This window comes from Coregonus lavaretus (assembly GCF_964263955.1).
Source record: "Coregonus lavaretus genome assembly, chromosome: 4".
Lineage (NCBI taxonomy): Eukaryota > Metazoa > Chordata > Actinopteri > Salmoniformes > Salmonidae > Coregonus > Coregonus lavaretus.
In genome coordinates this window covers 44,484,159-44,549,654 of record NC_139991.1, presented here as the reverse complement: position 1 = coordinate 44,549,654, position 65,496 = coordinate 44,484,159, and the positions used below count along the sequence as shown (strand labels likewise).

The 65,496-nt window shown below is 42.9% G+C and overlaps 2 protein-coding genes across 2 annotated transcripts; one reads left to right on the top strand and one right to left on the bottom strand.

The window, feature by feature from the left end:
• Window positions 1–5,374: 5,374 nt before the first annotated feature.
• LOC311128300 (AP2-associated protein kinase 1-like) lies at window positions 5,375–48,558 on the bottom strand. Its single transcript, XM_084160390.1, has 21 exons — window positions 47,753–48,558; window positions 42,907–43,025; window positions 42,567–42,675; window positions 40,430–40,572; window positions 36,685–36,806; window positions 36,395–36,476; window positions 35,962–36,094; window positions 35,603–35,706; window positions 35,271–35,365; window positions 34,919–35,070; window positions 27,150–27,310; window positions 25,697–26,092; window positions 25,074–25,234; window positions 24,730–24,959; window positions 24,466–24,561; window positions 23,783–23,878; window positions 15,318–15,422; window positions 14,978–15,079; window positions 13,656–13,808; window positions 13,235–13,345; window positions 5,375–6,971 (listed from the first exon to the last, which is right to left on the bottom strand). The coding sequence occupies exons 1-21, from the start codon at window positions 47,910–47,912 to the stop codon at window positions 6,193–6,195; spliced, it is 3,609 nt and encodes a 1,202-aa protein (XP_084016516.1). The 5' UTR covers window positions 47,913–48,558; the 3' UTR covers window positions 5,375–6,192.
• A 64-nt stretch (window positions 48,559–48,622) lies between these two features.
• Window positions 48,623–61,432, top strand: LOC311128310 (annexin A4-like). The gene is made up of 14 exons (XM_084160400.1): window positions 48,623–49,064; window positions 52,230–52,424; window positions 53,714–53,772; window positions 54,465–54,552; window positions 57,279–57,373; window positions 58,589–58,702; window positions 58,895–58,985; window positions 59,359–59,438; window positions 59,701–59,757; window positions 59,978–60,071; window positions 60,481–60,576; window positions 60,730–60,788; window positions 60,935–61,057; window positions 61,180–61,432. The coding sequence occupies exons 3-14, from the start codon at window positions 53,764–53,766 to the stop codon at window positions 61,231–61,233; spliced, it is 960 nt and encodes a 319-aa protein (XP_084016526.1). The 5' UTR covers window positions 48,623–49,064; window positions 52,230–52,424; window positions 53,714–53,763; the 3' UTR covers window positions 61,234–61,432.
• Window positions 61,433–65,496: the final 4,064 nt, after the last annotated feature.

Below are 65,496 nucleotides of genomic sequence, written 5' to 3'. Positions count from 1 at the left end.
CTTGATTATTGTCCAGTCACGTTCTCGAGTGCTGCAAGGAAAGACCTAGTTAAGCTGCAGCTGGACCAGAACAGAGCGGCATGTCTTGCTCTTCATTGTTATCAGAGGACTAATATTAATACTATGCATGACAGTCTCTCTTGGCTAAGAGTTGAGGAGAGACTGACTGCATCAATTTTTATAAGAAACATTAATGTGTTGAAAATCCCACATTATTTGCATAGTCAATTTACAGACAGCTCTGACACACACACTTACCCCACCAGACATGCCACCATGGGTCTTTTCACAGTCCCCAAATTCAGAAGAAATTAATGAAAGCGTACAGTATTATAATATAGAGCCATTATTGCATGGAACTTCGTTCTATCTCATATTGCTCGAAATAAATAGCAAACCTGGTTTAAAAAAACAGATAAAGCAACACCTCATGGCACAACCCCTCCCCCCTATTTGACCTAGATAGTTTGTGTGTATGTATTGATATGTAGGCTACGTATGCCTTTTTTTTTAAACATTCTGTCCTTGAGCTGTTCTTGTCTATTCATGTTTCATGTTTTGTGTGGACCCCAGGAAGAGTAGCTGCTGCTTTTGCAAAAGCTAATGGGGATCCTAATAAAATACTAAAAAATACTAAAAAATCCATGGGCATATTCATATAAAACTGGTCTACCCCAGTGCCCAAGCCTCAACATTCATACAAACCAGTTCTACACTTGTATTTCAGCCCCAATATTCTTACAGACCAGGTGTCTAACCCAATAAAACAGGTCTACTGCTACATGTCAGCCCCAATTTTCATAAAAATAGGTGTAATTCTGCATTTCAGACCCAATTTTCATACAAACCAACTCTATACCTGTACTTCAGCTCCAAATTACACACTGTACCTACAAAGTCTGCACCTGTGCTTGAGCCCAATTAGTCAACCAAGCCTAGCCTAAGCCTGAATACTCAAACTGTAAACCAGGTCTACCCCATGCACCTCAGCTATATGAGAAATGTTAGTCAAAATAATTGACTTAAACATATGTAAAGGCTAATGGATAATGGTAAAATCATCTGTAAGATCATCTTGATCAAGTATATCCATTACCCAACTCAACTTCAACCTACTGAAAAAATAAATAATCTGCTATGAAGTTAGAGCCACTGTATTTCCCATTGGTCACAAATGTGACCACGAGTATCAAGGACGCAATGTATCGAAAATGAAGGCACATATGTTAACATTATATTTACAAAGACAATATTTGAACATTTCAACAATGTATTTGTTTTTTAAGCAACTGAATACTGACTTCTGGTGCCAAATGTTTCTGTTAAAATACACCTTGGAAATGAATGCTTGTGGTCTTGTGACCATTTTGAGAAATCATATGAATCTTCTCTGAATCATACTAGACACATTAATAATGCATAATATAGGACTTACTTTTGATAAGTACAACTTTAACTTCTCTAGAGCCTGTAAAGTACAAACATGTTTTCCACTATTGTGACCGATGGGATTAAATGGGTTAATGGAGCTATTATAGAATGACACAGAAGCACACAAAGCCACAATCCTGTGGGGAGTGACCTCATATAGGCATGCCTGTGGCACATCACAGAGCCAACGGCAACTAGCTCAACTTGGTGGCAGAGGGGTTGGAGGCAGTAAAAGCAAAGGCCAACCATGATGCCAGAGAGCCCTGGCAGAGAAGGTTAGGCACCAGGCAGACACACTCGAGGGAGCACTGAGCCTCTTGTGGCCTGCCCCTGGATCAACTCCTTCTGTGTGACAGACAGGTAAGATCACTCTACTACCGCTATTCCTGATGCAATCTCCTAAATGGTGAGAACATGCTTGCACACACTGGCGCAATCAAAGATAAGACTCTTCACTTCTATGTTGTATTCGGACTACATTTGGTAAAATACCCTTCTGACCGTTCACTCTGGGATCCAAACAATGATCCAAACAATTGAGTCATTAGTGATAAGAATTCCACTTGACAGTGAGTACAATTACAAATGTCTAAATAAGCATATTGTTAACATGAATGTTTAATCAGATTGGTAGACATGTAAAGTGACTGAATAAAAATAAACCTCCATTATAGGCCTACTACATCATTTCATGAAAAATCCTTCATTCTGTTTACAGCACAGTGTGGTTGTTAACAAAGCATTGACCAGTGAGGGTGTTGTTGAACAGTAAATCACAGGTGAGAGCATCAGACTGCTGTGCTGTCCTCAACACCCCCTTCCTATGAATGGACTCCATAGATCAATACCAGGAATAGAGACACATAGAGTGAGAGAAAACAGGATAGCGTATTAAATCCGTACAGCATTCGTCCAAAATGACACATACAGAGTGAGAGAGATAACATGACAGCGTATTAAATTCGTACAGCACTCCTCCAAAATGACACATACAGAGAGATAACATGACAGCATATTAAATCCTTACAGCATTCCTCCAAAATGACACATACAAAGTGAGAGATAACATGACAGCGTATTAAAAATTCGTACAGCATTCCTCCAAAATGACACATACAGAGTGAGAGAAAATGTATGACAGCATGCGCCATCCATACAGTATTAATCCGATGTGGAACATTTTGAAAATGATAGGTCAGAGGTTCCTAATCTGAAGTGTAATGTAAGGCTCAACAAGGAAGTCTTTCATTTACTTCATCAATATTATGTGCCATTTTATTAAATGTTTTGTCTTTGGGTGGTACATTGAGATGCTTTTCCTATGGTCTGTAGGGTGACAAGGTTTGAGAATAATTTCTTTAACTACGTTATTATGCATTAAAGGGAAATTGGCGAACAATATACACTGAGTGTACAAAACATTAGGAACACCTGCTCTTTCCATGACACAGACTGACCAGGTGAATCCAGATGAAAGCTATGATCCCTTATTGATGTCACTTGTTAAATCCACTTCAAATCAGTGTAGATGAAGGGGAGGAGATAGGTTAAAGAAGGACTTTTAAGCCTTGAGACAATTGTGACATGGATTGTGTATGTGTGTGAGGGTGAATGGGCAAGAAACTTTTTTTGTGCCTTTGAACGGGGTATGGTAGGTGTCAGGTGCACCGGTTTGTGTCAAGAACTGCAACGCTGCTGGGTTTTTCACGCTCAACAGTCTCCCATATGTATCAAGAATGGTCCACCACCCAATGGACATCCAGCCAACTTGACAACTGTGGGAAGCATTGGAGTCAACTTGGGCCAGCATCAATGTTCCCAAAAAATTTTTATCATAATTGAGCAAATTTCAGGTCTGCTGAGTGCAAACTTCAACATTGTGAAAATTCTGTGCAACTTCCGGCGCGCGTTTACTATGAACACTGAGGCTATACCCGCTTTAAGTTAGTTTTAACAGTGGTCAAGTAGGCTACTGTGGCTATTTGATCATAATGTAGGCCTACCAGAGTGGTATACCATCAAAAACAATGGAGCAAATGCATCCCATAACATTTTAACATGGAAATAGCTGTTCTATCATTCAGCATACAGTCGCAGCCAATGTGTGGTGTTCAATGTAGGCCTACATTCCATGAAACATTTGAAAAAAAACACAAAGGGCTTGACGTTAACCTGTTTACACACTTGTCCTTGAGACAAGGTGGTGACTGAAAATGTTGTGTTTGATGCAAGTAACCACTTTACAAAATAAAATGTATTATTCCCATAGCATTATTACAGAGAATCAGACAAATTATGCTACCCTTTGCCTATTGGCTACTTAGCTTATTCAAGCCTTTCTCAAAATACAACACTGCCCCTTTTAGACAAAAAAAAAGCTCTTTACCTGACTTTTCAAAGATGCCTAGAAATGCACACGTTTTGTGCTCTTGTAGGAAGCAATCACTCCCCCATTGCTGACTACAAATGATCTATAACTGGGCTAATAACTCACTAACTAGCAAAGGATATGAACAAATGTACCAATGTGCACACGTCGCTTCATGTAGCTCTCGCTTTGATCTCAAAACAAGCGCATCTACCCATGACCGCTGATGCTGTAAAAACAGTCCAGTTCAAAGGAATGGCACAGACCCATATATGGCAATGGTCTATTTGCATATAGGCCTACTGCAGCTCTGATTGGTTATGGCGCACCGGTCTGTGTAGAGTACAGTCCTGAGTCGTGCCTGTCAATGTAATAGAATCCTACTCTGATGCGTTCTGCCTACAACAAAATCGCTTGTAAAGTTAGTTTTGCATACTAAGTCTTGCATAGTTCGTCTTGTTTCGGTATATTGCATTGAAAGTTGCTAATATTGTGTTGATGCGATCACAATTCCCACAGTAAGAGGAAACGTTGATAGTGTTAACTAACAGGGAAAACTAGAAAGTTGCGTGAAGTTAAATCTCGTGCCTCTGCGCGCGCTGATATTTCTTATGTGTGGCAGTCCCATGGAGCTGCGTGCCCGCGCGCAGCTTAGAAGGAACATTGGCCAGCATCCCTGTGGAACACTTTCAACATCTTGTAGAGTCCATGGCCCAACGAATTGAGGCTGTTCTGAGGGCAAAGGGGGGAGGGGGGGGTGCAACTCAACATTAAGAAGGTGTTCCTAATGTTTGGTATACTCAGTGTCAAGCTGCTGTCTGTTGGGCTCCATATAACATTACTGTATGTTAGAGTGCATTTTGATGCATAGAGACTGCTGCTATGGTTATGGACCAAAGCAAAGTATCCTTTAAGATAAGCCTTTCAAAGTCCTCTTGCTTTTGACAACAGGTATTTTTATAAAACATTTAAAGACCTATGTTGACCTGTGAAGAAGGAAACTGGGTAAAACAACGGTTAAATAATATGGAGTAATAGAAGTAGAATATATATACACTACCGTTCTTTTTTTTGTCCATTAAAATAACATCAAATTGATCAGAAATACAGTGTAGACATTGTTCATGGTGTAAATGGCTATTGTAGCTGGAAACGGCTGATTTTTTAATGGAATATCTACATAGGCGTACAGAGGCCCATTATCAGCAACCATCAGTCGTGTTCTTTGTTTCTAGCCATTTTTGAGCCTGTAATCGAACCCACAATTGCTGATGCTCCAGATACTCAACTAGTCTCAAGAAGGCCAGTTGTATTGCTTCTTTAATCAGCACAACAGTTTTCAGCTGTGGCTAACATAATTGCATAAGGGTTTTCTAATGATCAATTAGCCTTTTAAAATGATAAACTTGGATTAGCAAACACAACGTGCCATTGGAACACAGGACTGATGGTTGCTGATAATGGGCCTCTGTACGCCTATGTAGATATTCCCTTAAGAAATATGCTGTTTCCAGCTACAATAGCCATTTACAACATTAACAATGTCTACACTGTATTTCTGATCAATTTGATGTTATTTTAAAATGGACAAATAAATTGCTTTTCTTTCGAAAACAAGTACATTTCTAAGTGACCCCAAACTTTTGAACGGTAGTGTACACGTTTGACACAGTCAAATGTCACCAGCTCATCAGGCAAATACTCAACTGATGTAATTTAGTACTACAATAGTATATCAAGTCTAACCATATAAAAGCAATGTCATTTACACGACATTAGTATATTATTAACATGGTGTTGAAAACAATATCTAACAAAAAATTATATACAGTAAGTATACAAACACAAACCATTCAACAAATAAAACACTATCCCTAGTTCTTCTTTTCCTTTTACACGGGAGACTTCTCAAATTCAGAAAATGTAGATTGGCATTAGTACTTTTAGAGTGAAAGGATCCTGGAAAATCTTTATTTTCAATATAGTTTTAGCAGTTCAATGTCCTGGAAATAATCATGAATTGCAAATGAAGTGCTGCAATCTACCAGAGTGCTTCATCTGAAGGCGAATCAGAAAGCTGAGGTAGAACGAGGGTGTAAAAAAACAAGTTGAATGTGGGCAAGATGGAGCGAGTCATCATTAATACTGCAATTGTACAGAAAAACAGTCAGTCTACCTATCACATCCTCAACAGAGGGAGCCAGAGTAATCTAGATTGCACACTTACAAAAGGGCTGCTGGTACTGGGTTATGCCCTCCACAGGGGGAAATAGCAGGGCTGGCCTGGGACAGGCTTCCGCTGATAAGCTCCCTCCCTAGGTGCAGGCACTAGATGGAGGCCAGCTTTGGCATTTGGCGAGGGGCCAGATTTGGTATTGGGTGAGGTCCAGATATCAAGGCTTTCCCTGTTGGCATCTGGGGTGGAAGGGGGCCCTGAGGAATGGATCAACTATAGCTCTGCCTCCAATGGTCCAGGAGTGCAGCGGGCCCACAGCCACCGAGCCCACAGCAGCCTGCTGCCCCACACTGGAGACCACGCGGTGGGCTGCGACAGGCTGCTGGGGCAGGGGGACCTCCGAGCACCAGGAGTACCTGGGCTGGGCCTGCCGGATGAGGGGCTGAGGGGCAGCAACAGGTGTGAACAGGGCCTTCCCCTGGACACTGGGATGTAAAAGGCTCTGGGGATGGTGGGTGTTTGGCTGGACCTGGACCTGGCAGGGGGGCTGTTTGTTGGGCTGTGGAGGGTGGGAGACAATGACAGCAGCCCCAGCTATTTCATTCCTCTTCCCAAAGGGTGCCTGGAGGAAAGGATCGGATGGCAGAGCAGGCTTGTGGGCCAGAGGAAAAGGGGAGTTAGTAAACACATCTCTCCCTTCTTTCCCTGCGATCCTGAAAGGGGCCTGCAGGAAGATATCAGGGGAGGGGACTGGGTGCTGCTGTGTATGAGGTGAGAGGCACTGGGACTGCTGCTGGCCAGGCTTGACTGGCTGGTCAGAGGAATTAGAAGACAACAGGTGGGAGTTTGTCTCATCTGGATACAGTGAGGGGGGAATGGTGCTGCTGTGGGCAAAGGGAAGTCTCTGTCTGTGCTCCTCTTCAACAGCCAGTCCAGAGCGGTCAGTCCTGGAGGAACCTGGTAGAGTCTCATAGCTGCTAGGTTCCCTCTGCAGGTCTGTAGGGTACAGAGGACAACAGTCAGACTGACAGGCCTTTTAAACCAGGATAGTCAAGACAATTAACATTAAAGTTTATTGCACACTGTAATGACTAGTTTTGTTATGGTGTGCACAGAATGTGATGGAAAATCATAGTCTAAACATGACAGACATTCCATCCACATACACTAGTTACTTCTGTAGTCGGCACTGAAGATGAAAATGTTTCAATTCAATTTCTGAATGGTAAGTCTGAAACACAATCAGACAGGAGAGCAATCTGAAGCTGCCCATGCCGCTTGGAAAAGTAGTGTGAGAACAGGGGAGTTGGGTAATCCTTTTCTGAGAACTAGCAAGCTCTAATAGATAAGATACAATTGGGCAGGGAATGAACTCAATATACTTTAAAAAGGTGTAAAACCAAATCGAAACAGTGTAAATTTCATAATGGAAAGTATTCACACCACTTTCCTTTTTCCACATTTTATTGTGTTACAGCCTGAATTTAAAATGGATAACATTTTGATTTTGTGTCACTGATCTACACACAATATCCCATAATGTCAGTGGAATTTTGTTTTTAGACATTTTGACAAATTAATTAAAAATGAAAAGCTGAAATATCTTGAGCCAATAAGTATTCAACCCCTTTGTTATGGCAAGCCTAAATAAGTTCAGGAGTAAAGATGTTGTGGAATAATAGTGGTTAATATGATCTTTGAATGACTACTCCATCTCTGTACCCCACACATACAGTTAACTGTAAGGTACCTCAGTCGAGTAGTGAATTTCAAGCACAGATTCAACAACAAAGACCAGGGAGGTTTTCCAATGCCTCGCAAAGAAGGGCACCTTTTGATAGATGGGTAAAAATAAAGAAGATACTGAATATCCCTTGGAGTATGGTGAAGTTATTAATTACACTTTGGTGGTGTATCAATACACCCAGTCACTACAAAGATACAGGCGTCCTTCCTAACTCAGTTGCCGGAGAGGAAGGAAATTACTCAGGGATTTCAGCATGAGGCGAATGGTGATTTTAAAACAGTTACAGAGTTTAATGGTTGTGAAAGGAGAAAACTAAGGATGGATCAACAACATTGTAGTTACTTCACAATACTAACCTAAATGACAGAATGATATAAGGAAGCCTGTACAGAAGAAAAATATACCAAAACATGTATCCTGTTTGGTACTAAAGTAATACTGCAAAAAATGTGGCAAAGAAATATATGTTTTTGTCCTGAATACAAAGCGTTATGTTTGGGGAATATCCAACACATCACTGAGTAACGCTCTTCATATTTTCAAGCATGGTGGTGGCTGCATCATGTTATGGGTATGCTTGTCATCGGCAAGGACTTGGGAGTTTTTTTTTTTTGGGGGGGGGGGGGGACAAAAACATAATAGAGCTAAGCACAGGCAAAATCCTAGGGAAGATAAAGTCACCTTTCAGCAAGACAATAACCTAAAACACGAGGCCAAATATACACTGGAGTTGCTTACCATGGTGACATTAATTGTTCTTAAGTGGCCTAGTTACAGTTTTGATTTAAATCAGCTTGAAAATCTAGGGCAACCCTTGAAAATGGCTGTGTAGCAATGATCAACAACCAAAAGATTCTTCCACTTTGACAAGACAGATTATTGTGTTTAGATCGTTGACAAAAAATTACAAATCCATTTTAATCCCACTTTGTAAGACAACAAAATATGGAAAAAGTCAAGGCGTGTGACTTGACCGTGTCCAGCTCACTAATAAAATCACCAAAATGAAAGCTTGACAGTCAGGAAGCATAGAAAATTCCAAAAACGATGGATATGGAACTATTTTCTGCAAATGTTGACGCCGAGGAAATATAACACATTTTCAGTGCGGCCCTCCAGACCTTGTTGAAGACTGAATGCGACCCCTGGGGCAAAATGAGTTTGACACCCCTGGGCTAGAGTATGATATTTACAACATAACCTACTTGAAATTATTTATTTATATGAAATGAAAATAAATAAAAACAAGACATGATAAACAAGAGTTATACAATCAGATAAAAATAGGAACAGGATGAAAAAAACTATAGTCACATTGAACTCAGTGACAACTGATCAAAGCATGTTTTGTAAAGCAACAAAATGAAAAACAGATGGAAGGAAAATAATACAATCATCCAAAGAGTATGTTCTGTATGCAATTTTCCATGATAATAGTAATTGTATTGATGGTGCCTCTCTTTAATAGTAGGATATAAAAGAAACCTATTGGGCTAGAGTAAGGGGGAGACAGAGGGGCAAGCAGGCAGGCATGCAGTTCCACAGAGGCAGTCTTACCTGTGCAGACAGGGAGCAGACAGAGAGCAGTGTTAGCTTGCAGTTCCAGAAGCGGAGGGTTAATGGGGTTAACCCCAATTTAAATAGTTAATATGACATGAGGGCCACCATGGGAATAAGTATTTGTGTGTCAGTTCTTGTATATGAGTTATCCCTATCAAAATTCAAAGTGTGTGAATGTATTCAAAGCAAGGGTTAGGAATACATGTTTTCCATCATATTTTCTTAAACAAGAAACTATGAAATCCACTCTGAATGTCATCTCCCAAACATGAGTAATTGAACCGCTGTGCATGTGGAAATAAGATGAAAATAAGTGATTCATTTGCAGTACATGATTGAATTGATTGTACTTGAGTAGAAGCGTGTGTTTTAAAGACAACAGTTAGTTAAAATGTGTCGCTCTTCTCCCTCTGAATCAATCTCTGCCAATCCATTATGTTACCCGCATGACTGCCACTGTGAGGGCATCAAATTCTCAGCAATCAACCCCCTTCAGTCACTCAATCAATACTCCACACAACAGTACATTCACATGTATATATTTATTCGACATCCCTTTCTTTGTAATTCTTTAGTTATCTCACAAAAATAGAAGGTGCACACAGAAATCACAGCTCTGACGCAGGATTGGGTGTCATAGAGATGGACAGGGATCCAGAACATTCAGGAGAACAATGGTCATCATAAACAGCTTTTTCAATTTTGGCAAAAACAACAGGGTAACATGAAGGTTCTCTGTTTTTCACAACAACACACGTTTAACTACTTGGAGGGCAAGACCTTTACAACAGCACAGTGGTGTCTACGGGAAGAAGCAAGGATTGCATAGGTCAATAGCCACATGAGTATCTATCTGCAGATGACTAGACTGAACAGTTGTGTGAGGAGGGGGGATAAGATGCGAACTTCAGCCTTCCATTGGTTGCACATGTCTACAAAAGCCTGAGATAGATGGGACACAACATTGGATTTCAAAATATTGTCAGTAAGTGTTGTTGCTTGGCATGCCTTGTTTCGAATACTGTAGTAGAGCAATTAGCTGCAATTCCTTAAATACCCAACAGCATAGGGAGCAGTCCTATCTTGACGTGTATGTGGTGGTAGCGTTGAGTCCTGTGTAGGGCTTGCCCCTCTGTCTGATACAAAACCACTTCATTACACACTTTACAGTACAGTGACAACATGATATGACGAGTAATTATTTATTTCCGTTCACCATATTCGATCAGATCACTGACTCCAGTGATGCTCTACTCTCAGATACAGTGGCTTGCTTCCTCTATAGGCAACAGAGTGACTCAGCGCAATTCAAGACGGCCTGTGCTTTTCAATATGACGAAGTCAACACCAACACCACTGTTGACGTCACTGTTTTTGCAGCGAGTTCAAACAACACAACCACATCACATCCAACGACTCAGACTGGCTAGGAGTTCCATTACTGTATGTCCACACCCACACACACACACACACCAATGATAACACTGTCTACCAACACACCAGAACATTCAACAACACGGTCATGCTTCGATATGCATCTTTTTGATCATGTAAAATCTGTGCGGCGAAAACATGGACTCGTAGCACTATTGCAGCGAAGACTGTAGTTCTGCCTTTGTACAGCGTGAGTAAGTATGGTACAGTATAAGACATGGTAAAGTTCCCTGTGTAGTGGTCCCATTGCACAACAAACTAGTTTGTCTACAATACAACCCTCCGTAGGTGAAGGCAAGTAAACAGATGCTACTTGGAGAAATCCTACCCAACCCTCAACAGATCAAAGCTAAGATTGTCATAACTGTATGTTTTGCTAATGTCACAATAGTAATCTGGGGACAAATATGGTGAGAAAAAGATTCTCAAACACAGCTGCACAAAAAGGAAAAACATATAATGTATTCTTCTATAATAGTAATCTTAAGAATTATATTTATATATATCCATCTTTATTTATAGACTGATATTCATTTCATACATTCATTCTCTAACACTATTCATACTCACATTTAACATTAGCTATATATGAAATAAACTTTTCTATATATTTTTTTCACAATGTAAGCTATGATGACATGAGGAAGAGAGCACATTTTAACAATTACTTTATGAGGAACCAAACATATGATCACTGGATCAGAGTCCGTGGGTATTGCAGATATACATACATTTACATTATGTAGGGACAATAAATGACTATGATATAGGATCTATGTACAAGTAGGAATGGAAGTTTTGTGGGAATCATGTTTGAAGGGAATGGAATGATTGCGTGGGCACATACAGGCTGAAATGAAAGGGATGATATTGACTGTCTGTATACATGTAGTCAAGAAAAGAAAAACAAGCAAATAAATGCTTTAGAAAAGCATCAATGTTGTCAATGTGCAGCTGACTCACTAGCCAATCTCATGTTTGCACATTTTAGCTTCTTTTGGGAATGTTAGCTCAACATTTCTGTTATTGTAGGCTTAAAGTCTTATGTTGGTGCGAACTTATTCGCTTTTTGAAGAACTTATTAGCTAATATCCACAGATAAGGAAGGCTCAACCTCGGGAACAGCTGGTGGACTGTTCAGTCATTTTAGATATGACATCCCACCTACAAGCTATGATACCTCATACTAAGGGCTAAAACACAAGCCCTGACAACACAGCCACTGAAAGTTGGATAATTAAATAGGCAGATAGACAAACATTTTTTCAAGTGTATACAATATACCTCTAAATGTGTACAATAAATCAATGGTGTGATATTGGTGTTACCGAATGTGCGCAAATGATAATCCAAGTGAAATATAACACTGGAGAAAGGAGACAACACTACTTGCGCAGCATAACAACTAGCCAACAACTACTAAACAACAAGAGTGGAGTTCTCTGGTTCCTTATAGGACACAATGTGGTGTGACTGGCCACTGCTAATAGACATACCAGAGATAGGAAGGAAACATGGTGAAACATTTGGCCCTGGTCTACAGAAAGAAGAACTCTTGGATGAAGTTAATGTGACATGAATGCAAAAGTTAGAAGAAGTTGGTGTGCCATGAACGTTAAAAGGTAGAAGCAGCGTGCCGTGACCTCGTTTGCCATGATGACCGCAGAAGGGCAAGAGAATATAAATGAAATGAGAGGGCAGAAGAAGAAAAGTGGTGGACATGATGGGAATCAATACCAGAGGCATTGGACAAACACGAACAGGACAATGGCCCAATGTGTTTGGAATCACAGGTGGAGCTCACATGGAACAAGCGTTCGTCACGGAAATGAATAGTGGAACGGGGGTGTAACGATTAATGGTGGGGTCTACTCTCCTCTCGACCATCACTACTTCTACCTCAAACCCCTCATCCCCCCATTCTCTCTCTATTTAGTGTCCCGGCTCCCCAGCGCCCTCTACAGGTCGATGAGCTGGTCCACCATGAGCAGGGAGCGAGCCAGGCTGGGCAGGCTGGACTCAGAGCTGCCACTGTTACTGCGAGAGTGGCCTCCTGAAACTGGCCGGACAGAGACGAGGGGGCAGGGGGGTTGGGCCAGGGCGAAGCAGGGGGAGGAAGAACAGGGGGAGAAAGCAGGGGAGGGAAGGAATAAAGAACAGACAGAGAAGCCAGGGAAATGAGGGAGAGAAGATGCGGTTACAGAAGACAGAGAGAAAGACAGGAAGTAAGCGGAATTGCTCTCCAAATACAATCTATGAGCGTCGTTAGAAGAAGGAATAACTACACACAGGGAGAATGGCTACTCAGATTAATCTAAGAGGGGAAAGGGAGCAAGGTTCAATTACACTACTGAGGACACTGACTGGAATCAATCCCAGAATTCATCTGACCATGGTTGAGGAACAGTATGACATCATCATCTCAGAGTGTGGGACAAGGCCCACAAACCCACTCTCTGTCCTTACTCCTGGCCCTGCCTCTGTGTGAAGGCTGCCTTGAACACCCCGCCGTCCTTACCTTGAGAGGAGTTTTTGGAGCCCATGACAGGGATGGGGTCAAACTCATCCTCGTTGCCCGTCTCTGCACTGGGCGCAGGCTCAAAGCCTGAGATCAGGAGATCAGAGGAGTCTGCAGAGGAGGAAGCCAGAGAAAGGAGAGGTTAAGGTGTTTGGGAGAGGAATAAGGAGGAATAAGAAATGGCAGAAAGTGAGACAGATAAAGGAGGAATAGGAGGCAGTGTGCCACACAGCTACAGAGGTTTAGAGTTAGAACGCAAGTCAGTAGAGCCTACTAGCGTAGTTGTGACTAGCGCTAAACTCTTAACAGGGATAACCTAATCAGGTGTTCCTACGGGACACATCAAGTGTAAATGGCAGCGCTCCCGCTTCTCCAATTGTAGGCCTAAGTTGCACAGTTCAGGCTTGTGGGTGTGCCTTACCTGCCAGAAGCTGGGTGCAACCCGCAGATACCAGGTCAAACTCATCCAGAACAGACCCAGTGCAAGCGGAAGCGGGAGCAGAGGAGAGAGAGGCTCCAGAGGGGGGAGAGATGAGAGAGCAGCCCAGCAGAGAGTCTTCACCAAGCAGGGGGTCTGGGGGAGGGAGGGCAGAGGAGCAGAGGGGGCGAGAGTTAGACGAGGTAATAGGATATGGCCAATTAAATGAATCACTGTATAGAACAAAATATGAAAAATACTCCACATGTTCCTAGCAGCACTTATTAAAGGCCCAGTGCAGTCAAAATTATGTTTTTCCTGTGTTTTTTTTAATCATATTGTACAACAGCTGATGAAACTAACACTGTAAAAGTGTGAGAACATTTGATCAGTGTTATTCCTGATAGTTGCTGGTTGAATACAATCTACATAGGACCTTCTAATCAGCAGGTTTGCATGGGCGGGAGTTTCGGCTTTCCATGGTGACATCACCATAACAAAGAGCATTCCAAACCTCTCTGCCAATAACAGCTAGTTTTCAGTTTTCCCTTCCCCACTCAGACGATTCACAGACAGTCCTAGCAAAATTATTGCTTGAGAATTGTTGTTGTTGCTAAAAAGCTATTTTTGCCCATTTTAATGGATATCTATTACAGTGAGTTAATTGTTACCCAGAAATTATTTGAAATTGATATAAAAACAGCAACATTGGGCCATTAATTACATGCTATAGAATGTATGGTAATTGAGGCACTACACATCAAAGTATCCAACTGTAAGTGAGTCATTGTACTATGCCCTGTCCAGTAATAAGCCTACATCATCAAATCATTCAACAAAGCCCCGGGTGATGCAATTACAGAGCCCTGCATGAAACACACAGCATAATAAACATCACAATTCTCAAAAAACTGCCTCATCCTGTGAATACTAGTTGTACAAGGACACTGTCATCTGTTTTTCTCAGAGTTTGTGGGCCTCTGCTTTTTCATTTCTCCATTTCAATTTGCCATTTTATTTCATGTCAGTTTTTAAATCAGAACATTGGTTATGAATGACACATTTGTAACTGGACTAACCAGGCTACTAATAGACAAACACTCCAAATATCAATCAGCTGTGGTCATTGTACTCAATGGGCTTCATTCCGTCCTCGATAAACCTTACACAATGACCCAAGACCAGTGTGGAGGTGGTATTATCAGTAAAAACATCAACCTAAACCTTTTTGTTTCCACAGATCTAAATAATCTTCTTCCACTGTTGCATTGTATTCTGGGAACATCTAGATTGTGTGTCGTCTTGCCTGTGAGACAGAAACTAACCAGGAAGCAGTGCAGAGTCTGTCTCAGACTGGGACACAGGAGCTTCCAGACCAGGGATCAGAAAGTCCAGACTCACCAGAGACTCCTCTGCTGGACCCACTACTGTACACGTAGAGAGAGAGGGAGGCATAGAAGAAGAGAAGGCGAGAGGGAAGCAGAGAAAGGGAGCGAGTAAGAGGACACCCACAAGAGAACAAAAGAAGCTAGAGTAAACAGAGGGCAGATAGAGGACATTGCCATGGAGCATTCCATGGAAAACCTTGACATTTGGAGAGCAATGTAAAAGTGTGTACAATTGTGAAATATCCAGGAGTGGCTGAAAGACCGAAAATACTTTTACCATTGACAGCCTCCTCCATTATTCCACTAAAGGGATCAGCCATGGACAGGAGGTCAGGGAGCAGGAGGTGTGTATCTGGGGACTTCAGTCCCTCAATAAGCTTCTCTACAGGCCCAGAGAGAAAAGATGAGCAAGGAAAGATGGAACGAGAGAAAACAGTAAGAAAATGTGAGCAGCAGCAATACTCTACCTAGCGAGTACTGCATTTCACATGGTCATGGCCAGAACAGCAAACACCATTGAATTGAGCAGTGCAAGTGAGGATGGAGAAAAGGGGTGAAGAAAGAAAAAGAGATGAGGAGAGGGTGAAGGACAAGTAACGAAAAGGAAGGAAGAAAGGCAAAGGGAGCTAGGCTATAGGGGATGTGAGAGGATGGGTGTTCAATGAGGCTATAGGGGATGTGAGAGGATGGGTGTTCAATGAGGCTATAGGGGATGTGAGAGGATGGGTGTTCAATGACCTAGGCTATAGGGGATGTGAGAGGATGGGTGTTCAATGAGGCTATAGGGGATGTGAGATGATGGGTGTTCAATGAGGCTAGGCTATAGGGAATGTGAAAGGATGGGTGTTCAATGAGGCTAGGCTATAGGGAATGTGAGAAGATGGGTGTTCAATGAAGCTAGGCTATAGGGAATGTGAGAGGATGGGTGTTCAATGAGGCTATAGGGGATGTGAGAGGATGGGTGTTCAATGAGGCTATAGGGGATGTGAGAGGATGGGTGTTCAATGAGCTAGGCTATAGGGGATGTGAGAGGATGGGTGTTCAATGAGGCTATAGGGGATGTGAGATGATGGGTGTTCAATGAGGCTATAGGGGATGTGAGATGATGGGTGTTCAATGAGGATAGGCTATAGGGAATGTAAGAAGATGGGTGTTCAATGAAGCTAGGCTATAGGGAATGTGAGAGGATGGGTGTTCAATGAGGCTATAGGGAATGTGAGAGGATGGGTGGTCAATGAGGCTAGGCTATAGGGGATGTGAGAGGATGGGTGTTCAATGATCTAGGCTATAGGGAATGTGAGAGGATGGGTGTTCAATGATCTAGGCTATAGGGGATGTGAGAGGATGGGTGTTCAATGATCTAGGCTATAGGGGATGTGAGAGGATGGGTGTTCAATGAGGCTATAGGGAATGTGAGAGGATGGGTGTTCAATGATCTAGGTTATAGGGGATGTGAGAGGATGGGTGTTCAATGATCTAGGCTATAGGGGATGTGAGAGGATGGTTGTTCAATGAGGCTATGGGGAATGTGAGAGGATGGATGTTCAATGAGGCTATAGGGAATGTGAGAGGATGGGTGTTAAATGAGGCTAGGCTATAAGGGATGTGAGAGGATGGGTGTTCAATGAGGCTAGGCTAAAGGGGCTGTGAGAGGATGGGTGTTCAATGAGGCTAGGCTATAGGGGATGTGAGAGGATGGGTGTTCCATGAGGCTAGGCTATAGGGGATGTGATAGGATGGGTGTTAAATGAGGCTAGGCTATAGGGAATGTGAGAGGATGGGTGTTCAATGAGGCTAGGCTATAGGGGATGTGAGAGGATGGGTGTTCCATGAGGCTAGGCTATAGGGGATGTGATAGGATGGGTGTTAAATGAGGCTAGGCTATAGGGAATGTGAGAGGATGGGTGTTCAATGAGGCTAGGCTATAGGGGATGTGAGAGGATGGGTGTTCAATGAGGCTATAGGGAATGTGAGAGGATGGGTGTTCAATGAGGCTATAGGGAATGTGAGAGGATGGGTGTTCAATGAGGCTAGGCTATAGGGGATGTGAGAGGATGGGTGTTCAATGAGGCTATAGGGAATGTGAGAGGATGGGTGTTCAATGATCTAGGTTATAGGGGATGTGAGAGGATGGGTGTTCAATGATCTAGGCTATAGGGAATGTGAGAGGATGGGTGTTCAATGAGGCTATAGGGGATGTGAGAGGATGGGTGTTCAATGAGGCTATAGGGGATGTGAGAGGATGGGTGTTCAATGAGGCTATAGGGGATGTGAGAGGATGGGTGTTCAATGAGGCTATAGGGGATGTGAGATGATGGGTGTTCAATGAGGCTATAGGGGATGTGAGATGATGGGTGTTCAATGAGGCTAGGCTATAGGGAATGTAAGAAGATGGGTGTTCAATGAAGCTAGGCTATAGGGAATGTGAGAGGATGGGTGTTCAATGAGGCTATAGGGAATGTGAGAGGATGGGTGGTCAATGAGGCTAGGCTATAGGGGATGTGAGAGGATGGGTGTTCAATGATCTAGGCTATAAGGAATGTGAGAGGATGGGTGTTCAATGATCTAGGCTATAGGGGATGTGAGAGGATGGGTGTTCAATGATCTAGGCTATAGGGGATGTGAGAGGATGGGTGTTCAATGAGGCTATAGGGAATGTGAGAGGATGGGTGTTCAATGATCTAGGTTATAGGGGATGTGAGAGGATGGGTGTTCAATGATCTAGGCTATAGGGGATGTGAGAGGATGGTTGTTCAATGAGGCTATGGGGAATGTGAGAGGATGGATGTTCAATGAGGCTATAGGGAATGTGAGAGGATGGGTGTTAAATGAGGCTAGGCTATAAGGGATGTGAGAGGATGGGTGTTCAATGAGGCTAGGCTATAGGGGATGTGATAGGATGGGTGTTAAATGAGGCTAGGCTATAGGGAATGTGAGAGGATGGGTGTTCAATGAGGCTAGGCTATAGGGGATGTGAGAGGATGGGTGTTCAATGAGCTATAGGGAATGTGAGAGGATGGGTGTTCAATGAGGCTATAGGGAATGTGAGAGGATGGGTGTTCAATGAGGCTAGGCTATAGGGGATGTGAGAGGATGGGTGTTCAATGAGGCTATAGGGAATGTGAGAGGATGGGTGTTCAATGATCTAGGTTATAGGGGATGTGAGAGGATGGGTGTTCAATGATCTAGGCTATAGGGGATGTGAGAGGATGGGTGTTCCATGAGGCTAGGCTATAGGGGATGTGATAGGAGGGGTGTTAAATGAGGCTAGGCTATAGGGAATGTGAGAGGATGGGTGTTCAATGAGGCTATAGGGAATGTGAGAGGATGGGTGTTCAATGAGGATATAGGGAATGTGAGAGGATGGGTGTTCAATGATCTAGGTTATAGGGGATGTGAGAGGATGGGTGTTCAATGATCTAGGCTATAGGGGATGTGAGAGGATGGGTGTTCCATGAGGCTAGGCTATAGGGGATGTGATAGGAGGGGTGTTAAATGAGGCTAGGCTATAGGGAATGTGAGAGGATGGGTGTTCAATGAGGCTATAGGGAATGTGAGAGGATGGGTGTTCAATGAGGCTATAGGGAATGTGAGAGGATGGGTGTTCAATGAGGCTAGGCTATAGGGGATGTGAGAGGATGGGTGTTCAATGAGGCTCGGCTATAGGGGATGTGAGAGGATGGGTGTTCAATGAGGCTATAGGGGATGTGAGAGGATGAGTGTTCAATGAGGCTAGGATATAGGGGATGTGAGAGGATGGGTATGAAGGCTACAGGGGATGTGAGATGATGGGTGTTCAATGAGGCTATAGGGGATGTGAGAGGATGGGTGTTCAATGAGGCTAGGATATAGGGGATGTGAGAGGATGGGTGTTCAATGAGGCTACAGGGGATGTGAGATGATGGGTGTTCAATGAGGCTAGGCTATAGGGAATGTGAAAGGATGTGTTTTAAATTAGGCTAGGCTATAGGGAATGTGAGAGGATGGGTGTTCCATGAGGCTAGGCTATAGGGGATGTGATAGGATGGGTGTTAAATGAGGCTAGGCTATAGGGAATGTGAGAGGATGGGTGTTCAATGAGGCTAGGCTATAGGGGATGTGAGAGGATGGGTGTTCAATGAGGCTATAGGGAATGTGAGAGGATGGGTGTTCAATGAGGCTATAGGGAATGTGAGAGGATGGGTGTTCAATGAGGCTAGGCTATAGGGGATGTGAGAGGATGGGTGTTCAATGAGGCTATAGGGAATGTGAGAGGATGGGTGTTCAATGATCTAGGTTATAGGGGATGTGAGAGGATGGGTGTTCAATGATCTAGGCTATAGGGAATGTGAGAGGATGGGTGTTCAATGAGGCTATAGGGGATGTGAGAGGATGGGTGTTCAATGAGGCTATAGGGGATGTGAGAGGATGGGTGTTCAATGAGCTAGGCTATAGGGGATGTGAGAGGATGGGTGTTCAATGAGGCTATAGGGGATGTGAGATGATGGGTGTTCAATGAGGCTATAGGGGATGTGAGATGATGGGTGTTCAATGAGGCTAGGCTATAGGGAATGTAAGAAGATGGGTGTTCAATGAAGCTAGGCTATAGGGAATGTGAGAGGATGGGTGTTCAATGAGGCTATAGGGAATGTGAGAGGATGGGTGGTCAATGAGGCTAGGCTATAGGGGATGTGAGAGGATGGGTGTTCAATGATCTAGGCTATAAGGAATGTGAGAGGATGGGTGTTCAATGATCTAGGCTATAGGGGATGTGAGAGGATGGGTGTTCAATGATCTAGGCTATAGGGGATGTGAGAGGATGGGTGTTCAATGAGGCTATAGGGAATGTGAGAGGATGGGTGTTCAATGATCTAGGTTATAGGGGATGTGAGAGGATGGGTGTTCAATGATCTAGGCTATAGGGGATGTGAGAGGATGGTTGTTCAATGAGGCTATGGGGAATGTGAGAGGATGGATGTTCAATGAGGCTATAGGGAATGTGAGAGGATGGGTGTTAAATGAGGCTAGGCTATAAGGGATGTGAGAGGATGGGTGTTCAATGAGGCTAGGCTAAAGGGGCTGTGAGAGGATGGGTGTTCAATGAGCTTAAGGCTATAGGGGATGTGAGAGGATGGGTGTTCCATGAGGCTAGGCTATAGGGGATGTGATAGGATGGGTGTTAAATGAGGCTAGGCTATAGGGAATGTGAGAGGATGGGTGTTCAATGAGGCTAGGCTATAGGGGATGTGAGAGGATGGGTGTTCCATGAGGCTAGGCTATAGGGGATGTGATAGGATGGGTGTTAAATGAGGCTAGGCTATAGGGAATGTGAGAGGATGGGTGTTCAATGAGGCTAGGCTATAGGGGATGTGAGAGGATGGGTGTTCCATGAGGCTAGGCTATAGGGGATGTGATAGGATGGGTGTTAAATGAGGCTAGGCTATAGGGAATGTGAGAGGATGGGTGTTCAATGAGGCTAGGCTATAGGGGATGTGAGAGGATGGGTGTTCAATGAGGCTATAGGGAATGTGAGAGGATGGGTGTTCAATGAGGCTATAGGGAATGTGAGAGGACGGGTGTTCAATGAGGCTATAGGGAATGTGAGAGGATGGATGTTCAATGAGGCAAGGCTATAGGGAATGTGACAGGATGGGTGTTCAATGAGGCTAGGCTATAGGGAATGTGAGAGGATGGGTGTTCAATGAGGCTAGGCTATAGGGAATGTGAGAGGACGGGTGTTCAATGAGGCTATAGGGAATGTGAGAGGATGGGTGTTCAATGAGTCTAGGCTATAGGGGATGTGAGAGGATGGGTGTTCAATGAGGCTACAGGGAATGTGAGAGGATGGGTGTTCAATGAGGCAAGGCTATAGGGAATGTGAGAGGATGGGTGTTCAATGAGGCTAGGCTATAGGGAATGTGAGAGGATGGGTGTTCAATGAGGCTATAGGGAATGTGAGAGGATGGGTGTTCAATGAGTCTAGGCTATAGGGGATTTGAGAGGATGGGTGTTCAATGAGTCTAGGCCATAGGGGATGTGAGAGGATGGGTGTTCAATGAGGCTAGGCTATAGGGGATGTGAGAGGATGGGTGTTCAAGGAGGCTAGGCTATAGGGAATGTGAGAGGATGGGTATTCAATGAGGCTAGGCTATAGGGAATGTGAGAGGATGGGTGTTCAATGAGGCTAGGCTATAGGGAATGTGAGAGGATGGGTGTTCAATGAGGCTAGGCTATAGGGGATGTGAGAGGATGGGTGTTCAAGGAGGCTAGGCTATAGGGAATGTGAGAGGATGGGTATTCAATGAGGCTAGGCTATAGGGAATGTGAGAGGATGGGTGTTCAATGAGGCTAGGCTATAGGGAATGTGAGAGGATGGGTGTTCAATGAGGCTAGGCTATAGGGGATGTGAGAGGATGGGTGTTCAATGAGGCTAGGCTATAGGGAAAGTGAGAGGATGGGTGTTCAATGAGGGCAAATTATGGTACAGCTCCAGCACATAATGTGATGGAAGTATATTTTCAGAAATATAGGCCTATGTAGATATGCTCATGTACATTTTCTGGAACTAATCTACTCCAAAGATGCAGTCCGTGGATGGACTCGGCTGCACGTCCTCCAAGCCTGCGTCACCCACTATTTTCAGAGAATGTACAGAGCAACATAAAAATTGCTTACATATAGGCCTATACAACTACTACAACTATGACCACACTCAACCCACGCATATCGTTAAGGGACATTTCCTGGTATAGTGTAAATGGTAGCACTGCAGTTCATGGGGAGCCAACGAAGGAACATTGCTGATTAATTAATATTTACATTTGAGTCATTTAGGAGACGCTCTAATCCAGAGCGATTTACAGTAGTGAGGGCATAAATGTTTTTACTTTTTCGTACTGGTCACCCGTGGGAATTAAACCTCCAACTGGCGTTGCATGCGCCATGCTCCACCAACTGAGCCAAATGGGTGGCCACTAGTGTTTCCTAGCTCCAAATAGCCAGATATGGCTGAGATGTAATGATGTGACGATCTATTGAAGGCAGTGGTGATTGAGAGCCCACATGGAGACTGTCTGCCATGGTATTTATTGTACATTATCAACATTGATATTGTTTTAATCAATAGAAGCCTTAAGGAACTGGAACAGTTTAGAATCATTTAATTAAGCTATTGACTTTTACATTAGCTTTCAAGGGTTTTGTAATCTATTATGTATGTTGATAAATAAATGCAACAAAAATAGTAGAAAATGTTTTGTTTTTTTTACATACCAGTGGCTTAAACAAAAAAGAGATGAAGGGAATGAGAAAATGGAAAATATAAGTTGGGGATAGATTAATTGATTACAGATGGATAAGACAAAGATGATAACAGAATGACATATTAGGACAAAAAAGATGGAGACAGACATTAGAACATAGCTAAATAGAGGAAAGAATCTCACCCTACAGAAGAGCAAAGAAACTGTTTGCTGAGGAACCGCTCACTTTGAAGAAAAGTTTTTATAAGCCTACTCTTTCTTTCCACCACATTCCAACAGGCCAGTTAACATTTAGAATTAGTACTCCCAAAGCAAAACAATGAATACTTTTCCTACATTGAGATGTTTGTTCACACAGCCACAAAACCCTAAATGTTACTTTCACACCAGATGAATAAAACAGTCACACAGAGAGCGCTAGCTAGTAGCTACGTCAACTAGCTGGGGTTACACCTAAAGACCACTCTGCACACCAGGTTATCTCAAAACACAACCCACACCTGCTCTCCTCCTGCCTCTCCACTATGTACTTACAGTTGAGCCAGTGGACTGTCAGGGACCAAGGTACAGAAAACAAGTCCACTATAGCCCCTTTAACTGGGGAGAGAGAGCACTGTACATCATTGCTAGCAATGTGACTAGCAGTACTTTGACTTCCTTAGAGCAAAATGCCACGTTACAATTTGAAGTGCTGCATTATTTTGGTCTGCATTTTAGGCTGAATCAAGAAAATATTAGGATTTGAAAGGTTTTTGATAACCGCCAAGTGGAACAGGTTGCAATGACCACTAAGGAACACTAATTGTGTGTGGATACTAAGGGTGCGTTCGTAAATTAACTGTGGAGTGTCAGAGGGCGCTCTGGGCCATTTTTAAATTCAGAGCGCTGTCAAATTGTCAGTTCGTAAATTCAGAGCGTTTTGCTCTTGAAGCATTCAGAGCGCACAATGGACTCTGGCCGAGGAGTAGGGTTGATCCGAGCATTCTGACATCACAACAGCAGTCAAGCACCGAAGCTAATAAAGCGAACATTGGCTAGTTTGCTAGCTACTTTTAGACACAAATGAGAGAGAGATCACTCTGACCATTTTACTCGCCATAGCAGAACTGGTTAGACTGTTTTCATGTTATTAAGAGGGTTATTCATTGTAACTGTGTTACTGGCAACAATTTAATTATGTTTTTAGTCAATGTTTACTGGCACCTGTCCTAACAACTGTAAATGCATTAATTATTCTGTGCTCTGGCACTCTCAAACCAGAGAGCTCTGAACTTGAAGTAGATTGCCAGAGTGAATTTACGAACGCACCCTAATTCTGGTCTTAGACAATAAATCGGCAGCATCTCAGTAAGTCATTTTACTGAGGCCGTCATTGTAAATAAGAATTTGATCTTAACTGACTTGCCTAGTTAAATAAAGGTTAAATAAAAAAAAAAAATTGGTATGTGGGTATAAGTGATTTGGAGTGTGCTTTTACACATAGAAATGGACACATCCTTACCTGGAGTGTCTGAGAGTTCTAGGATGCTGAAAGGGACCAGAACAGTCAACAAAGACTCTCCTGTACCCAGGCCAAGGATGTCTTCAGATTGCTCTACTGGTACAGTAAGTAGCGAGGCGGGGAGCAGGGAAAGACAACACAGACACTAATGAACACTGCATAGATACAAAAAGCACGCAATGTCCATTTCCGTCTAATTACAAGTAGAGATGATTGAGCATGGATAGTGCAAGGCAAAGAGACAGTGTTTTCTTGGTAAGTTATTCAATGAAGACATCCCATTAAATGGCTAGCTAGGGATTTGAGCATACAGAGTTAATGAAAGCTTTCAGATATACATTTCTGCTGAGCTTAGCGTTCAGATGGCCACTGATGAGGTCACAGAGAGGACCATTCACTCAGCAGGAATATAGAAGCACATTTATCAACTTCTCTTCACTTCAGTTTTCTCCTCATTTCATGCACCTTGTTTGGAGAGTAGGGTAGCAGCAGAGTTCCCTTCCCTTATGTCCATAGAATGACATAGAACAGTGTATTATAGGATTTATATGGGTATGTCACTGTAGCTGTTGGTAATGGAGGATGGAGGATGTGATTGCTATAGGAAGAACAAAGGAGCTATGGGAATATCTGAGAGATATACAGTAGGGAGATATGAGTGATGTAGATAAGAAGGGTCTCACCAGCAGGTTGGGGGGCTGTTTCCCCAGGGGAGGATACCTCCAGGAGGCCAGGTATCAGGTCCTCTGTGGGGGCCGTCTCCACCTCTTCAGACACGTCTCATAGAGAAAAAGACAAAGTAACTTATAATGCAGCTTTATCTGGTTGGAAATACTATTACACCAGAGGATATATTAGAAATGAGGTATAAGAATGTACTTTTAGCTCCTATCTCTTTTATGAACACATAATTCCGCACACACACACGCGTGCGCACATAGCCTTACCTTCAGCCTGTATGTCAACCAAGTCTTTGTTAATCAGATGCTCCACACTGAGATTGGAGAAGGCATCATCACCAAAAGGGTTCCAGGCGGGCTGACTGGGGGAGCCGATGGCAGGGCCAGGGGCAGAGGCAGGGGAAGGGGCAAAGGCAGCAAAGTTGCCATCCTGGGCTGGTTCACACACACTCTGCTGAAGAGACTGGGTAGAATTGGGTGGAATTGTACCAACAGATCTGGAAAAACACACAAAGGCCGGAACAGGTCAACTTGTTGTTACACATTAAAAACTAAATATATTTAATTAGGGCTGATATTTCAGGGGATGATGTCGTTGCCGCATATCTTACATTAACTGGTTGAAGCCATCCTCTGCTGTGGCCTCTTGCAGTGGCTGGATGGAGTCACTTCCAGGTAGCCCACCGACTGCATTCTGGGTAAAGTCACTCGGGGTGCGCTCTGCAGCCTTTGGAGAGTGGGGCGGAGTCTTGGACAGAGCAGGAAGAGAAGTCTGGAGGGACGGAGAGAGAGAGGAAGAAATAAAAATATCATATAAACAATACAAATAGGGGGAAGAAAAGGAAACTAATTTTAAAGAACTAAACCCAATAACACACACTAATGAATAACTGTCAATGCCAAATACATACAACACAAAAGAAAATGAGGCAAACAAAGTCAAACAATTACAATTAAAGTGAAAAATGGACAGACAAAGGGGGGAAAAAAAGTCTATCACACCGAAATGAGGATAATTCAAACGTTCACAATGGATTTCGTTTTTAAGGTACTGCGAGAACAACACTCAAACAAACAAAACCGAAAAGACAGCAAAACGATGAAGGCTGATGGCATTGCCATGACGATGGATGGCTGGGTGGAACAATGGATGGCCTGATGTTACTTTCAAGCAGGCTTTGAGAGTGTCTGACAGCTCAGGGAGCAGACTCGTTGCAGGCTGCAGGTATGTTACCGTCTCGGTCTCAGCTGTGTTCTGACTGGTTTTAGCAGGGATGGACTGGATCTGGACAGGTGGCTGCTGGGCTGCTTCTGGCTGGGCCACTGGTTGCTGGGCAACTGGTTGTAGAGGAACTGGTTGCTGCTGAGCTGTATGCTGCTGTGCAGCCGGAGGTTGGGCTGGAGTGGGCTGAGCGGTTGGCTGCTGCTGGGCCTGGCTCTGGCTGGCCTGCTTACGACGTGCTGGGGCTTTAGGTGGGGCTGGGCTGGACGGGGCCTGCTGGGGGGTGGGACTGGACAGCGCGGGAGGCACGGCCTGTTGTGGGGCGCTCAGGCCCTCTGTCTTGGCCTGCACTCCTCCCCCTGCTGCGGTGACTGCTGCCGCGATTGGCTGCTGCTGCAGCTGCCCTGGCTACCACACAAAGACGGACGACAGCACACAGCGTCAACAAACCATGACAACGAAGACAAAGCTGCTTTAAACACAGAGTGCCACTAAGAATGCATGTGGCTGTTATTGTGGGTTCAGAATGATACATATAATCCCGGAAAACTGCCTTCCCTACCTAAAATCTAAGGACCCATTACTCCATTGCTTGTGTTTTTGTTATAATAAGAGAGCAGACTGTAAAAACTGTAATCTCATGAAAATGTAATTGGGTTTAATTGTGTGGCAACGTCTTTCATCCATTTTCCTCCCTAATGCTCGCTTCTTCTCTGTTTGGTCAAGAGTTTCCTGCACTTTACTTATCTCCTTATCTAAGCTTGTTCCATTACACAGTCTATACAAGGGGCCACTGAACAATAACCCAACCCTGAGCAGCAACTCGTCTTACAGATGGTATTTTACAGCTGGTATAAGTGTATTTTATTCACTAAGCAACAAAATCCCCCCCCAAAATCTACATTTCTTTGAAATGCATTTTTCCAGATCCCTTAGTGTAAAGAGGAACATTTTCTTTAGAAACGTTTTTTTTCTCCAATTATATTAACCCATTTAAGTGTGTAAAAAACGCAGGGTTTTGTACTGTAATTGATTAGATTCATTAAAAACTTCCAGATCCTCAGAGCACTATGGGGGAAACTTACGTCATCCACCACCAACGTGTAAGCACCCACCTGCTGATGGCAGTTAATTTTGTGCCAGAAAGCTTACAACTATCACAATGTAGAGGGTGAATCATGCAAATTAGAAATCTTCCAACAATATCTGTGGTCGCTTCTCAGAGTAGGAGTGCTGATTTAAGATAACAATTAATAAGATTACGTCATGGACAGGGGGGGACCTGATCCTAGATCAGCACTCCTATTGTGAGACGCTGTATCCCTGAAAACAGTCAACATCCGCTTTCTGCCAACGCCGCTAAGGGTGGGATTGACCAGACACCAACCCTGCTAGCTTCAGAGACAAGCCAGCAGTGGGATGCAGGGTGGTATGGCTGTGGGCTTGGGTGGCTGCCTGAGTTTACCTGCTTCTGCTGAGCACCAGCTTGGGGCTTTCCACCCAGCTGAAGTGTGGCCTGACTAGGAGGGTTCTGTGATTGGCCGGTCACTGGCTGAGGCGGAGCTGTGGTCTGTGCCTTCTGTGATTGGAGGGCTGCCGCTTGCTGGGCAAGGTTTAAGTTCACTCCTGCAAGGAGTACAGAATCTGGTTACTATACAAGTCTTGAAACGATGAAAATATATTTCATGCTACATACATACATAAAATGTTGTCGTCACACATTACGTTAAAGGACATAAATATCTAGCACATCATCCCTGGCATTAAACAAACAACAATTTTATTTTTATAAAATGTATTTTAAAAAATCCATTTATGGTACACAGACAAGACACAACAGTTAGGACAAAAGAGAAAACACTAAACACCCCCCCCCCCCACAGGACCCTGTTTACTGAAGATATTATGGCAGTTCTCTTATTTTTTCAATAACAGTAGTCCACAGCTCAACATTTGTCTCTTTAGCACCATGCATACGGGACACAGAAAGTTCCATGTTAGCAATTTCTAAAGCACCCCCATTGATGCCATAGCAGAGAGTGAGGCTCTTGCAAACGTAACGCAACCATCTTTTTGGCTGCCATATACGCTTTCTGCAAACCGTAAGGTTCATGGAAGAATCGTCATTGAGAAGAAGTGTAATTGGTAAAACGGAACAATGACAGTTCATGTCCTATAGGATTTATAGGGTATTAGTTTAGCCTAAGGCCCATCTGCGTAATGCTGCTGCCATGGTAATGTGGTCTAATAGATACGGAAATGAATTGGCTGCTAAGTGTTTTGTTTGTTAACTGCATTAACTCCCTGTTGAGAAATACAGTAACATAATTAGACATGGCAGGTGTCACAAGCAGTGACAGTGGCTTGGCTCTGCTTGGTTAAATAATTGAGTAACAAGGTAATTCCCCATCAAAATGCAAACACAAGTACACAACTCTCCTGCGTCCTGTCTATCACTGGAGGAAAAGCAGCACAAAAACAGAGCAAAGTGGTGTCTAGAGCAGTCAGTCTGGTTAGAGGTGGGAAAAATCATCAGAGCACGACAACTCTCTGGCTAGACCTCATTAGATGAGAATGTTGAGACAGACTAAGCAGACCAGCCAAGTGTTCACTCCATTGGTTTCTAACGAGAGCCCTATAATTTTTGACTAAATATAACTTGGATCTAATTTGAGAAATAATTCAACCAAATTTGGCAGAATGTTCTGAGCAGGTGGAGCCTTAAGATACATTTATTTGATTTACTGAAACTACGGGGGAAAAAAACAACTGTTCCTGGTCAGTGCTGGTTCAACTCTATGTGAGCTAGCTAGATCCTCAGGGAAATGCCCACTTACACAGACATGTATTTATCATGGCTAGTACCCAATGTCCTACATCTTCATTTACTTCCATTTTGTCCAACTTAGCTACTGCCATTAGGGCAGAGCAGGGCTCCCCAACTGGCATTTTTATGTGGCCCCCCAAGTTTTCTGAGCAAAAACAAAAAGGGGGCGGGGATTTTCATTGTTGGACATAAGTGTAAAAACACCAGGAAATCAGCTCCAAGTTATTTTAATTTTGGAAATCTGTTCCCACGCATAATAGTGTTTTTTTACTAATAGAAACATCAACATGTGAAGATATTTATAAATATGTATGCATTAAAACACTGTATTATAGGTACATAGTTGTATAAGTAGTTCTGTCGTTTTTATTAGTTGTAGGCCTAGTAGTTGTATAGCTTTTTTATGCTGTTTATGTACGTTTTATTTTATTATTATTATTACTACACTGCTGTTTGTTGCTACTTGGCTACCTGCCAAACTATTCACGTTTTACTTTTAATAAACGTTTAATCAATCTCTGTGTTCAACAAATTTACCAACTTTTTAGTTTTGTCCTCACTCATCTTTTTTCGTTAAACTTTTTCACCCCGGACGTTTATCCCGAGACAGAAGAGTCATTTTCCTGTGCGTTTTAGCTGCCAACTTTACGTTATTTTCCGTTTTTCCATCGCAACTTTTTTTCCCTTATTCAACTTTTTCACTCCGGACGCTTTATCTGGACATGGCTCATCAACATCTTCAACAGCCGAAGCTAAGTAGTAACATTAACATGATGTCTTTTAATTGCAGTCGCTGTACTCATAATATACAGGAGAATTCTCGCCTTACGGCGAGAATAGCTGTGCTACAAGCCCAGCTTCAGACGCAATCGTTAGGCAAGAGTATTATCAGTGTAGGAAAGGAAGAAACAGCGTCTGTGCCACCAGTAAGTACAGACAGTAACGTTAGTATAACTCCCCCCGCACAGTCCCTGCAGCCGGACAACTTTCTCATGGCTTCTGGAGGGAAATACTGTTGGAATGCTCAACCGGTGTCGCTCATTCAGCCGACAGAAACCTTCAACCGGTTTTCCCCATTATGTAGCGAGTCGGAGTCTGAGTCTGAGTCTTCTCTAGTCTCTACTCCTCCCGTTACGGGGTCTGAGACGCCGAAGGCTCCCACCATTAGCTCTGACAAATTGAAAACCCTAGTCATTGGCGACTCCATTACCCGCAGTATTAGACTTAAAACGAATCACCCAGCGATCATACACTGTTTACCAGGGGGCAGGGCTACCGACGTTAAGGCTAATCTAAAGATGGTGCTGGCTAAAGCTAAAACTGGCGAGTGTAGAGAGTATAGAGATATTGTTATCCACGTCGGCACCAACGATGTTAGGATGAAACAGTCAGAGGTCACCAAGTGCAACATAGCTTCAGCGTGTAAATCAGCTAGAAAGATGTGTCGGCATCGAGTAATTGTCTCTGGCCCCCTCCCAGTTAGGGGAAGTGACGAGCTCTACAGCAGAGTCTCAGCACTTAATCGCTGGTTGAAAACTGTTTTCTGCCCCTCCCAAAAGATAACATTTGTGGATAATTGGCCCTCTTTCTGGGACTCACCCACAAACAGGATCAAGCCTGACCTGCTGAGGAGTGACGGACTCCATCCTAGCTGGAGGGGTGCTCTCCTCTTATCTACCAACATAGATAGGGCTCTAACTCCTTTAGCCCCACAGTGAAATAGGGTGCAGGCCAGGCAGCAGGCTGTTAGCCAACCTGCCAGCTTAGTGGAGTCTGCCAATAGCATAGTCAGTGTAGTCAGCTCAGCCATACCCATTGAGACTGTGTCTGTGCCTCGACCTAGGTTGGGCAAAACTAAACATGGTGGTGTCCACCCTAGCAATCTTATTAGGATAAAGACCTCCTCCATTCCTGCCATTATTGAAAGAGATCGTGATACCTCACATCTCAAAATAGGGTTACTTAATGTTAGATCCCTCACTTCAAAGGCAGTCATAGTCAATGAACTAATCACTGATCATAATCTTGATGTGATTGGCCTGACTGAAACATGGCTTAAGCCTGATGAATTTGCTGTGTTAAATGAGGCCTCACCTCCTGGTTACACTAGTGACCATATTCCCCGTGCATCCCGCAAAGGCGGAGGTGTTGCTAACATTTACGATAGCAAATTTCAATTTACAAAAAAAAAAATGACGTTTTCATCTTTCGAGCTTCTAGTCATGAAATCTATGCAGCCTACTCAATCACTTTTTATAGCTACTGTTTACAGGCCTCCTGGGCCATATACAGCGTTCCTCTCTGAGTTTCCTGAATTCCTATCAGACCTTGTAGTCATAGCAGATCATATTCTAATTTTTTGGTGATTTTAATATTCACATGGAGAAGTCCACAGACCCACTCCAAAAGTCCTTCGGAGCCATTATCGACTCAGTGGGTTTTGTCCAACATGTCTCTGGACCTACTCACTGCCACAGTCATACTCTGGACCTAGTTTTGTCCCATGGAATAAATGTTGTAGATCTTAATGTTTTTCCACAAAATCCTGGACTATCGGACCACCATTTTATTACGTTTGCAATCGCAACAAATAATCTGCTCAGACCCCAACCAAGGAGCATCAAAAGTCGTGCTATAAATTCTCAGACAACACAAAAATTCATTGATGCCCTTCCAGACCCCTTCTGCCTACCCAAGGACGTCAGAGGACAAAAATCAGTTAACCACTTAACTGAGGAACTAAATTTAACCTTGCACAATACCCTAGATGCAGTTGCACCCCTAAAAACGAAAAACATTTGTCATAAGAAACTAGCTCCCTGGTATACAGAAAATACCCGAGCTTTGAAGCAAGCTTCCAGGAAATTGGAACGGAAATGGCGCCACACCAAACTGGAAGTCTTCCGACTAGCTTGGAAAGACAGTACCGTGCAGTACCGAAGAGCCCTCACTGCTGCTCGATCATCCTACTTTTCCAAATTAATCGAGGAAAATAAGAACAATCCAAAATTTATTTTTGATACTGTTGCAAAGCTAACTAAAAAGCAGCATTCCCCAAGAGAGGATGGTTTTCACTTCAGCAGTGATAAATTCATGAACTTCTTTGAGGAAAAGATCATGACCATTAGAAAGCAAATTACGGACTCCTCTTTGAATCTGCGTATTCCTCCAGGGCTTAGCTGTCCTGGATCTGCACAGCTCTGCGAGGGCCTGGGATCGGGAGAGACACTTAAGTGTTTTAGTACTATATCTCTTGACACAATGATGAAAATAATCATGGCCTCTAAACCTTCAAGCTGCATACTGGATCCTATTCCTACTAAACTGCTGAAGGAGCTGCTTCCTGTGCTTGGCCCTCCTATGTTGAACATAATAAACAGCTCTCTATCCACCGGATGTGTACCAAACTCACTAAAAGTGGCAGTGATAAAGCCTCTCTTGAAAAAGCCAAACCTTGACCCGGAAAATATAAAAAACTATCGGCCAATATCGAATCTTCCATTCCTCTCAAAAATTTTAGAAAAAGCTGTTGCGCAGCAACTCACTGCCTTTCTGAAGACAAACAATGTATACGAAATGCTTCAGTCTGGTTTTAGACCCCATCATAGCACTGAGACTGCACTTGTGAAGGTGGTAAATGACCTTTTAATGGCGTCAGACCGAGGCTCTGCATCTGTCCTCGTGCTACTAGACCTTAGTGCTGCCTTTGACACCATCGATCACCACATTCTTTTGGAGAGACTGGAAACCCAAATTGGTCTACACGGACAAGTTCTGGCCTGGTTTAGATCCTACCTGTCGGAAAGATATCAGTTTGTCTCTGTGAATGGTCTGTCCTCCGACAAATCAACTGTACATTTCGGTGTTCCTCAAGGTTCCGTTTTAGGACCACTATTGTTTTCACTATATATTTTACCTCTTGGGGATGTTATTCGAAAACATAATGTTAACTTTCACTGCTATGCGGATGACACACAGCTGTACATTTCAATGAAGCATGGTGAAGCCCCAAAATTGCCCTCGCTAGAAGCCTGTGTTTCAGACATAAGGAAGTGGATGGCTGAAAACTTTTTACTTTTAAACTCGGACAAAACAGAGATGCTTGTTCTAGGTCCCAAGAAACAAAGAGATCTTCTGTTAAATCTGACAATTCATCTTGATGGTTGTAAAGTCGTCTCAAATAAAACTGTGAAGGACCTAGGCGTTACTCTTGACCCTGATCTCTCTTTTGACGAACATATCAAGACTGTTTCAAGGACAGCTTTTTTCCATCTACGTAACATTGCAAAAATCAGAAATTTTCTGTCCAAAAATGATGCAGAAAAATTAATCCATGCATTTGTTACTTCTAGATTAGACTACTGCAATGCTCTATTTTCCGGCTACCCGGATAAAGCACTAAATAAACTTCAGTTAGTGCTAAATACGGCTGCTAGAATCCTGACTAGAACCAAGAAATTTGATCATATTACTCCAGTGCTAGCTTCCCTACACTGGCTTCCTGTTAAGGCAAGGGCTGATTTCAAGGTTTTACTGTTAACCTATAAAGCGTTACATGGGCTTGCTCCTACCTATCTTTCCGAGTTGGTCCTGCCGTACATACCAATACGTACGCTACGGTCACAAGACGCAGGCCTCCTAATTGTCCCTAGAATTTCTAAGCAAACAGCGGGAGGCAGGGCTTTCTCCTATAGATCTCCATTTTTATGGAACAGTCTGCCTACCCATGTGAGAGACGCAGACTCGGTCTCAACCTTTAAGTCTTTACTGAAGACTTATCTCTTCAGTAGGTCATATGATTGAGTGTAGTCTGGCCCAGGAGTGTGAAGGTGAACGGAAAGGCTGGAGCAACGAACAGCCCTTGCTGTCTCTGCCAGGCCGGTTCCCCTCTCCACTGGGGTTCTCTGCCTCTAACCCTGTTGCAGGGGCTGAGTCACTGGCCTGCTGGTGCTCTTTCATGCCGTCCCTGGGAGGGGTGCGTCACTTGAGTGGGTTGAGTTACTGACGTGATCTTCCTGTCTGGGTTGGCGCCCCCCCCCCCCCCCTTGGTTTGTGCTGTGGTGGAGACCTCTGTGGGCTATACTCGGCCTTGTCTCAGGATTGTAAGTTGGTGGTTGGGGATATCCCTCTAGTGGTGCGGGGGCTGTGCTTTGGCGGAGTGGGTGGGGTTATATCCTTCCTGTTTGGCCCTGTCCGGGGGTTTCTTCGGATGGGGCCACAGTGTCTCCGGACCGCTCCTGTCTCAGCCTCCAGTATTTATGCTGCAGTAGTTTATGTGTCGGGGGGCTGGGGTTAGTTGGTTATACCTGGAGTACTTCTCCTGTCTTATCCAGTGTCCTGTGTGAATTTAAGTATGCTCTCTCTAATTCTCTCGTTCTCTCTTTCTCTCTGAGAACCTGAGCCCTAGGACCATACGTCAGGACTACCGGGCATGATGACACCCTGCTGCCCCCAGTCCGCCTGGCCTTGCTGCTATTCCAGTTTCAACTGTTCTGCCTGCGGCTACGAAACCCCTACCTGTCCCAGACCTGCTGTTTTCAACTCTAAATGATCGGCTATGAAAAGCCAACTGAGAGACCTGAGCCCTAGGACCATACGTCGGGACTACCGGCCGTGGTGACTCCTTGCTATCCCCAGTCCGCCTGGCCTTGCTGCTATTCCAGTTTAAACTGTTCTGCCTGCGGTTATGGAACCCCTACCTGTCCCAGACCTGCTGTTTTAAACTCTAATGATCGGCTATGAAAAGCCAACTGAGATTTATTCCTGATTATTATTTGACCATGCTTGTCACTTATGAACATTTTTGAACATCTTGGCATGGTTCTGTTATAATCTCCACCCGGCACAGCCAGAAGAGGACTGGCCACCCCTCATAGCCTGGTTCCTCTCTAGGTTTCTTCCTAGGTTTTGCCTTTCTAGGGAGTTTTTCCTAGCCACCGTGCTTCTACACCTGCATTACTAGCTGTTTGGGGTTTTAGGCTGGGTTTCTGTACAGCACTTCGAGATATTAGCTGATGTAAGAAGGGCTATATAAAATAAAATTGAAATTGATTGATAGCTGCCATATTATTCTTGTTACTGAGTATTGTTTTTATTTTTATTTTTTGGTGCATCTAAAGAGATTTCATCCTGCAAAATGTCAAATAAATAGAGATACACGTGATCGTATGCAAATGTAAGCAAGGTTTTAAATTATTATGTTTTAGTCAAATATTATATCTGTTTGGGCTTCTTGCGGTCATTTTGCACTCTACAAATTATTAGTAAGTAAGTTCCGGCGCGGGGTAGAGAATCTACCTCAGTCGCTTCTGTGTATCTACTGAGTAGCTAACATGCCTCCAAATAAAACCAATGTTAGCCTAATTGCAGTACAACGGCAGAGTGGCCGAGTGAGGGTGGGTACATACCTAGAGGAAGGGCAGGGAGGTTGGCCCGTTTGCGAGGGGTGAGGGCAGCCGGTTGGATGGGAAGGATGCCAGCGCTGGGCTGGGCATGGCCAGCTTTGGGCCTCTGCCGGGGTGTGATGGAGGTCTCAGTGGTGGGGACGGGGTCTGTCAACCTGGGGGTCAAAGGTGAGAGTTGGTGATCAACTTGTCAATGGTACGAAATTACCTTATGAATGATGTCAAAACAGAATAGAGAACACACAACTGACAAAAAATAAGGATACTAGCTGCAATACTGGTGTGTATAACAACAACAACCAGAAGATTACTCAGGCAGCCCCCCTGTATGACAAACACCAGCACACAGACTTACCTGGCCTTACTCTGGGTCTGGCTCTGGCTCTTCTTCGCTGCAGCTGCCTCGCTGGCTTTGATTGGCTCAGGGAGTTGAGCAGGAATTTGAGAGTTCTATATGGGGGTAGATTAGAGACAAAAGTATTGTAAATGTATATTTGGGAAGCACATTCAGTAGCTTCAGGGCATGGACTGAATAGAACATTGGTAGGTCTGGCTCAGAGCCTGTTAGAGGACCAATCCACAGCTGTTCCCAGAGCAGAGAGAGACTGAGACATACAGACTAGAAAAGGTCACCCCACTACAGAGACTGACCCACACAGACTGACCACAGAGCAGAGAGAGACTGACCTTCACATTCTGAACAGGGCAGTCCCGACGAGCCAGTTTAAAAGCAAAGTAGGACACCTGGTAGATGTCAGGCCTTTTGTCAGGGTCGGGCTCCAGCATGTACCCTGACAAACACCAACAGAGTGAGAAGGAGAGGTGGAGGAGGAGGAAATGTGAGAGAAAAAGTGAGACCAATTGAACCACACCAGAAGAGAGAAAAGCAACACACTGACTAACCCACAAACTATAGATTAAGCATTGTTAGATAAGGAGGCAACATGTAGTACAGGACTTACAAAATATACTTAGAAAATATGTAATGGCGTTGTAAAATCGACACTAATTTCCATAGCAGATACAGTGAGTGGTGGAATACTGACGGATGAGGCAGTGCAGGTCGTAGGAGTAGCGGGAATTGTCAGGAATGGTGAAGCTGCCATCACAGATGGCCACCTGACTCTCCCCGAAGGGTAGAGTGAAGTAGCACAGCTTATACAGCAAACAGCCCATCGCCTGGAGAACACACACAATAATAAAGTTACATACCTTTTAGAGCCAACATCCAAATGCCTCGAGAAACCTGATGGGAAAAGGCTTCTCCACACAAATATGGCTCTTCTAACTTCCTACTGTACTAACTAAACCAAAAATTAGTTTGAAGTTTTCATTTAGCTAATATATATTTTACACAATTTTCATGAGCATTCTGTGACAAATTGCTGCAAAGTGTATTGTAAAAAAGCCCCATACAAATCAGAAGCTGGCACTGATACCATGACTAAAGCCTACATCTAACATACAAGGTCCACTCACCCATATGTCAGCTTTAGTAGTGATAATCTTGCTATTGTAGAGGTTTACCATCTCAGGGGCACGATATGACAGAGTGGTGTACCTGAGAGAGAATAGGACAAGGTCACAAAGACGAGGATGAAGAATATCATGATCCTTATTGAACTAACACAAGGCTAACTCTGACTAGGCACGGCTGAAAAGGCCTGTATTCTTCTGAACTGTATTCTTCTATGGCTGTATAAATGCTCAATTCAAAGGAAATAAAATGGCAGGAAATGGCATGTATTAAGCTATGTAAGTTCACAAACTTTTTTATTTCATCATCGACTATTGGCACTCCTTCAATCTGTGGGTTCTGGAACTTATTGGTAGCACTGCCGAAGTCACACAGCACATAGTGTCCCTTATCATGTAACAGGATGTTCTCCACCTGCAGCGATATAAAAGAGAAGAAGATTCAAACAAAGCCAGAGAAGGATAAAATATGAGTCACGTAACGGCTGCTCTTTTCAGTTTTTGATCATGTGAATTGGATGAAAGTGTCTGCTGAATGGCACAGCGCATTCGGAAAGTATTCAGACCCCTTGACTTTTTCCACATTTTGTTACAGCCTTACTCTAAAATGGATTAAATAGTTTTTTCCCCTCATCAATCCATACACAATACCCCATAATGACAAGGCAAAACTGTTTTTTAGACATTTTTGCAAATTTATAAAAAATAAAAAACTGAAATAACACATTTACATAAGTATTCAGACCTTTCACTCAGCACTTTGTTGAAGCACCTTTGGCAGAAATTACAGTCTCAAGTCTTCGTGGGTATGATGCTACAAGCTTGGCACACCTCTATTTGAGGAGTTTCTCCCATCCTTCTCTGCAGATCCTCTCATGCTCTGTCAGGTTGGATGGGGAGCGTCACTGTACAGCTATTTTCAGGTCTTTCCAGGGATGTTCGATCGTGTTCAAATCTGGGCTCTGGCAGGGCCACTCAAGGACATTCAGAGACTTGTCCCAAAGCCACTCCTGCGTTGTCTTGGCTGTGTGCTTAGGGTCGTTGTCCTGTTGGAAGGTGAACATTCACCCTGGTCTGAGGTCCTGAGCGCTCTAGAGCAGGTTTTCATCAAGGATCTCTCTGTACAGTCGTGGTTAAAAGTTTTGAGAAGTACACAAATACTAATTTTCACAAAGTCTGCTGCCTCTGTTTTGATGATGGCAATTTGCATATACTCCAGAATGTCATGAAGAGTGATCAAATGAATTGCAATTAATTGCAAAGTCCCTCTTTGACATGAAAATGAACTTAATGCCAAAAAAACATTTCCACTGCATTTCAGCCCTGCCACAAAAGGACCAGCTGCCATCATGTCAGTGATTATCTCGTTAACACAGGTGAGAGTGTTGATGAGGACAAGGCTGGAGATCACTCTGTCATGCTGATTGAGTTAGAATAACAGACTGGAAGCTTTAAAAGGAGGGTGGTGCTTGAAATCATTGTTCTTCCTCTGTTAACCATGGTTACCTGCAAGGAAACATGTGCCGTCATCATTGCTTTGCACAAAAAGGGCTTCACAGGCAAGGATATTGCTGCTAGTAAGATTGCACCTAAATCAACCATTTATCGGACCATTTATAAGAACTTCAAGGAGAGAGGTTCAATTGTTGTGAAGAAGGTGTTAGGGCACCCAAGAAAGTCCAGCAAGCGCCAGGACCGTCTCCTAAAGTTGATTCAGCTGCGGGATCAGGGCACCACCAGTGCAGAGCTTGCTCAGGAATGGCAGCAGGCAGGTGTGAGTGCATCTGCACGCACAGTGAGGTGAAGACTTTGGAGGATGGCCTGCTGTCAAGAAGGGCAGCAAAGAAGCCACTTCTCTCCAGGAAAAACATCAGGGACAGACTGATATTCTGCAAAAGGTACAGGGATTGGACTGCTGAGGACTGGGGTAAAGTCATTTTCTCTGATGAATCCCCTTTCCGATTGTTTGGGGCATCCGGAAAAAAGCTTGTCCGGAGAAGACAAGGTGAGCACTACCATCAGTCCTGTGTCATGCCAACAGTAAAGCATCCTGAGACCATTCATGTGTGGGGTTGCTTCTCAGCCAAGGGAGTGGGCTCACTCACATTTTTGCCTAAGAACACAGCCATGAATAAAGAATGGTACCAACACATCCTCCAAGAGAAACTTCTCCCAACCATCCAAGAACAGTTTGGTGACGACCAATGCCTTTTCAGCATGATGGAGCCCCTTGCCATAAGGTAAAAGTGATAACTAAGTGGCTCGGGGAACAAAACATCGACATTTTGGGTCCAAGGCCAGGAAACTCCCCAGACCTTAATCCCATTGAGAACTTGTGGATGATCCTCAAGAGGCGGTGGACAAACAAAAACCCACAAATTCTGACAAACTCCAAGCATTGATTAAGCAAGAATGGGCTGCCATCAGTCAGGATGTGGCCCAGAAGTTAATTGACAGCATGCCAGGGCGGATTGCAGAGGTCTTGAAAAAGAAGGGTCAACACTGCAAATATTGACTCTTTGCATAAACTTAATGTACTTGTCAATAAAAGCCTTTGACACTTATGGAATGCTTGTAATTATACTTCAGTATACCATATTAACATCTGACAAAAATATCTCATAACACTGAAGCAGCGAACTTTGTGAAGACCAATACCTGTGTCATTCTCAAAACTTTTGACCACGACTGTACTTTGCTCTGTTCATCTTTCCCTCGATCCTGACTAGTCTCCCAGTCCCTGCACCTTCAAAACATCCCCACAGAATGATGTTGCCACCACCATGCTTCACCGTAGGGATGGTGCCAGGTTTCCTCCATATGTGACGCTTGGCATTCAGGCCAAAGAGTTCAATCTTGGTTTCATAAGACCAGAGAATCTTGTTTCTCATGATCTGAGAGTCCTTTAGGTGCCTTTTGGCAAACTTCAAGCGGGCTGTTATGTGCCTTTTACTGAGGAGTGGCTTCCGTCTGGCCATTCTACCATAAAGGCCTGATTGGTGGAGTGCTGCAGAGATGGTTGTCCTTCTGGAAGGTTCTCCCATCTCCACAGAGGAACTCTGGAGCTCTGTCAGAGTGACCATAGGGTTCTTGGTCATTTCCCTGACTAAGGCCCTTCTCCCCCGATTGCTCAGTTTGGCCGGACGGCCAGCTCTAGGAAGAGTCTTGGTTGTTCCAAACTTCTTCCATTTAAGAATGATGGAGGCCACTGTGTTCTTGGGGACCTTCAATGCTGCAGAAATGTTTTGGCACCCTTCCCCAGATCTGTGCCTCGACACAATCCTGTCTCTGAGCTATACGGACAATTCATTCGACCTCATGGCTTGGTTTTTTTCTCTGACATGCACTGTCAACTGTGGGACCTAATATAGACAGGTGTGTGCCTTTCCAAATCATGGCCAATCAATTGAATTTGCCCCAGGTGGACTCCAATCAAGTTGTAGAAACATCTCAAGGATGATCAATGGAAACAGGATGCACATGAGCTCAATTTCGAGTCTCATAGCAAAGGGTCTGAAAACTTATGTAAATAAGGTATTTCTGATTTTTATTTTTAATACATTTGTAAAAAAATCTAAAAACCTGTTTTTGCTTTGTCATTATGGGGTTTTGTTTATAGATTGAGGAATAGTTTTTTGAATAATTTTAGAATAAGGCTGTAACGTAATAAAATGTGGAAAAAGGGAAGAGGTCTGAGTATTTTCCGAATGCACTGTGTGTGTATATATATATATATATATATATATCACTGGAGGTTGGTGGCACCTTAATTGGGGAGGACAGGCTCGTGGTAATGGCTGGAGCGGTATGAGTGGAATGGTATCAAACACATGGTTTCTATGCGTTTGATGCCATTCCATTCGCTCCGTTCCAGACATTATTATGAGCCGTTCTCCCCTCAGCAGCCTCAACTGAGATATACATATATATTATTTATATGACTGGAAGACTAAGCCAAGAATGAGATGAGAGAGCGGGAGTGGGAGCAGAGAAAGGAGGTGGGAGAAAACACAGGAGAAGGGTCCTACTCCTCTGCACCTTGAGGTCCCTGTGTATGATGGGTGTCTTGCCCTGGTGCAGTCGAGACACGGCGTCACATGTGTCACAGAAGATCTGCAGCACCTCTGCCTCGGTGAAGCCTGTCTGCAGACGCTGGTTCATCAGGTTCACCACCTGGCCCCCTGCAGAGATACATCACTCAGTCTCATTACTGAACACACACACTGGGTATGGAGCTAGCAAGGTTCACTCAGTACACCCATCTTGCACTCAGACACTCAGTCTCTTGATCATCTAAAACAGTGGTATTCAAACTTTTACAGCGGGGACCCCATTTTTTTCACCAGAATTTCTGGGGACCCAATTTTTTTTCACAATAATTAATTGTGACCACAACTCACCCAAATCTAATGACACAACCATAAAAATCGTTAAATATAGATTTTTACATCAACAAATAATTTTCAAGTACCCCCCCTACAAATGTTTATTTTTCTACAAACTTGTGTGTATCGTCCTATAAAATAACATGTACTCTTAATGTTTTTTTTGGGTGACCCCACTGCAGTTCCCCTGCCCCCACTAGGGGTCTCGACCCCGACTTTGAATACCACTGATCTAAAATGACCACTTCACAATAGAGGCCTTTACTCAGAGGTTTCACATGGTGTTATACTGTACACTGAGTGTACAAAACATTAGGAACACCTTCCTAATAGAGCGTTGCATCCCCTTTTGCTTTCAGAACAGCCTCAATTCAACGGGGCATGGACTCTACAAGGTGTCGAAAGCGTTCCACAGGGATGCTGGCCCATGTGGACTCAAACGCTTCCCACAGTTGTGTCAACTTGGCTGGATGTCCTTTGGGTGGTGGACCTTTCTTGATACACACGGGAAACTGTTGAGCGTGAAAAATCCAGCACATTGCAGTTCTTGACACACTCAAATCAGTGCGCCAGGCACCTACTACCATACCCCGTTCAAAGGCACTTAAATATTTTGTCTTGCCCATACACCCTCTGAATGGCACACATAAACAATCCATGTCTCAATTGTCTCAAGGTTTAAAAATCCTTCTTTAACCTGTCTCCTTTCATCTACACTGATTTGAAGTTGATTTAACAAGTGACATCAATAAGGGATCATAGCTTTCACCTGGAATCACCTGGTCAGTCTGTGTCATGGAACGAGCAGGTGTTCCTAATGTTTTGTACACTCAGTGTATAGCTAGTGTGATAAGGCAGCTCACTAAAGGAAGAAGTAGAACCTAAAACAAATATTGTATTATTAATATGTTGATAGATTTGTAAAACTGTCTATACAGTAAGGTCTTCAAGGTTGGGCCACAGAGGAAAATACTCAAAAACGAGATCAAAACACAAAACTTAAAGAACCAATTCATAACCTCACAACTATTTCATCATGTCAGACATGTTGTCATTCAATGAACATTTAAGTGTCCTCTTCATTCTGACAGTGTTCCCATAGAGCGGAAAAACTATGCTCTATCACTCCATTATTAAGAGCGAATTATTCTGCGAACAAACAAAATAAAGAAATGTAGGACCCTAGCTTGACTAACTGTTAGCATGATAAGTGAAGATAGCCTTGGAGTGAAAGAGAGCAAGCAAGCTCAATGTCACAATGGATAATAAAGCTCACAAAAGAATGGCAACATTCACAGCCTGAGGGGAGTTTTTTTTGTACTATCCATATAACATATATTCACATCAAGGAAATAAAACCTGGTGCAGCACAGAACTCAAATTATATGCTAAATGACTAAAATGTAAATGCAAATATGCAAAGACAAGTATAAAAAAAAAAGTCAAAATGTAAATGTAAATATGCAAAGACAAGTATAAAAAAAAAAAGTCACCACACCAGTGGTAGGCCCAGATCACGTTTTCACTCCTCCCTTGTACTTGATTGAGGAATTAAGGTCACTAATTAGTAAAGAACCCTCACCTTGTTGTCTAGGTCTTAATTCAAAGGAAAAACCCAAAACCTGCAGACACTAGGTCCTCTATGGAATGAGTTTGACACCCCTGGCCTTGATGGAAGCTAGACTAATAGTTAGACAGAGAGCGCCCTCATGTGGAGTGACAGTTGCCCGGCTTTATTTTTGACTTTCAACTACACTTGATTGAACACAGACCCTTCAGTAAGCACTCACCTTTACAGTAGTCCATGAGGATGAGCACTTCCCACACATCTCCTCCTCCACAAGTGGTGATACTAGAGTCCAGATAGCCAACAATGTTCTTATGGCCGACCAGGTCCTTCTGCAAGAGCACATGCACAACCAGATTACATTAAAAGAGAGTGAACATTATCATGCCATTTAAGTTCAAGTTCAAACTTTATTGTCCCCAGAGGGAAATTGAAACGGATAAATAAGGTGATGCAGAGTTCATGGGCCTGCCTGTGTTTTCATGTAAGCAGAGGAGAATATTAAACAGAGTAGCTCCCCTCCAAGCATGTCGTGGGTGTGGGGTAATGTCACAGCTACTCACCATGATCTGGATCTCTCGCTTGCACACCTGCAGGTCGTGCTCATTGTTGACATACATCCTCTTGAGGGCACAGCGGAGTCCCTGGCTGGTTCGTACCAGGAACACAATGGCAAACCCACCTGTGAGAAAGAGAGAGAGTGAATGAGACCGAATTAAGGTTCAGTGTTTGGAGGCAAGCAACCATTGGTAGTCTGAAGTAATAGAGAAAACTGAATATAAGGGATATTCCAGGTCATGAACATATCACTTTCTATTGTATTTAGGTATCAAGGTTGGGATGTTGGCAAGACCACTCTGTGCTATGGCTGGCACAATTAGATAAAATAAAATAACTGTCATAACCATTTTTTAAAAAACTGCTGATTGAAGACAGGACAGCTGAGCATTTGTGCGGTTGAGTCTGTGTGATAACAAAAATGGACTCTTTACAACATGATGAAACTTTGTTGCTCCTGAAACAAGCAGGATGTTGTAGCAAACACGTCTTCGGTTGCCTAGGCAATGCCCCCCTCCCTGCAGCAACAGCACACATACAAATAGAATGAATAGAATAGGCATGGAATCTCTAGCCCTGGCAATTTGACTGGTAAACTCATTGGTACACTCACAATGGCTGCCTGGTATTGTGGTAATGTAGAATGTTCATTCAAATGATGTTAACTGACGTGGCTCATATAATTGGTAATTTAGCAGACGCTCTTATCCAGAGCGACTTACAGGAGCAATTAGGGTTAAGTGCCTTGCTCAAGGGCACAGACAGATTTTTCACCTAGTCGGCTCGGTGATTAGAACCAGCGACCTTTTGGTTACTGTCACAACGCTCTTAACCACTAAGCTACCTACCGCCCCGCCCCGCTCATGCAATGCTATGGTCAGATGACATGAAAATAGAGCTCTTTGGCCACGCACACCAGTTTAGTTTATTGGCTACTGAACATGCAGCAGCTACTCTTCCTGGGGTTCACATAAAACGTACACATATTCACATATACTGTACAGTTAAATTAGATCTTTAGAAAGAGGAGAGACGCTGTGATACAAAACTGTTTTTTAAAACTAAACTTGCTTTTATATGATGACATGGCTCTACAGTGCCTTGCAAAAGTATTCATCCCCCTTGGTGTTTTTCCTATTTTGTTGCATTACAACCTGTCATTTAAATAGATTTTTATTTGGATTTCATGTAATGGACATCCACAAAATAGTCCAAATTGGTGAGTGAAATTAAAAAAAATTACTTGTTTCAAAAAATACTACAAATAAATAATGGAAAAGTGGTGCGTGCATATGTATTCACCCCCTTTGCTATGAAGCCCCTAAATAAGATATGGTGCAACCAATTACCTTCAGAAGTCACATAATTAGTTAAATAAAGTCCACCTGTGTGCAATCTAAGTGTCACATGATCTGTCACATGATCTCAGTATATACACACACCTGATCTGAAAGGCCCCAGAGTCTGCAACACCACTAAGCAAGGGGCACCACCAAGCAAGCGGCACCATGAAGACCAAGGAGCTCTCCAAACAGGTCAGGGACAAAGTTGTGGAGAAGTACAGATCAGGGTTGGGTTATATAAAAAAATATCCGAAACTAAACACCTCCCTCTGCAACTGGATCCTGGACTTCCTGATGGGCCGCCCCCAGGTGGTAAGGGTAGGCAACAACATCTGCCATGCTGATCCTCAACACGGGGGCCCCTCAGGGGTGCGTGCTTAGTCCCCTCCTGTACTCCCTGTTCACCCATGACTGCATGGCCAGGCACGACTCCAACACCATCATTAAGTTTGCCGACGACACAACAGTGGTAGGCCTGATCACCGACAACGATGAGACAGCCTATAGGGAGGAGGTCAGAGACCTGGCCGTGTGGTGCCAGGATAACAACCTCTCCCTCAACGTGATCAACAACTTCTACCCCCAAGCCATAAGACTTCTGAACAGCTAATCATAGCTACCCAGACTATTTGCACTTTTTTTTTTTTATCTTAAACTGGATTGTTGGTTATGGGCTTGTAAGTAAGCATTTCACTAATGTCTACACCTGTTGTATTTGGCACATGTGGCAAATAAAATTTGATTTGATCTTGCAGTATCCCTTTAAGCTACAGTATGCAGAAAATATTTCTTTTTTTTACGTTAAAGGTAACAGAATTACATAATCTTTATTAAAATACATTTTATTCAAGAAATTATTAAATTGTTTGAGTTTACCCTTTTTGTAAGCTTTTAAATGATATCAAACTCAATGGTTAATATTTTCCAGTGATGAAGACATGTCTCATGGTATGGTGGGGTATGCTAAATGGGTCAACTTTCCTGAATGTTTTGGCATTCAGGTCCAAAAACTTACTTTCTGACCACTTCTACCATGGAACAATATTTATGGTAAATGTCATTCAAATCCAAAAGGGTGTGGTCAAAAAGTGATTGAAATCAAATGCAACGACCCAGTAGTGGTAGTGACGGCAGTAGTAATGGTAGCACTAGGGTTTTCATAGGCTCTGGGTTAGTGACCTATTCTTGGGTGGTTTGTAGGTGTGGAGTTATTATAGTGGGTTAGCATAGTAGACTAGATTAAGTACTACAGCATCATAATCCATATAATGTGTTTTTAAGCTCTCAAAATGTTTTAGTTTGAACATTCTGAAAGTTGTGGCAGTGATTTCAGTTTAGTATGTTGAAGCCTGTATTCCACCATTGAGAAATTAATGAGAATACAAGATTGAAAGGTTGAGAATGTGACTACTGAAGCAAGTCACACCAAATATTAAATAAATACTCTTATAATGGTGATTCGCGTCCCACTACGAAACAATATGATTAGAAGACAAGGCAAGATATGAGTAAAGAAATCGAATAGGCCTAACCATTCCGTAAAATGCAGCTTCCATCCACTAATGTAGTGTGCGTAACACATAGAATTACATAAAGAAACCCTGGTGTAGCATCATTAGTCATCTTTTGCCAACTGCCTTTGTGGCATCATGTTTAATTCCTGACTTTCAGTGCAACTCAAGCCTCCATGATGGCATTGCCCCAGGGAAACTGTAGGCCTATCTAGCCTAACTGTCTTAGCATGGAATTCACTGTCTGTAGCTAATGTTGATAACCTACCTAGGCTATATGTTATACCATACTGGTGTTACATTTCAGTGTGTTGAAACTGCAGTGCACTGTGTAGATCTTTACAGTATTGCAGTGCTAGTTGCTGAAATAAGATTGGGGCAGGGATAGGCTACTTCAACAATATGCAAGACACTGACTATCTCTCTATTCAGCATGTCTCAGACTCAGTTCCTGAATCGTGTACACTGCAAAGCAGCGCTTCAAAAGGATGGACAGAATAGGCAGAATTCATGATGCAATTTGCCTTCCTAATCAACAAAAGCATTGAATGTGAAAAAGTGATAGGACCATTATTGTCATGATGAACCAAGGTTGTTAGAGCAAAATTGCAGTCTTTAAGAAGGTTGTGCAAAGTAAACTACTTTTGCAAGATGTCAGGGCTACATCATTACCCTACCAGTGAACACAATCCACACAAATGACTCTACTGAGCAGTATAATGCAGGCACTGCAATTTCCCAGCATGCAGCACTCTTATCTCTCTCTAACACACTCACATTAACATTCACATAGCCACATACACACATACTCACCTGGGGATATAGAGTAGCAGGTTAAGAGAAGAAAAAGGTGTATACCTTTCATTCAGGTGTATGATACAAAATGGTAGGGTTGTATGGTAACATGGGTTGGGATACATTGGAGAATTTTGATGTTCCATTTATTGTAATGTACATTGTGTTTATTTAGGCTAGGCATGGCGTTTTTAAAGGCTATTTCATTTTTCTATTCTTGAATTATTTCATTTCAGGAATTGTTTGAATTTGCATTAACTTGAACCAAGATTGCTGCTTAATGATAAAAATATACTGTTTTGAGAGGTGATTTGACCATTTGCACAGTGAGTCAGGGATTAGCCTAATATTACATCCCTTCCTCACATCAAGGCATTATCTGCAGATTCTTTGGACTTCACTACCAAGTACCTGAGTGATATCCAAACGATCAGCAACTTGATCTGTATGGTCTTGGGTTGTCAAAATGACAAAGATACTAGGTTTAATGTCCCCAATGGACTTTAGTTTAAGAGTAGGCCTACAGATACTTCCACACCCCAGACATCTCTCAGTGCTCTTCAGTACCTGAAAATGAGCTAGCATTCCTAGAGTGAGCCTCTCCTCGTGTCCATGGTCATACATTTTAATAAATCATACAACACTCAAAACAGACTGTCCCTTTGCCCATTTAATCAGCACCTCATATGTAAGGGGATTTCCTGCCAACGGATTTACCAAATTAAGCTGCTGCTCAAACAATGAGATCTGTCAGTCAGGTGACAGATAAATCACTGTCTTGCAACAGCCCTTACACTTGATCATCAAAACTGGAAAACTACAAACAGCATGGCACCTTTGAATTGCTTATCCAGCTACATTGAAATGGTCATTGGACTGGGTGTGTCTGATATACGAGTGTCAGGAATAGGATTACATCTTGGCATTGAGTGGGAAGTTGACAACAATATGTATCTGCCAATGACATAGCCTACTGTAGCCATATCATTCTGAAACCTTGGGCTGCCTCTGGCTTAAGCAGAACTGAATGTCATCATACCACAGTTCGTGTAGCAGCTACCTGACTGGTAATGACTGATCAATGTTGAAACATTGTTGCAGTTTGCTGTCTGACTGAAATGTCACATGACATGTTCTCAGTCAGCATGGGCATCAAAACATTGTTTCCAAAAGACAAGCATCAATTCCTACATCTCACTCACCTTCGGCCACTGTTTCTTCAATAGTGACTTGGTGTCGCCCAATAGTACATGAACGTCCAATTAAATTGCCACCTACATGGCTGGATCCACTGCTACCTCCTCCAGAACCAGGTCCTGAACTGACCAACTCCCGACGAGATGAATCAAAGAACTTCCTCATGATAACTATCAGTCAGATGATCAGGAAAAATTGTCCTCACTTCAATCAAAACGACGCAGAATGCTCAAATGACGATGCAGAAAGCTCAAATGTCCTTGTTTCCAGCTATGTCAGTTTCACAAATTAACTTTGTTTTCTGGACAAGGCCTAAGGTTTGTCTCACAAAGCCAGTCTTGTTGTTTGAAGATGCCAAAAACAGCAGTGATTTCTTCACCAGCAGCTAACGTTAGCTGTCAATTATGAGCTAACTCCGAATAACCACTCTCCCATTTGCTTGACAGACTAGATAACTATAGAGACAAGATAGCAGACTTAACGTTAATATAATTCCGCTAAATCTTGTGCAGTATTCGACTTGCTAGCTATCATCTTGGAGGAGGAAATATCTCCATCAGTGCAGCTGTTCAGGGGGTTGTAGGTCCCTCCATCTCCGCGGTTAGCTTAACGTTATGACATTTCATGTAGCTGAGGTTATCCTGTAAAAATAATGTCCGTTGTAATATATCCCCGGTACAACGTGCCAATGTTACACGATCCTTCCATATTCAATGTCTTTCAGCAAATAATTATTATTTCCAAGTCTGCTACAATTCATCATCAAGTTAGCTAGCAAGCTAGGGTACCAATTAGCCAACGTCAGCTAGCTTACTGGCTGCCACGAACCGCTACCTAGCTCTTTCGCAACAGGAAATGCCTATCAAAATGGTAACAGGAAATGGTAATTCCGAAATTGTACCAACTGTAGCTACTTTCGATCTCAGTTTGGTTTGACAGCTCCCTTAGAAAATATAGATAACATATAGCCAGCTAGATAGTAAGTTAGTATATGTTGGATGTACGCAAGCTAGGTTAATATAAGCTTCGGCTACAACGACAACATATCAGTAGCTGCCTGTTACAGCCCTTAGCCTACAGCTTTACTGCAGTGGAGTCATGGGATCTGTAGGTCTGTAGTGAGGGGGGCACACACTGGTGGCATTGCCTGGTGGCGCGGATGAGCAGCCACTATGGAGCATCTCTAAAATGAACTCATTTTATGAACTTTTTCATTAGTATACTAGTATATGGGAATGGGATAACAGGCTATTTTCCTCAGGAAGCATAATAATAAAATCAAGAAGTCTGTGGCAGAGAGAGAGAACAAACAATAAGGTACATTTATCTGCAATCACAATTAACATATATATATTTTTTAAATAGAGAGAGAGAGAGAGAGAGCGAGAGAGAGTGAGTGAGTATGTTCTTCACTGTAAAATATAATGTAGCCTGCCCTAGCCGCCTCCCTAAGTTTGAGTTATTCACTGCGTTAGCACACTCCGCCAACCCTGATCTAGCAGTGTCTGAATCCTGGCTTAGGAAGGCCACCAAAAATTCAGAAATGTCCATCCCCAACTACAACATTTTCCATCTAGATAGAACTGCCAAAGGGGGTGGAGTTGCAATCTACTGTAGAGATAGCCTGCAGAGCTCTATCATACTATCCAGGTCTGTGCCCAAACAGTTTGATCTCCTACTTCTAAAAATCCACCTTTCCAGAAATAAGTATCTCACTGTTGCCGCTTGCTACAGACCCCCCTCAGCCCCCAGCTGTGCCCTGGACACCATATGTGAATTGATTGCCCCCCATCTATCCTCAGAGTTCGTACTGCTTAGTGACCTAAACGGGGATATGCTTAACACCCCGGCCATCCTACACTCCAAACTAGATGCCCTCAATCTCACACAAATTATCAAGGAACCTACCAGGTACAACCCTAAATCCGTAAACATGGGCACCCTTATAGATATCATCCTGACTAACTTACCCTCTAAATACACCTCCGCTGTCTTCAACCAGGATCTCAGCGATCACTGCCTTATTGCCTGCGTCCGTAACGGGACAGCGGTCAAACGACCACCCCTCATCACTGTCAAACACTCCTTAAAACACTTTAGCGAGCAGGCCTTCCTAATTGACCTGGCCCAGGTATCCTGGATGGATATCGATCTCATTCGGTCAGTAGAGGATGCCTGGTGGTTCTTTAAAAGTGCTTTCCTCTCAATCTTAAATAAGCATGCCCCATTCAAAAAATTCAGAACTAAGAACAGATATAGCCCCTGGTTCTCCTCAGACTTGACTGCCCTTGACCAGCACAAAAACATCCTGTGGCGTACTGCATTAGCATCGAATAGCCCCCGCGATATGCAACTTTTCAGGGAAGTTAGGAACCAATATACACAAGCAGTTAGGAAAGCAAAGGCTAGCTTTTTCAAACAGAAATTTGCATCCTGTAGCACTAACTCCAAAAAGTTTTGGGACACTAAAGTCCATGGAGAATAAGAGCACCTCCTCCCAGCTGCCCACTGCACTGAGGCTAGGAAACACTATCACCACCGATAAATCTACAATAACCTGGCTACCACTACCCCGGCCACCAGCTCTGCACCCTCCGCTGCAACTTGCCCATGCCCCCCCCCCCCCCTGCTTCTCCTTCACACAAATTCAGACAGCTGATGTTCTGAAAGAGCTGCAAACTCTGGACCCCTACAAATCATCTGGGCTAGACAATCTGGACCCTTTCTTTCTAAAATTAGCCGCTGAAATTGTCGCAACCCCTATTACTAGCCTGTTCAACCTCTCTTTCGTAACGTCTGAGATCCCCAGAGATTGGAAAGCTGCCGCGGTCATCCCCCTCTTCAAAGGGGGTGACACTCTAGATCCAAACTGTTACAGACCTATATCCATCCTGCCCTGCCTTTCGAAAGTTTTTGAAAGCCAAGTTAACAAACAGATCACCGACCATTTCGAATCACACCGTACCTTCTCCGCTATGCAATCCGGTTTCCGAGCTGGTCATGGGTGCACCTCAGCCACGCTCAAGGTCCTAAACGATATTATAACCGCGATCGATAATAGACAGTACTGTGCAGCCGTCTTCATCGACCTGGCCAAGTCTTTCGACTCTGTCAACCACCGCATTCTTATTGGCAGACTAAATAGCCTTGGTTTCTCAAATGACTGCCTCGCCTGGTTCACCAACTACTTCTCAGATAGAGTTCAATGTGTCAAATTGGAGGGCCTGTTGTCTGGACCTATGGCAGTCTCTATGGGGGTGCCACAGGGTTCAATTCTTGGGCCGACTCTTTTCTCTGGGTATATCAATGATGTCGCTCTTGCTGCTGGTTATTCTCAGATCCACCTCTACGCAGACGACACCATTTTGTATACATCTGGCCCTTCATTGGACACTGTGTTAACAAACCTCCAAACAAGCTTCAATGCCATACAACACTCCTTCTGTAGCCTCCAACTGCTCTTAAACACAAGTCAAAATGCATGCTCTTCAATCGAACGCTGCTGGCACCCGCCCACCCGACTAGAATCACTACTCTCGACGGGTCTGACCTAGAGTATGTGGACAACTACAAATACCTAGGTGTCTGGTTAGACTGTAAACTCTCCTTCCAGACTCACATTAAGCATCTCCAATCCAAAGTTAAATCTAGAATCTGCTTCCTATTTCGCAACAAAGCCTCCTTCACTCATGCTGCCAAACATGCCCTCGTAAAACTGACTATCCTACCGATCCTTGACTTCGGCGATGTCATTTACAAAATAGCCTCCAACACTCAGCAAATTGGATATAGTCTATCACAGTGCCATCCGTTTTGTCACCAAAGCCCCATATACTATCCACCACTGTGACCTGTACGCTCTTGTTGGCTGGTCCTCACTACATATTCGTCGCCAAACCCACTGGCTCCAGGCCATCTATAAATCACTGCTAGGCAAATCCCCGCCTTATCTTAGCTCATTGGTCACCATAGCAACACCCACCCATAGTATGCGCTCCAGCAGGTATACCTTACTGGTCATCCCCAAAGCCAACACCTCCTTTGGCCGCCATTCCTTCCAGTTCTCTGCTGCCAATGACTGGAACGAACTGCAAAAATCTCTGAAGCTGGAGACTCTTATCTCCCTCACTAACTTTAAGCATCAGTTGTCAGAGCACCTTACCGATCACTGCACCTGTACACAGCCCATCTGAAATTAGCCCACCCAACTACCTCATCCCCATATTGTTATTTATTTTGCTCATTTACACCCCAGTATCTCTATTTGCACATCATCTCTTGCACATCTATCATTCCAGTGTTAATACTAATTGTAATTATTTTGCACTATGACCTATTTATTGCCTTACCTCCATAACTTGCTACATTTGCACACACTGTATATATATTTTCTGTTGTATTTTTGACTTTATGTTTTGTTTTACCCCATATGTAACTCTGTGTTGTTGTTTTTATCGCACTGCTTTGCTTTATCTTGGCCAGGTCGCAGTTGTAAATGAGAACTTGTTCTCAACTGGCTTACCTGGTTAAATAAAGGTGAAAAAAAATGGTTTACCACAAAGGGGAGGGACCGAAAACTCCTCTCTGTGCTGCGGTTCAAAGCCCAACGTTCGCAGAAGAGACCTTCTCTTCCGTTTTCCTCATTTGAAAGGAGAAGTCGTTTTTACTGTCTATACCGTAAGTAAACTTTTTTATGACATCTTATAGGATGAGGTTAAACTAGAAATATAGGCTCGATATGTATTGTGTTGTTTTTAGCTAGAAGCTTTAGAAGCCCTATTATCTGACACATTCAAGGGTGTGTCTCGAACCGAAACTAAACCTCAAAAGTTATTATTCCATTGCTGGCCGCCAGCAGACAGACATCCATCGCGTCCTGCAAACTATATACTTATTGAACTGGGTCATAAGTTACAATCACAAGCGGGGCAACTTGGAAACTAACAAGTAACTATAAGAAATGTGTTGGGTAATAATGTCTCCATATTTACCAAAGGTTTGTAGGATCTGCGCAGTGGTTACTTTGAGAAATGCATTTACTCCAGTGGGCTAATGTAGGCTACTAATGTAGGCCTATTGATGTAAAAAGTAATCAAGAAAGGTGGGACTTTAGATCTAGTAATGTTTTGATATGGCAGTGTGACCGAGGCAGGGGTCAAAAGGGTTCTTCTTGTGCCAGGTATTTCCACCCCAAACTGAGCAGATGTATACAGTAAATTCCTGAAAGAGTTGTCATCCTTGGTTAATGAAGAGGCACAAAATGGACAACAACCCCTGGACTATAAGGGCAATTTTTAAAATTTTAAGTGAGAATATAAAGATGTTGTCTCCTATTAATATAATAATTAACAACATAAACTATGTTGAGTGACACCCTGAAGAACTAAGCTCTGACCAGAGACTGATGTATTTTGGGGGAAGTGTTGTAGGCTAATTGTTTCAGTTGGTAAGTAGATTTTTAAGAGTAGAAAAAGTTAAAGACCCATTGGCTCTCTCTTTCTGAGCTGTGTGTGTGTGTTTGTGTGTGTGTGTGTGTGTGTGTGTGTGTGTGTGTGTGTGTTGACCTGTGAGGAGAGTTCCACTGAGAAAACACAGGAGACTAAATTATGAAATGTGTGTGGGTAAAACCCTCTCAGGGCACTATCACATTCAGTAGTAATTAGACAGTAATGAGGGTAATGAGTATTTAACCCAGTCTTTCCTGCTGTGAAAGCTCACCACATTGTTATTCTCTACAGAGCTGATTAGGTAATGTAGCAACGGGACCATCTGCTTTTGATCAACTGATCAAAGTGTGAATTAACAAATGTATGTAGATGGTCTATGTTTCGTTAGCCCATCTTTATGTTACTCAAGGGTCAGAGGTATTGTATGGATAATGGTAATATAATGCACATCTCAGGAAAAATGACATATATGCGTTTATTAACAATGCTGAGAAATAATATAACTTTTTATTTTCATAGCTTTTCCCATCTCTCTTGCTCAAGTTTCGAAACTCTATCTCACTGGCATAATGGCAGCGGTAAGTCTCAGCACCCAAACATGTGTACTGTAGCATGCAGTGTGAGTGAACTATGAATGATTGTAGTGTTCAACATTTGCATGATCAGATTTACATTATTTAATTTTTTTGCTTAGTATTGGAAATGATTTACTTATGAACAGTATGTTCATTGAAGCTTCCATAAAAGATGTATGACGTACTATACCAATTAAATTATCCAAACAAATGTTTACTGCTGTAGTCCTACTGACAGCACAGACAAGACAGCTTTTTGAAAGTATCAGCCTCGGTATACAAAGAGCAACAAAGGCAGTCTGACATATAGGCTACACCTATACGGTACATAGTAAATACGTTTATTGCTGTTACTGAACAAACACACACACCTGTTGAGATGTGTATGTTTGTGCATGTGTGTACCTATAGCCCAGTGGTACTCAACTCTTACCCTAAGAGGTCCATAGCCTGCTGGTCTTCTGTTCTACCTGATAATTAATTACACACCACTAGTGTCCCAGGTCTAAATCAGTCCTTGATTAGACGTGAATAATGAAAAAATGCAGTGGAACTGACTTCGAGGTCCAGAGTTGAGTTTGAGGGTTATAGCCTATGACTCAAAGTGCAGTAGTGTTGGATAGTGACTGGATAAATTCCAGCTGCTGAATTCATTGGGAGTTATATGTATGCCATTTTAATATTTGTTTCTGCAGATTGGCAACCGTGGAACTGTGACTGAAGCCGCTGGCTTCAACGCAGAGGAGGATGTAAAGAGACTGAGAGGAGCCATGAAGGGGGCTGGTGAGTGATCCCAACATTCTAAGCAATGACTAGCTGTTTGTTTCTAAAAACGATTCAGACATTCAGAAAACAAGTTCGGATGAGTATGATAGGATCCCCTTTTTTCTTCTGATAAATAGGTCTTAATTTTAAAATAATTGTACGTCTTTCCTTTCAATGAAAGCTTCAAAAACACCATGTTGAACAGTATGCTACTATTACTTTAATCAGTTGTAATTATTCTAGAACTCTCTACAGGCCCTCTACAGGCCCTACACATGATTGTAGTTACTTTCCATTTCTAAGACCTCATTCAGTCCTCTGAGTGTGGCCTGGGAGTACTTTCTTTCCTTCTCCACTCCAGTCTTTGTGACTCAAATATTTGTTTTATTTTTCATCATTATTTTGCCTTTCTCCTGTTCTAGTCAAAAGTTACTGTAGGATTGCATTATCTTTGCATCTGTATAATATTTTGCATCTATGCTTTTTACAGGTCTATGCTGTAGGGATACAATGCAGAAAAAACAATGAGCATTGTAAGAAAACAAGTTACGAGATGTTAAACACAAGCCTACACGATAGTATACTTGGCTCTATGTTCAAATCAAATCAAATCAAATCAAATTTTATTGGTCACATGCGCCGAATACAACAGGTGCAGACATTACAGTGAAATGCTTACTTACAGCCCTTAACCAACAGTGCATTTATTTTAAACAAAAAAGTAAGAATAAAACAACAACAAAAAAGTGTTGAGAAAAAAAGAGCAGAAGTAAAAAATAAAGTGACAGTAGGGAGGCTATATATACAATAGAATAAAGTGACAGTAGGGAGGCTATATATACAGGGGGGTACCGTTGCATAGTCAATGTGCGGGGGCACCGGCTAGTTGAGGTAATATGTACATGTGGGTAGAGTTAAAGTGACTATGCATAAATACTTAACAGAGTAGCAGCAGCGTAAAAGGGATGGGGTGGGGGGGCAGTGCAAATAGTCCGGGTAGCCATGATTAGCTGTTCAGGAGTCTTATGGCTTGGGGGTAGAAGCTGTTGAGAAGTCTTTTGGACCTAGACTTGGCACTCCGGTACCGCTTGCCGTGCGGTAGCAGAGAGAACAGTCTATGACTAGGGTGACTGGAGTCTTTGACAATTTTGAGGGCCTTCCTCTGACACCGCCTGGTATAGAGGTCCTGGATGGCAGGGAGCTTTGCCCCAGTGATGTACTGGGCCGTACGCACTACCCTCTGTAGTGCCTTGCGGTCAGAGGCCAAGCAGTTGCCATACCAGGCGTTGATGCAACCAGTCAGGATGCTCTCGATGGTGCAGCTGTAGAATTTTTTGAGGATCTGAGGACCCATGCCAAATCTTTTTAGTCTCCTGAGGGGGAATAGGCTTTGTCGTGCCCTCTTCACGACTGTCTTGGTGTGTTTGGACCATGATAGTTCGTTGGTGATGTGGACACCAAGGAACTTGAAGCTCTCAACCTGTTCCACTACAGCCCCGTCGATGAGAATGGGGGCGTGCTCAGTCCTCTTTTTTTTCCTGTAGTCCACAATCATCTCCTTTGTCTTGGTCACGTTGAGGGAGAGGTTGTTGTCCTGGCACCACACGGCCAGATCTCTGACCTCCTCCCTATAGGCTGTCTCATCGTTGTCGGTGATCAGGCCTACCACTGTTGTGTCGTCGGCAAACTTAATGATGGTGTTGGAGTCGTGCCTGGCCATGCAGTCATGGGTGAACAGAGAGTACAGGAGGGGACTGAGCACGCACCCCTGAGGGGCCCCCGTGTTGAGGATCAGTGTGGCAGATGTGTTGTTACCTACCCTTACCACCTGGGGGCGGCCCGTCAGGAAGTCCAGGATCCAGTTGCAGAGGGAGGTGTTTAGTCCCAGGATCCTTAGCTTAGTGATGAGCTTTGAGGGCACTATGGTGTTGAATGCTGAGCTGTAGTCAATGAATAGCATTCTCACGTAGGTGTTCCTCTTGTCCAGGTGGGAAAGGGCAGTGTGGAGTGCGATAGAGATTGCATCATCTGTGGATCTGTTGGGGCGGTATGCAAATTGGAGTGGGTCTAGGGTTTCTGGGATTATGCTGTTGATGTGAGCCATGACCAGTCTTTCAAAGCACTTCATGGCTACAGACGTCAGTGCCACGGGTCGGTAGTCATTTAGGCAGGTTATCTTAGAGTTCTTGGGCACGGGGACTATGGTGGTCTGCTTGAAACATGTTGGTATTACAGACTCAGTCAGGGACATGTTGAAAATGTCAGTGAAGACACTTGCCAGTTGGTCAGCACATGCTCGGAGTACACGTCCTGGTAATCCGTCTGGCCCTGCGGCCTTGTGAATGTTGACCTGCTTAAAAGTCTTACTCACATCGGCTACGGAGAGCGTGATCACATAGTGATCACACAAATGTTAGGAATGCTGATGCTGTTAGCTAGACGTAATAGGTTTCACCTGACTCTAGTGTGAGATGTATTAGAAACAGATGGCACATACACTGAGAAACAACTGTGCCTGTGGGACCAGGGTGTTTCCAGGGTGACAGAGGAGCTTGGAAGCAGGAAGTGTGTCTGTTCACCATTGAAATCTGGCTAAGCTCTTTATAACTGTGTGATATCAGGGAGATATTTAGGATATTTCAATGGTGATTGATGCTGTTTTATCACCAGCAAGTTATTTTATCTAATGGATCAGTATAATGTGAAGGTATACAGTAATGTAACCCTGTGATGTTTTCTTATAGGCACGGATGAGGCAGCTGTCATTGAAGTCCTGGCACGTCGTACCATTGCTCAGAGGCAACGCATCAAAGAGGCTTACAAGCAGACCGTGGGGAAGGTAAGTGTTCTACTGACGTGTTCTACCTGTGTTATTGCATTTCTCATATCCCAGTTTGAATTATCAGACTATTCTCAAAACTTTCCAAAAGCTAAATACCACCAGCTCCAGTAATGGGGGGGAAGATATTTAATACTTTATAGTGACAGGAGAGTGTATGGATTGTGTAAATAGTTATATGTATCATGTGATCAGTCATGGGAGGGTATACTACAAAGCAGGATCATGGAGTTAGCCCGCTAACTGGCCTAAATATGATAAAATAACTTTTTATTAATTAGAAAGATATGCCTGAAATGGGCATTCTCTAATTGGCTCAACAACCAAATACACATATCTAAGTTTAGCTTTCTTAATGAACTGGAAAAACAACAAATATTTCTGGTTATTTATCAAATTTAGCTGGCTAACTTATTGATGCTGTTTTGTAGTATACCCCTCTGGTGTGTGGCTTTGTGTGTGTTTCTATGGGTGTGGTGGTGTCTGTTGTTAATGGTAACATTGTGCTGACAGTTGGTGCCTTAGGTTGATCATTAACTCTTACACAAAGATGGTTATGTGTTTCAGAGAACAGAGAGAAGCTTGTCTACCATCACAGGTCAGGTGGAAAGACCTCTCTCATGAGGGTTGAGGTTAACCTGATTTTAAATGAAGACAAGTGTCAATCAGGATACTGCACTTTGTGTTTGAGTGAAGTAGGGAGATTATAGAATGACCGGCCCCATGTTAAACAATAACTAAACTCGACATTTTAAAACTAAAAGGGAAGTCTGATCAATGTTTACTCTGTTGGCACAGAGTTTGGCATACAATACATCATTGATAAAGTTATCTAAAAGGTCCCATGAATGAGGAAGCTTGCCACAGGGAAGGGCAAAGATTGCTAGTGGAATCCTCCTGGTCAGAAACAGTGAGTCATACAGTCCATGGGGACGCCCACAGGCAGGCAGACTCATGAAGAAGCTAAATGTGTACACTACAAACGTTCTGTGAACAGCTCTTTTGCAGCCACTCCCTTCTGGAAGCAGACTTGTATCTGGAATGTCTGAAGCATATAGGAAATCCAAGGCCTGACAGATTAAACATTCTGAAAGCCTTGTTTATCACCTCTGAGATATGAGTGTATGAGAGCAATAGTCTATGCTTACTTGAGCTCTAGGCAGGAGATTGTGTCAATTGAGACCCATTTAAATGTCTGTGTCTCTGTCCCTGTAGGACCTGGCAGATGATCTGCAGGGAGAGCTGACGGGGAACTTTGAGAAGGTGGTGCTGGGCCTCCTGATGACCGCTCCTGTGTATGATGCCTACGAGCTGAAGAACGCTATGAAGGTCAGAGGTTATTACTGCTAGGGAGACCATCACAATGGGGATTTATGTAACGCTTTTCAATACTGTACATCTTCGAGCTATTGACATTGTATTGGGCTATTCACCTCATCCACAACCCATAAATGTGTTGCATCACACTACTCTTTGAAGTACTTACATAGCTCTCCACATCTCTATTTTACTGAACGCTAGGGTGCAGGAACAGAGGAGGCTGCTCTCATTGATATCCTGGCCTCAAGGACGAACGCTGAAATTAGAGCCATCACGACGGTCTATATCAAAGGTAGTAGCTACACAGTACTCAGCCTTTCTGTGCCATGTATTGCATCTCCATCTGTAGAAGAGGTATCACATGCGGTGTATGGTACAAGTCAATACCTTTAGTATTGATCACTGTATATAAAGAGGAATTCTGATCTAAGATATCAGTGTCTCACCCTCTTTAGAGTGTACTGACAAACAATGAATTACACAACATGAACACAATGCATGATATGAATGATTTATTAGTGTCTTCTATAGAGCAATATTCAACTTTTGTTGCCTGCCATAGCTTTTGACAGGGTGTTCACAAACCATTTCAAGTGTTGTGGTTATAATTGCCGAGTCAGATCACTCTTAACTCCTACTTTTTGCTTAATCATGTGTGACGGCAGAACATGGACAGAGCCTGGAGGAAGATATTGATAGTGATACTTCTGGAATGTTCCAGAGAGTTCTAGTCTCTTTGCTCACGGTGAGAATAGACAATATTGACCTCTCTTACTACACACCTGGTTGACCTTCATATTCAAACAATCAAAGGAAAGCAAACAGAACTACAGTATATTAATTGTTGTCAATGAAATAGTCACTCCCCCTTCACTTCATCACTTGTGTACAATTTAACACATAATGGATGTTTGTAGTTTTTAGAGGTCTCTTATAGCCAGGTAATGGTTACGTCATTGTCTGACTCTTTGCTAACATGGCCTCTGTCTCTGTGCTGTGACTGACAGGCGGGGCGAGATGAGGGCAACACTGTGGATGAGGCTCAGGCTGTGAAGGATGCTAAGGTGAGAATATGGACCCAGAGAGGAGGTGACCTGGCTCTGTCTAACTCGCATAGTAGCACATGCTGGGGTATCAGGATCACCCTACGGTTAGGAAGATGAACAGTAAGATCAATTTTAGACATAGTTTTAACCTAATCTGACATCAAATATGTCCCAAAACAGTCAGTGTTTGGAGATTTTCTTTTTGGGTTTGTGAAATATTTTTGCTGTGGTTTCTCAGGATATCTACGAGGCTGGGGAGGCTCGTTGGGGAACAGATGAGGTCAAGTTCCTCACTGTGCTCTGTGTGAGGAACAGAAACCACCTACTCCAAGGTATTGTCCCCTCATAAATATTTCAGTGTTTTCCATATATTCATCATTGCCGCCACTCCCAAAATATTTTATAATAATAAAATAGATATTTTTACATTTCTGCCAAGACTCGCCTTTAAGATCAGAGTGACAAGTTACAACAAGTTACATATCACCAGAAGTGACCTTCTCACAGTCGTTCAACAACAACAAATCTCCCCATTCTACTTGTTTATTGCTTGTTTATTACGCTTTACACTTCTCTTCAGTTAAGTTACTTCCACACTGACTTTGGCCCAAAATGTAATGCACAGACACTGTTCTGCTGACCTATTCTGGTTATTTGAGGAATCAACATTTTGTGATGTGCTTCTTACTCACTACAACAGTATGATTGATTCCACATCTCTCTCTCACCTCATTGTCTCAGTGTTTAAGGAGTATCAGAAGATCTCTGGGAGGGACATCGATGACAGCATTAAGAGGGAGATGTCTGGCTCGCTGGAGAATGTATTTTTGGCAATAGGTCAGACGGATCCAATTTGTTTCAGTGCCTCTTGTAATAATGTACCAAAGACAGATAAGACTGAGAGTCAGATCAGTTCTGATGAAAATAAGCTAAATTAAAGCTTGTTGAGCTATCATGCCTGATGTATTGATTTGATTTATTTTTTTGCAGTGAAATGCCTCAGAAACAAGCCAGCATTCTTTGCAGAGCGGTTATATAAATCCATGAAGGTAAAGCTTAATTGAGACTTTTTTTAACACACCTCCCATGGAGGGTGCATATCTGCCTACACTTGTGGGTTATCAGACAGAATGTATCAGAATGTTGGCAGAATGTTGGCAGAATGTTGGCAGCTCCTTCCCTCCTGTCTTCTCAGGGTCTGGGAACTACAGACAGCGTCCTGATTAGAATCATGGTGGCTCGGGCCGAGATTGACATGTTGGACATCAAGACCGAGTTCTTGAAGGCATACGGCAAGACTCTCCATTCCTTCATCAAGGTGAGACCCCGGTCACGAGATTAAGTAATACCAGTACTTTATCTCATAAAAAGTAAAAGTTATATTTGTGCCCATTTCTTTCTGTTTTCTTGACGTAATCTGAGTGTTTCTGTATTGTTTAGGGAGACACATCTGGAGATTACCGCAAAATCCTGCTGGAGTTATGTGGAGAGTAGGATGTTGAACATCTAGGACATCATTCAGCGATGACTTCACTCTGCAACAACACCATTGGTACCTCTACCATCTGCTGTTTCCTTTGCTTATAGCTCTCAAAATCCTCTGCTCTTCTGTGGCCAGAGCATTTTATAATGACCATGATGCCTTTTTTCACAGTTTGTGATCCTAATTAAACCAAAGACAAGTGACATTTTACACCTGCCTGCATCTCTTTATTGATCCCCTGCTAGAGCTTTAATTAGTGTTGTTGGTTAGAGAGAGCTGTTGCCACATCTCAGGAAGCATAAAATATGGACCTTTTGAACCTCTGCCTCCCACCCCAGTCTCAGCAGAAGGCCAATTTCATCCCTTACTGATTGAAGTCCATTTAATGACTTCGTTTGGATGTCTTGTTTGTTGAGTCAACTCTGAGTCATTTGATTCAATTACCTTAATTTGATGTTAGTTTGATTTGGAAGGCAATAAAGTATGTAAGCATCTTGGTGCCTGGACCCTGTCCTCACATTTCAAGGCTGCGCTAAGACATTGATTATCAACACCCAAAATTCCGCTCAGGTAATCCCAACTATAAATGAACAGCATTTTCATCCTACTGCAGGCCCACAACAGGTAACCGTCATTTACTTGTTTTAATCCATGTCCTCGCTCAAAGCATAGGCCCAATGATACAGTTCTAGACAATCTTGTATCAATCTAGCCCTATGTTATTTTCAAATAAGGGGTTACCAACTGAGCAATGTAGGCCTATGCTTGTATTAGAGACTCCGTCTGATCTGAAATCCCACAGCTGCGGCATGCCAGAAGTTTGATCTCAAATGGATTTTATTATAACTCTGGCCTCTTAAGCCAACATGGACATTCTGGTAATATCTGAAACTTGGCTAAATAGGACTATGCCGGATGTTACTCTGGCAGGTTATAATGTTCTTAGATCTGACAGAGTTGGCAGAGGTGGAGAAGTTGCCATATTTACAAAGGACACTAACTCTGTCCCTAAGGAATTTGAATGTCTAGTCCTAAATGTGGGCCTTGGTAATAATGGCCAATTTACACTAGTGGGAATGTATCCCTCTGCCTCAACATGTGCTCTTAGCCAATTGTCTGACTTGCTATCTAACTATGCTAAATCTGAATTATACATTTTGGGTTATCTTAATCTGGATTGGTTGATGCCAGCTTCTGATAGATTTAGCTCAATACAGATATCTTTCAGCCTAACTCGGTTGATAAATGAACCAACACGCCCCAACTTTAAACACCCTGAAAAATCTACTCTTTTAGATATTATTTTGACAAATGCCCTAATTACATTTTTGCTAATTAGTGACCATTGTCTCGTTGCCTGCATAAGAGATGCAAAGCTACCTAAATCTCGCCCTTGCATTATTACAAAGAGAAATTATAGGCAATAATTATTTTCTGATCTGGGATTGTGTGAATGGGGGGTTGTTAGATATCTCTGACTTGGATCAGGCCCTAAATTGTTTTACTTCTTTGCTCAACTCTATTACAGATAAGCATGCTCCATTCAAGAAACTATGGGTAAAGGATAGAGCTAATGCCTGGGTCATGAATGAACTATCAGATAAACTTCAGGAGATACATTTAGCTTGGGTTAAGGCTGACTGATTCTACGTCTCACTGGCAGCCCTTCAAACGCTTGAGAAATAGATGTCTATCCCTGGTTAGAAGAAAAAAAATCTGCATACTTCTTGAAATGTGTATCTACGAATGGTGGGAATCAAGCTGCCTTCTGCAAGGTAGTCAAATCTCTGAAACAAAACTCCATTCCCTCATTACCCCAGCAGGTTATGACAGCCTCTGGTCCCATAACAGATAAGATGGACATTTGTGATGCTTTTAATTACCACTTTACCTCAGCAGGCCACCTATTTGATAAAATAGCTTCTGAAAACTCTGATTCCAGCCGAGGGATTCCGTTACTCACCTCGAGCCAGGTTGCAGAGAACGATACATTCCCAGATATACATTCCTCATTTTCATTTCAACCATTTGATGTCTATGATGTACTAAGTGCCTTATTGAAGATATATATATATTTTTTTTAATCCACTGGGGCTGACTCACTTGATCCTTTTTTGCTGCAGCTTTCTGCCCATTTATTGCAGACTCATTAACCTATATCTTTAGCTTGATAATTGTTTCTGGGGTTATCCCTAAGATCTGGAAAACGGCACAAGTCCTACCCCCACACAAAGACGGAGATCCTTCTGACTTGGATAACTACTGTCCAATTTCCAAGCTATCTTCCCTTGCCAAAGTTTTAGAGTCCCTGGCCAACTCTCAGCTTAACTTTTTTAACTTCTCATTCTATTCTTAATGAGCACCAATCTGGTTTTAGACCAGAACATAGCACTGTTTCTGCAGCTACACTTGTCTTAGATGATGTGCTATATTGTTTAGACAAAAAATCATTATGCTGTCTTATTGATTGACCTGTCGAAGGCATTTGATACAGTTGACCATTTCTTTCTTGTTCAAAGGTTGTCTGAAATAGGCCTAGATCAGTTCTTGAACCAATTGCAAGATGCCTATCTAACGGACAGGATACAATGTGTGCTTACTGACTGTATCAAATCTAGTTTCCACAATATTACGAAAGGTGTGCCGCAGGGGTCAATTTTGGGCCCTGTTCTCTTCACTAGTTAGACCAATATTATTTATATATCTGTGAAAACATGTAACATTCATCTCTACACGGATTATACAATTATTTACTCCTGTGCCCCCTCAGTACAGCAGGTCATTCATGACATTCATTGGTTTTGACTCAATTAAAAAATCGCTTACTGATCTTAAACTAGTGCTAAATGCTAATAAAATCAAGTTTGTTGTTCTCTAGGTTTCGTAAATATTGACCCTGAGGACCTGCATATTTGCACATTGAAGGGAGTCCAAATTGAACAAGTTCCCCATTATAACTACTTGGGTATTTGGCATGACGTTAAGCTCTCTTTTAAAACACACATTGAAAACTGACAAAAAAGGTGAGATTGATTTTTTTTACACAAATAAATCATGCCTCGCTTTGGAAAGTAGAAGGAAGATTGTTCTAGCAACGCTTCTCCCAGTACTTGATTATGGTGATATAATCTAAAAGCATGCAACAGCCTCTTCTTTAAAAACTTTAGATTCAGTCTATCATTCAGCACTGTGTTTTATCACTCGGGACAATTTTCGTACACATCACTGCATTTTGTATAGTTCTGTTGGCAGGGAGTCTCTGACTACCAGAAGGGCCCAGAATTGGCTACTTTTTGTACATAAAGCGGTTCTTCAGAGACTCCCCCACTACCTCAGCTCACGCATTAACTGGAGATCCAGTAATTTTCAGACCCACTCCCTGGGCTGGCTGGTTCTGGAGGTCCCGTGGGTCTCCACTGACCTGGGGAATAATACTTTTAGTTTTTGTGCCCCCAGCTCATGGATTAGCCTTCAGGCCACCTTGAAATTAAGGGAGGTGATATGTGAATTTGTTGTACTTATTTTATTGATATTATTTATATCTCCTTATATTTATAAGGCTCCCTTGCAAATGACCCACCCTGTATAAATTAAAAGTTTAATAATAAAATAAATAATAATCAATTCAGGCAGGCCCCCATACTGACTAGGTATCCCCCTTTCCTCATACACCTACAGCCTAATCACAGAGTTGTGAGAATCAAGTTGAAATGTTAAATCCTTTATAGGGAAGATGTGTTAGTACCTGTTAACAATGGGGAGGAGCCATTACAATTCTCTGGTATGGTAAACTCAGGAACAAGTTATGAGTTCTGATACAGAGCAGCTGCATTTAGTGCAATGTTGGGTGGCTGGAAACATAATTTGTAGTTTTTTTGGTAGGTGTAAACCAGGGGTGTCAAACGTCCGGCCCGCGGGCCGGATCAGGCCTGCAAACGGGTTTAATCCGGCCCGCGAGATGATTTAATAAAAAAATATATATATTTTTTATTTTATTTTGTAAAGTATAAAAATGCGCTGCAATTTTTCAATAAAATAAACTGCTGTTCCAATTGCGTCCACTGGATGGCGCAATAGCAATTGTGTTAAGCAAGCAAACTGTTTATACCGGGGCAGAGCAAGTAGGTCAAGCACGTGCAGCCAATGAGCTACTTTGTTTTGCCCGCGATATTTATTACGGCTTCTACTTTTAACATTATGTGCTTTGGCACCCTCATTGCCCCAATATGTCTCTGTCAAAAAAGAGAAAAGTGGACGCAGAGTGCAGAGTGTTC

What these genes read in the sequence shown, in the direction of transcription:
- LOC311128300 (XM_084160390.1), bottom strand. Translation starts at nt 47,912, where the DNA reads ATGAGGAAGTTCTTTGATTCATCTCGTCGGGAGTTGGTCAGTTCAGGA. An exon ending in CCTCCCTGCCCTTCCTCTAG is followed by an intron (nt 27,311 to 34,918) that starts GTATGTACCCAC and finishes TACTCCTTGCAG; the next exon opens with GAGTGAACTTAAACCTTGCC. An exon ending in AACAGCCCCCCAACCTGCTG is followed by an intron (nt 23,879 to 24,465) that starts GTGAGACCCTTC and finishes TTACTGTACCAG; the next exon opens with TAGAGCAATCTGAAGACATC.
- LOC311128310 (XM_084160400.1), top strand. An exon ending in CACGACGGTCTATATCAAAG is followed by an intron (nt 58,986 to 59,358) that starts GTAGTAGCTACA and finishes GTGTGACGGCAG; the next exon opens with AACATGGACAGAGCCTGGAG. An exon ending in CAGAAACCACCTACTCCAAG is followed by an intron (nt 60,072 to 60,480) that starts GTATTGTCCCCT and finishes TCATTGTCTCAG; the next exon opens with TGTTTAAGGAGTATCAGAAG.